This window comes from Pseudochaenichthys georgianus, unplaced genomic scaffold (assembly GCF_902827115.2).
Source record: "Pseudochaenichthys georgianus unplaced genomic scaffold, fPseGeo1.2 scaffold_516_arrow_ctg1, whole genome shotgun sequence".
In the NCBI taxonomy this organism is placed as follows: domain Eukaryota; kingdom Metazoa; phylum Chordata; class Actinopteri; order Perciformes; family Channichthyidae; genus Pseudochaenichthys; species Pseudochaenichthys georgianus.
The window spans coordinates 1-72,089 of record NW_027263077.1 but is presented as its reverse complement, the minus strand read 5'-3'; the positions used below and the strand labels follow the sequence as shown (position 1 = coordinate 72,089).

The 72,089-nt window shown below is 42.3% G+C and overlaps 2 protein-coding genes and 2 long non-coding RNA genes across 6 annotated transcripts; all 4 read left to right on the top strand.

The window, feature by feature from the left end:
- Positions 1–35,387: 35,387 nt before the first annotated feature.
- LOC139433496 (piggyBac transposable element-derived protein 4-like) lies at positions 35,388–36,608 on the top strand. Its single transcript, XM_071202526.1, has one exon. It carries the CDS (start codon positions 35,388–35,390, stop codon positions 36,606–36,608), a length of 1,221 nt encoding a protein of 406 aa, XP_071058627.1.
- Positions 36,609–40,443: 3,835 nt separating this feature from the next.
- On the top strand, positions 40,444–45,738 carry LOC139433499 (uncharacterized). Of its 2 annotated transcripts, none has more exons than XR_011642952.1 (3): positions 40,444–40,610; positions 45,326–45,402; positions 45,550–45,738. It is a non-coding gene; the product is annotated as an uncharacterized lncRNA (long non-coding RNA). The 2 variants fall into 2 exon arrangements; XR_011642951.1 differs by having other exon boundaries at positions 45,323–45,402.
- A 1,799-nt stretch (positions 45,739–47,537) lies between these two features.
- LOC139433497 (uncharacterized) lies at positions 47,538–62,460 on the top strand. The gene is given in 9 exon segments (XM_071202527.1): positions 47,538–48,701; positions 50,737–50,889; positions 50,997–52,280; positions 52,282–52,653; positions 54,248–54,268; positions 59,718–59,870; positions 60,484–60,576; positions 60,915–61,073; positions 62,449–62,460. Coding segments are annotated over 9 exon segments (3,411 nt in total).
- A 1,287-nt stretch (positions 62,461–63,747) lies between these two features.
- On the top strand, positions 63,748–65,000 carry LOC139433498 (uncharacterized). Of its 2 annotated transcripts, none has more exons than XR_011642950.1 (3): positions 63,748–63,894; positions 64,594–64,670; positions 64,818–65,000. It is a non-coding gene; the product is annotated as an uncharacterized lncRNA (long non-coding RNA). The 2 variants fall into 2 exon arrangements; XR_011642949.1 differs by having other exon boundaries at positions 64,591–64,670.
- Positions 65,001–72,089: the final 7,089 nt, after the last annotated feature.

The following is a 72,089-nucleotide window of genomic DNA, read 5'->3' as shown; positions in this document are numbered from 1 at the left end:
TGCAATGGATCATGGATCCACCAGGGGGAGCCATGAAAAGCTGCCACACTGGAACTCATGTGAAATAAACAGCTGATCTACAGGTATCTGATATAGCGGATATTTGTTAAGATCCATATGTCACGGATAGGATCATATTCTATGCTAAATAAGAGACATGTAATCATTTACTAAACATCACCATGTTTTTATTTAACAAAATAATGTTTAATTCACATTGGTGTAAGTACAAAACCATCGCTATGTTTTTAGATTAGGAAATGCATCCAGACTCAAACAAATGATTTTCAATCATCATCCTCACAATCATTTAATGTATCATATGGTGACCCCGACGTGATGACGTCATGAGTGGGTTTTTTAGAGCGGACGGAGGGAGATGTCTGGAATAATCTCTGACAACTATGGATCCAACTGAAAGGTAAAACGGACGCCTGTTTCTATCGAAGGTCTGTAATTGGCTCAAGCTACATTTTAGAGTTGTCAAAGATATTTCCAGGTGTCATTTACGGTAAAGAATGCAATGCATATTTTAGCATAGGTAGGTAACAAACTAACTAATAAGATTAATAAAGCAACGGTTAGAAACCTCGTGGATTTTTCAGAATCCTACGACTGACTCGTTAGCTACACGTGAAGCGATGAGGAGTGTAAGACGAAGTTGAAAGGCCCCGCGGGTTTTTTAAGAAATCAATACGGCTAGCCCATCGGGGAAGTTCAGTGGTTTCCTAAAAGATTCCATCCAGAACAAAACAGAATAATGCTTTCCAGTCTCATAGGAAGCTGCAGTTGCATTATAAGTACAAATCCAAGGGGAGATACGCAAATTTCAAAAAGCCATTTTGAAACGAATGGAATCTCGTTCTCTTGTTCTGTGGGGTTAATCTAGAAGGCTAAACGTGACGATAAAGGATTCTGTAGACCTGGGTTTCGGCTCCATGAGAATGCCACATCGCTGAAAAGCCGTGTCGAAGCGCATTCTAAGGTCGCATTATCTGTTGAAATAAACATCGCACCATAAAAGCTAGATAGACTGTACGGGGAATAATTTTCTGTGAATAATTACTAATAGATAAGGGAGAAAAGTCAGATAAAGAAATGCGAAGTCATACTGGAAGGAAACCATGGGTTCGAGAAAGCCCCCCTTTTTCTTCACAGCTTTCCTCTAATTGCTGTGCAGCAGCCCGGAGTGTGCTTGCGCTTCTTCTCAAAATGCCTAAAAAATGGCTGCTGAGCGTTGAATTTAAAAAAAAGGAGTGAATAACATTGAAAATTAATAGATCAATGTGTCGTAGATATTTAAATAAATAAGAAACATTGCATTGTGAATTTTGTGGTATTCGTCATTTACTGAGGAATTAATTGCATACAGTAACGTTGAGGGAAAGTAAGAATAGGTTTTGCTGAGTATATGAAGTACATGCAGGTTAAAGTTTGTTTAAAATTGAACATACAGATGTAGCGCTTCGTTTCAGACGCCCACCCGTGCGGGTCCGTGATCAGCACGGGGTGGGCCCCTGCTGAAAAGGAAAACCCCCCGCAGGACTTGAAACGCCCCCTTGATAAATACATTTAATTATAATGAAACCAGCTGCAATGGATCATGGATCCACCAGGGGGAGCCATGAAAAGCTGCCACACTGGAACTTATGTGAAATAAACAGCTGATCTACAGGTATCTGATATAGCGGATATTTGTTAAGATCCATATGTCACGGATAGGATCATATTCTATGCTAAATAAGAGACATGTAATCATTTACTAAACATCACCATGTTTTTATTTAACAAAATAATGTTTAATTCACATTGGTGTAAGTACAAAACCATCGCTATGTTTTTAGATTAGGAAATGCATCCAGACTCAAACAAACGATTTTCAATCATCATCCTCACAATCATTTAATGTATCATATGTTCGCGAGTTGAAATGAATGCACTAAATGTAATCCATGTGAGTTTACAACAACAAAAATATTTGCTTTGTTTTTATATCACATCCGACCGGAGGAAAATGCAGCGGCTCTCATGACAGATCATCCTAATCCCACGGGCAAACAATAATATGTACAGTGTTAATAGTTTACTGTATTATTAGTGTCTAATATTACTGGGGATTTCTGAATGGTACTGGATTTTGATTTATTGTATCGGCTTCATATCGCAATATATTCCCGGAGTCTGAAATGCAAAAATTTCCCACATTAGGGCAATTCACCCTACATTTAATCATTCAAACAAAATCATATTTCGTTTCTTTTTAACGAAATAAATGTGGTTTAATCCACATAATTTACTGTGTTAATTGTTTACTGTAGTATTGTGCACATTACTTTTCGCTGCTTGTTGCACCCCTGGTTAGAAGCTAAACTGCATTTCGTTGTCTCAGTACCTGCAATATGTGCAATAACAATAAAGTTGAATCTAATCTTGAGCAGGAACAAATGTATTTAGGCTACTTAGTACATATCTGACATAAACGATTAAACACATTTGTGCATTCTTTAAACCGAGTTAAACCGTGTCCGGAGGTGGCGGCACATTAAAGTGTGCACCTGATTGTTTAACTTGAAGGTGCCTGATGACATTTAATCATTCAAACAAAATCATATTTCGTTTATTTTTAACGAAATAAATGTGGTTTAATCCACATAATTTAGGCCTACTGTGTTAATTGTTTACTGTAGTATTGTTTAACTTGAAGGTGCCTGATGCAGAGTCCTGCACGGGTCTGATTTTCAAGACCCGCTCCCGCCCAGCGACATGCAATACCGAATCCGCCCCGCTACCCGCTACCTGATGTGAACATTTCCAGAAGAACTCTAGCTTGAATGGCCTTTGTATGTATACAGTAGGCCTACAGTACAGCCCAACCATGTACACCAGGGGTGCCCAACCTTTTTTGAACCGAGAGCTACTTTTAAAGTTGCCAGTCTGCTGAGATCTACCAGTCCAAATAGAGAGGCCATTACTGACAGCCTACTGCCAGGTAAATACACACTTCTACTTGTATAAAACTGACCTTTGTACGATTAATACTTCATAAAATACTGCAGATCCTTTATCTTTCCTCTTTCTAATCTACACACATACAAGTATTTAACTGAAGTTACACAACAGTGTTGTTGATACAGAGTTGGAGTTTATTCACACGTCACATACTACAGTGGGTAATGTTTTCAAGAAACATTGAACAGTGCTGCCACATATGACACAGGAAAAAAGAAAATACTCGGAACCCTTTCTTTGCCATTATATACAAATAGTGTTGCTACAAAAGTATAAATTAGGCTTACTAATAAGACAACTCAGATCTGAAGCTACACAGGAATCTGCTGCCAAAGTGCAATAAAAGAGACAAAATTAATAGAATCAAACCCTTTTTTGTAGCATTTTAGTTGATTATAAAAAGAAATGCCTTTAAAATAGGATGCAAGCAACACTAGTTTCTTAACCTGAATTGATAATAGACTATAATCAATTTAAGTTTGCATTCTTATACCATTTTGTACAATAATTATAATGAATAAGTTCAAACAAACTAAAACGTACAGTTGATTAATAACGGTATCTAACTTGAGTTTTTATTATATCAAAAACCTGTTGAAATGCTACTGTTATTTTTACTGTCCCCCAAAACCACGTCGGCAGCCTCCAATGCTTCTTTCACAACTTTGCCGTCTTTGAAAGTCTTCATATGTTTCGCAAGAACGTGACTGACACGATAAGATGCTATGGTAGCAGCCTTGCTCTTGTTGTTGGGCCTGGTGAAAATGGACTGCTGTGCATTTAGCTGTCCTTTCAGGCACCTCCCCTTTTGGAGCGTAGGGCAGAATTTTACGAGGGAATTCCGTCTCGTAGTGTTTGTGCACTGTTTTGAAATGCCGCTCCTAAATTACCCTTCTTCGATAAAGCCACGCTCGCATTGCAGATGAGACAGATGGACTTTGAATTGGAATAGATACAAAAATAATCATCCTCCCACTCGGAGTGAAATTATATATTTTGGGCTTTTTTGCTTCTGTCATAATTGCGGTGTTGTGTGTGTGCGGACTGTCACTCCTGTTGACGGTTGACACGGTTGACACGGACAACCTCAGCGAAATAGTGCCCACTGCCCACCAGCCACGCCCCGACACATGGGGTCACGCCGGCCAATCACAAAGCTTTGATGCGTTGAAGTGCATTATTCTAGCACAGGAAGATTATGTTATAGGACATTAATGATAAAACAGAATATTGTTGTTCTATTTTTAGACACATCTCGCGATCGACTGGGAATCTCGCGATCGACTGGGAATCTCCCCGCGATCGACCGGTCGATCGCGATCGACTGGTTGGGCACCCCTGATGTACACCTTCCTTTTTTCCCGTCCAAAGTTTGAATTGGATAAAGGTAATGGTTATCGATGGTGCTTTTATAGCCTATTGTATAATAACTGTGTGATTTATATTGCTTTTCAAATGCATATATGGCCACCAATTTACACGGCTCTTCCCGTCAAGAATATGAATAGAACTTAGTTAGATCACTTTACATTTCTGCAAATAAATTTGTAATCACACACGTCTCCCCGTCCCGAAAATGATAAAGAAAATAAAAAGAGGAAACAATTTTCAAATTCAGTTTTCAACGTTTTACTTAAAATAACTGACATAACAGACACCATACTGTAGGCCTATCTGCTGCGGAAACCAGGACGCTATTTCGGGATCTGTTTTTCGGGATCTGTTTTCTGGGCTCCTCAGTCTCTCATTTACCCGGCTGCTGATGTTATGCCACTGTGTGTAAGAGTGAAAATATGCTGCATTTTGAATGTCCGATAGTCCACCATTTTCACCGGAAATATCAAACATTTAATAAAAGTGAAAAACAATGGATGTAGGATTTTTTTACTTTGTTTAGAGCAGTGATCTTCTACTATATGAACATTTTGGACCCAAAATCACAAAAAAAACGTAAAAACAGATTTTGAAAATGATATTATTTTTCATATAGGTAACACAAACATACACAACGAAACCATTTAAAAGCTGGAAATATACATTATGTACAAAAATCAGTTTTTTCTGTCTTTATCTGTGCCACGCTTCAAAGCGGTTTCTGTCAACTACGACACAGAGGGCAACATCACAGATTCCTTCTCCTCCATGTCAAAAAACAAGCTTAAAGCTTGACTCACGTTCAGAGTTCTCTTCATCATAGTTGAATCTTCAAAACTCTAAATCTATCTAACTATATCTAAATTCTCAATGTTTGTCTGTCACTTTACTTCAATCGCAGTCTCCCGCCGCCTGTCTTCGTATATCTTCGTCTCTCTCCATTTCCCGCCGTCTCCCTTCGGTTCCCGCCGTCCCTCTTCGTCTCTTTTCGTCTCGTTTCGTATCACTCCGTTTACCTGATTACCTCACCCCCTCCCTGGTAAATACATCCTGTTGAGCAGGATCTACAGTTTCCAGTATTTTCCGTTTCGTAAAATGATCAAATACGGCGAAGATATTAAAATATGTGCTTCCATTATTCATACTTCTGAAATATATCTGTATTAACTTTATATCATCGTATGTCCGTGTTTATTGGGTAGTTTTGCATGAAACAAAGACTGGCATATAGTTTCAAGCCAGTACTTTCGACAGAAATACACGGCAATGTTGTCCGGACTGTTGTTGTTATGCGGCACCGGCTTGAACAGGCCATGTGATCTGATCACGCCGGCATGACGGTCGACTCCAAAGGGTTAATATTAAATACATTTTTACAACTTGTATTTAGAAATACTCTGTTGTAATTATTGATGCATACATGTGTTCATCCATTCAATGTGGCATCTGCTATAATGGGGTTAATGTATGATATTACTTAATAATACAATACATTATAATATATGATATGATAATTACATTTTAGTTGTATTCATTTCTTATTTCATAGTTTCTCATTATTATTATTTTTATCGCTCATCTTATTTTTGATTTTATTAATCTGTGTGAATCTGTGCTGTCCTGTTTTTCACTCTCACCCTGTTGCTGTTTGAACTACTGAATTTCCCCACGGGATTAATAAAGGTCCATCTTATCTTATCTTAATGTATAAGTTGATTTACTTCAATCTACTGTACTGTGTAAAAACACCCCAACAATATTACAAGAAATATACTGCATAAAGCAAACTATATACTTTATTTGATCTAAAATATTGATGTTTCTACAACACCCAGTTGTCTTTGTGTATTTTGTGAATGAAGCGCCATCTCATGGTTAAATCCTGTAATTGAACAAATGGGGAAATTGGGCAACGCCCTCTAGCAATTTGGCAACACCCCCAGCCACTGGCATCCGCTGGGCTTTTGACTGGGACACACCCATGTGAGTCCTATCTGGGGTGCTACATCTGTAATAGTGGATTATTCCACCTAGATTGGACATGGAGAGATGAGAATGTGTTGGGCATTGGATGGCGAGCTCACTGTGAGAAATATATGTTGTAATGTTATTTAGGAGTTGTGTTGATCATGCAACAGTGAGGTTCAACTCTAGGTGTTGTGAACTGGCCTTGGCTGGTTACATTTTTTATTGAAGCCAGACTACAAGTTGTATGGTTTAATTTTTATTGAACTCAGTCTCCAAGCAGTGTGGTTTATATCTGCACATGTGTTGAGTGTTCCCCTCCCCTTCCCCCAGTCACATGGGGCCAGTGCTATACTGTTAAGCTAGTTGGCCAGCAAGTTGGCATACTGATGGGGGAATAGTGGGAGTAAAGATGTACACGAACAATGAGAGTAGATTAAGTTGTTTTGTCTTTCATGCTTTTCACCAAGGCTCATTTGAGTGGTTATTGTCTTAATGTAGTGTTGTTTTGTGTTATATTGTGTAAAATATAATGTACCCACACGCATGTGGTTTATTTGTCACAGTTCATTTTAAAGTCAGCCACCTCATGGCTAGATCTCATCTCGGAGAGTCCATTGGGTTAATGAGTAAGAGGTCCTTGTGTTCTTCAGGCCACATGTTCAAGTTATTTGACCCCATGAGGTCAAGAGTCATTCTGTTAGACCACTATCTTGTGTAAGACAAATCATTGTTCTTTTGTCACATTTTGAATTACATAACATTTCATTTTGCTAAATCAATTTATCTATAAATATTGTAGTTGGAGTTTGGTGTTTGCTAACATTTTTAGGAACGACATGGTCCTACACTTGGGTCAAATTACATTACTGTGATCTGATTAGTGTGCTCTGCAGGTTTACTATTGTTCTGACCAAGCAGTGGGATTTTTAAGTACAGGGAGGTTCTTTCATAGTGTGTGAAATATGCGATGCTGGAAACATGTAGGTGTTGAAAAACTTAGTTTGGGTAAATATGTCACAATGGATGAAACGATTATTAGAGGGAGTTTTTGTAATATCATTAGTAGACATTAATTGTGTTTTTAAGTTTATGAAGAAAGAGTAGAAAGTAAACAGGAGGTTTTTATAAGTTTGTCAGTCAGAAGGAATCTGTTAAATGGTTAAGCATGACAGAGGTGCTGCACAAACGAGGTTTGCTCCAACCATCTCACACTGTTGGAACACACAGAGAGGTGATTGATGAGAGAAGCTTGTGCAGGAGCAGGCAGCTGCAGGGCACAGTGAGGAAAGAGAGAGAGAGAGAGAGAGAGAGAGAGAGAGAGACAAGAGAAGTAGATGTTTTGAAGATTTCAGAGAGAGTAAAACTTGTATAAAGTTAACTGCTATTCTGAATAATGTCATATTGTTTTGTGAGTAAACATGAAATACAAATATATTTACTAGATATACTGTAAGAACAACATGCTTATCTAGGTTGACAGAAAACTGCTATTAACCAGTTTCAGCACCTACTGTCTTATCTTTGTTCTAAAGAGAACATATGTTGCATTTACAATTCATATTAAGAAAGTTCACAATTGATACCATTAAAGACCGTTTTGGATTAATAGGGCGTGTCTGTCAAACACTTGTGCTCAGATGGAATAAAGTGTTGAGATGTTCTCAAGAGTGGGAGTTTTCAAAACGCTTTTTAGTTTGTATTGAAACAATTAAGTGATAAGGACAGAAAAACTGTTCCATGATGATTTCTTTAGGTTTTGGCTTTAGTAATGGAGATTACATTTTGTGAGGAAACTTTTCCACCAATAATAAGTGTTCACAAATATATATTCATTAACTGTAATCAGATTACTTGTTTTTCAAATATAGTGCTAAATACAGTTCGTTTTGTATTTTGTTACAAATCTAACCTGCTTGTAACACAACTTAGATAAACAGTTTGAAAAATAATAGAATAAGCAAGTGGTTAAGGAGGGTTTCCCTGTTTGGCTCATTTGATTTAGAACTGAAGTAAGGAAGAATAGTATTATGAGAACTGTCATTCCTCATGGTTTTTAAAGATAAATCATCAGTTTGTATGGACTTTGATGTAGAAATAGGATCATGGTGGAGAAGGAAGACCTTTTTTGGTTTCAAATTAAAGAACATTTTAAAGATAAAGTTTATTTTATTTTATTTTTTCTGACTAGAATTTTAGACTTCAACTAGACAAAAGAGATTTTACAATGTGGTTTTACTACTTTTAATGAAGTAAAGAATCTGGGTAGACTACTGCCATTGGTTTGTTTTAACATTCACATGTTTCAGCATTCCTGACCATATAGACACTCAGCCGTTTTATTTTGTAACCCTTTGGGGGAGAGATTTAAATTGAGTTTTTCTCCAGTTGCTGATTTGCTGTGATTATAGCGGCACTGGATAGTTGTGTGCCACCTTTGGGTTGTACTCTGAATCAGTGTGTTGGTGAAGAGTTGCTCACTACAGAAACAGAAGAACTGTGCAAAGAACGCATCTCTGAGGAGGGTTTGACATTTAGCTTGTACCTCGTTGCCAAGGCAACAGTGGTGTGAAGAGGAACTGCAGTTTTTGGGGATTCCTGCTGTGCAGAGGACAACGTGTGTCTGCTGATTGTACCACATTGATCCAGAGGTCCCTTCCCCCTCAGGACATCCCAGTGCAAAACAAGAGTTTCATTGATCCAATTGACTACAGCTGCAGAAGACAACACATCACTGACTGTTCACATTATGACAAGATCTTGAGACAGGCTGGTCTCAGATTGTTCAGACTCTGAAGAAATTATGCGATGATTTAACAGCATAACTGGGCAAGAGTTTTCCAGAGGGTGGTGTACAACAATAGGACGAGGACAGTGTGTCGGCATTGTTCGACAGCGGTGCGGTATGCTAGTGGTAACACGTCAAACATGCTCAATCACATCTGAGTCAGTCTCAGTCCCCAGCGAGAGGGTTTTCTCGACGGCAGGTGACATAGTTACCGCCACCAGATCTGCCCTCACTACTGACAACGTAGACAAACTCATCTTTTTGAAGAAAAACTTGAAAATAGAGTAAAGCTTGAGTACCTTTATTTAGGCATAATGGCCTCACCCACTCACAAGTTAATTACACATGTTAGACATTGCTCCTAAAGGTACATATTTTATTTTGTTTTATATTTATCATTGTATTTATTTTATATTTTGACATCAGGAGATGTTATACAGTTCTGTATTGCCTTTTGTTGATTGTGATTTAAACACTTTCTTATTATTTATTTTAATATTTTCAAGACATTCTTTTTAGTTGTACAGCTTATTACCTTTTAGTTTGACATCAGCCAATATAAATAATATGGCCATCTGAGTGTGTGTGTTACTGTTTGTGGTTTGTTTTTAACTGTGTAATACAGTTAATGATTCCAAATGTTAGAGTTCCTTATTTTCATACCAAAACTTGCACTACTGTTAAAAAAAAATGCATTTGGGACTTTTTTTTGCTTTTCCTTGTTGTACCGAACCCGTACCGAACCGTGACCCCCAAACCGAGGTATGAACCGAACCGTGACTTCTGTGAACCGTTACACCCCTAGTGTGTAGGGAGAAGCCTGGACCCCGTTACGGGCCCCCTGCTTCGTGCTGTTGTTCCTCCCGTGTTGCTGGACAGGAATTGGCTTATAGCACGGTCGAAACATATGCTGCTGCCATTTCATCTTGCCACGTAGATTGGTGTCAGCACGGTGTTTAGTCACCCTCTGACAAAACGTTTTCTACGGGGAGCACAGAGACTAGGGTTGCCAACCGTCCTGTATTAGCCGGGACGCCCCGTATTTGAGCCAAAAGGGGCGTATCCCGTACGGGACTTTGTTTGTCCCGGACTCTGGTGTAAAGGGAAAAATAAAAAATATGTTTCTGTTTGCGCGCAATGCAGTGTGTCTGGCTGCGTGCCTGTGTGTTTGTGTGCTGTATGCAAAGGGCGCTAGGACCACTCAGTTGACAGGGCAGGCACAATGCTCGCACGTGTGTGTGTGAGATTTTCTCCGGTGGGCCGCGGGCGCGGCATCATTGTTTGTGTGGTGTGTGTGTGTGTGTGTGTGTGTGTGTGTGTGTGTGTGTGTGTGTGTGTGTGTGTGTGTGTGAGAGAGAGTCAGTCAGCTGATTGCTGGGAAAATGGTTGGTTGAAGGATAACATTAAGTCTAATAATGATGTACCGTGCATGTTCACATCATGTATAGGCCTACTTTGCATTACTTAATACCATTTTTCAAATATTTTATTTTTTAACATTTTGGACAAAATAGCCAATTGTACATCGAGGTGCCCAGATGTCTCTAGTGCCCACCTATCCGATTTGAACATGCTGATGTACAATGTGATGTAGTAGCCTAATGCAGGTGTAAGACTATTGTGTTTGTATTGTGTTATAGGTATGCATAGTTTTCTATGCATTTTGAGGGTTTTGGGGGGTTTGGCGCCTCAATGGGTTTTGGCTTTAGTGTTACGCGCACTGAGTAAAGCTCCATTTGAACCTTTCGATCAGGTTCCCCTGAAGTTTTTGTCAGCCAAAGTAGCTCTGCTCTTGGCTCTGACATCAGCTAAAAGGGTGAGTGATTGGTCTGCTCTCTAGGTGGCTCCGTCATGTCTCCGGATCCAAGGAGATGGCAGCTCAGCTGTTTTGCGCCCTAACCCGGTTTTTATGCCAAAGGTCATCACAAGCTCTTTTAGATCGAGAGTGATAACTTTGGATGGCTTCTTTCCTCCTCCTCACCTCCTTTACGGCGTTGCCCGGAGGAATGACAGTGAAAAACATTTGTACTGCTGCATCTTGGTCTTCCCCCTGTTCTTTTATTTGTTTGTATTTGAGGGATGTTTCCCATTCCTCTCTGACACACTCAGTACTGAGTGTCCTGTCAGAGTGAGTAATGTCAGGGACTCAACTGCGTGCCCTCTCTCCTGCCTGTCGGCACTTAGAGAGCTGCCCTTTTTCCCCCTCTGTTGATCGTTTTTAAACAAGTGAGACTCGATATCTACGTTTTATAAACGACAGGTAGCCTAAGTAAGCCACCTTCGTTCCCTGATGGAGAATATTCATTTTTTATTGCCATATTTCCCTGGTAATGTGATGCTCCATTTACGCATGGCGAAATGGACATGGGTTATTAACTGAGTAGGTGTGTTTTGTGCTTCTGGTAACGGACGGAACCAGTGGGGCGTAGACTACATCCTGCTTCACCCTTAACCCAATAGCGATAGCCTTAGAGGGCGAAGCCTTATACGATTCAGAACTGGGGTTACGTACTGTAACCCAGTTTCTATGAGTATAGGCGCAGCCCTCTAAGGTTCGGGCCCCACTGGCTCCGCGAATAGCTGGAGAAAAGCTGTTGGAGTGGATTGTAGGGCCTACTTCCTATTTATACGGAAGTGAGCCCGGAGGTGGGGCCCACGTCATAGGTGGGCGTGGAATAAGTCTGTCAGTGCTGCACACGTGCAGTGGGGATTACCCCAATAGCGATAGCCTTAGAGTGCTGCGCCTATACCTATAGAAACTGGGTTACAGTACGTAATCCCAGTTTTCCTGGTGCTATTAATTATGTTGTGCGTGTGTGTGTGTATGCAAATGAGCTGTAAGATTTCCTCGACGTCCTGCCCTCGCAACATCCAAGAGATTGGATTGACATCATCCAATCCCCGCCGCTTCCAGCACATCTTCCGGGGGAGGAGTACAAAGGCCGGGGACGAAGATCAGTCTGGAGGCTCTGTGTTGTGAGACAGACGCCTCTAGTCTCTTGTTGTACTTACTCATTGTGCTCGTTAACACTGTGAATCACTTGCGTTTAGTATACTGCTTAGCAGTGTGTACTTAGTGTTGTGTGATTAGTATACTGCTTAGCAGTGTGTGTTTAGTATTGTGTGTTTAGTGAAGTATGTTAGCTTAGACTCAGGTTAGCGTAGTGCCTGTTGACCCCGCAGCAGCTGTGTTTTTGTGCAGCCTTTTCATTTACATGTACCACGTTAACGTGAGGTTTTTGTTTTCCCTTTTATTTTAATATTACTCTGTATGATCTGCCAAACTCCCTTTTAGAGTCCTCCTTTGTTTGGTCCATAGTTAAGTCGGCGCCGTTGGCCCTTTTGTTTGTTTCAGGCTGTTTGTCTGACATTTGTCTTACACTGGGTTATAATAAAGCCACTTATAATTATTACCAGATTCCATTCTGATCTGTGTTGCTTCCCTTTGGTTTCCCTAGCCCATTAGGGAACAAAACAGAAAGCATCTGCTAGTCTCCACAGGCTGAAGGAGAAGGAAATGTCAAGTATGGTTATTACAGAGCAGGCAGCAGCTGAAGGAATTTTCACCTGAATGGAAGAAAAAGGCTTGGACAATGCAAGCGCACAAGCTATGCTCTATACATCTTTTCACATTCACACCCTTTCTCCAATAACATATTTCTTCATCGACGTCATTAAAAATAATTTTACAAAACTCGGTTAAGGTGAAACTTCCCTCTCCTGAATGGCAGGGATAATCACATGCGTGTGAAGTGTTCATACATCTACAGAAAGTGCTGGAGTGAGCATTTCTTCATAGGATCACTTGAGTGTGTTTGCTAATTTGTACACCCGAGGATGCTAATCAAAGCTACTGCCAGACAGGCCCGGTTCCAGAACAAAATTACTAAGGGGGAGTGGACATAACACCCTCTAGGGGGGGTCCTCACCTCCTCTAGGGGGGTCCAGGGGCATGCTCCCCGGGGAAGTTTTTTTTTTTTTTAAATATTGAAGTTAAAAGCATCAATCTGGTGCACTTTGAGAGCAAAATGAAGAGATCTATGGATACATCTCAACACCCATATGAAACAGAACTGTAAGCAGGTTTACTATTTCTTTATGGATATTTTACAAATCACTCCCCTTTCAAGACCGAAATGTCTACAGGCATTATGATGCACAGATGGCATCTTTTTTAGAGGAATATTCCAGCCAATCTCTGTTGTGGAACCATTAGCTGCAAAATGTGCGCCTTACCCCACTGTACAGGCTCTGTTTTCCCGAGGTCCTCTGGCACTTGCGGGCCGCCGAGGGGTGGCGGTGTTTTGGGGCAACGAAGAGAGCTACCGCGGGTAACGTAATATCCCCATGATCTGAACTGTTATTACCTGCAGTAGATGCAGTGTTACTGCTGGCGATAAGGGCTGGTTGTTTTAACCATTTTCTGATGTCCATTACTGACTGCGCAGCGGCACAGGTCACGCGCACCTGATATAATAACGTTACTTACCGTTTAAATTGACCAAATAAATGCAGCAGACAATGTTATTTAACCACAATTACAATTTATTGTATTTCAACTATATTCTTATTATTATTATTACTACTATTATTATTATTGTTATTATATATGTAATATTTTTCACTTTTAATTAAAAAAAAGAAAGAATGCACTTTTATTTATTTATTATTCACTTTTAATTTTTCAAATGAGGGTGCATAACAACTCAACTGAGGGTGCAATGCACCCTTATGCACCCCCGTAGAACCGGGCCTGCTACCAGACTAATGAAGCTCTTAAGCCCAGAGGCCTGAGACGCATACATGTCCCCGTGACTCAAAGCTAATGTCTACGAGAGGCTGTGTGTGTGCGTGCGTGCGTGTTGAAATGAATGCATATAGCTGTATACAGTCCGGCATGGAAGTGTATGGGCATACGAGGATGGTATATAACTGATGAGCAAAGCCCAAATCTCACAGGGGAATCCGGCATCAAACAGACCCTGCTGCCTGAGGCCAGGCCTTCCTTCTCTGTCGGCGTGGAAACTCCTGTCGCTGCACTTAGGCTCAGTGTGGAGATACATAGCAGGAGGAGTGGCAGCAGAAATGACAGCCTTCGAGAGAGACGGAGAGATGAGGCAGTTTGAAAGAATGTGATCATTTTATCACCAGAGACTAAATTGGCCCAGATAATCATCAACAACAGGAGCTTGTTTCTATCTCTGTGTGAGTGTGGAGAGCTGGAAAATGGTATCTGGATATGTGGCTGCTTACAGATCTGCTTTCACACAATGGTGAGTATAATTTTAAAAACACACATTATCCCCTCTCATCACTCCTACCTAAAGTCTCCACCTTCCCTCTGAGTACATGCTTAATGGCTACCATAGTAACACATGCAAACAGAGATGTGGCTCTTTCTGCAGAGGCCCACAGTGTGACCAGTCGCAAATGTTAGCCTAAAGCAGAAACCAAACAGACAGCCTTCTGAAAAGATAAACAAATAATGGAATAATACTAAATTGTGACAAGATGGAAGCAGGGGGAAATGTTGCTATAGCATTTCTAACACTTTTTACCAAAGGTATTACCACAGAGACCAATCTCAAGCACCGCCCTGTGTAGAGGGCATATATATAAAGGGGAGATATAACTAATTTCCCTCCCGTAACAACAGAAGTTCATATAATCATCTCCCAAAGCACTTCTCTCCCTGACAGCTCGACGATATGGCTTCCAGTGTTGGTAAATGTGGGAGGACCAGGAATGTGTGTGGCTGGGCGATAAGGCTACTGTAAAATGTAATTAGCACAAAGCCATGGTGAGAATGACTTAATTTCTCACTGCATTATTAACTAATACTATAGAACCTGGTCTCACTCAATGTTCATAACCGGTTCATGAGAGAAAAGGGTTGGGCAAAGGGAGAGACAAAGAAAGACAAAGTCGAGACAAAGAAAACATGACGGATTAGTTGTATACAAACGTTGATATATCTAATCTAAATCCCTTATAAACCTTCCAACTATTTACCCATAGGCTTCCTGCCTCTGTTCCCTACACATAAGGTGTGTATCGAGTCAGACAGCATACGAGACAGTATCATGTGGAAAGAAAAGACGATGAGGATCACAAGAGCCGTCTGAATAGCAATACTACATTAGTAGCATAACCTACTGTTTGGGGCCTGAGCTGGTGTGAATGGGCTGATTAGGGTCCTTGGCTCGACATGCTGAACACCAGTTTCCATTTCACGATCCACAGCCTTTATTACAGCCCAGCTTTCTCATAATCCAGCAAAAGTGGATTTCTGAGGAGCCTGATCGGCTTAGGACTTGGCTAAAAACGTGGGATGTACTGCAGACTGCAGAGACTTTGAGGATAGTGCAGAGGTGTTCGTTATCATCTGTTTTCTATTAGGACTGAGTGGGCACTGTTGAGCTTGGTGTGTGTTTGTGCGTGCATGTGTGTCCACTCTCATCCATCACACTGACCTCTCCAACCAGTCAAGTGAATACACGGTAAACACACAATTTCACTTTCTCATCGTCCTACATTTTGGACTGAGCATGGATTACAGAGATTACAGCTTTAAGAATAAGGCTATATTTGCTAGAGGTGCGTTAAGCTTGGCCTCGTAGCAAAGGCTAATACAGTCATTATTAATTTTAACACGTGTGTGCAGTGCATCACAACTTAATGCATTTCATTGAAAAAGGTATTTGACTCAGGAAGCAGCACTTCTATAACAGCACAAGTGGGAGCCATTAAAATAAAATGTTAATTTTCTGTGTCCGTGCCTCCAAGGCAAACAGGATACCAATCACATTGAGTGACTTGCTACATGGAAAACCATAATCTACAGCCAAACATGTTCAGAGAGAAATATGTTTTATGCTAATGTTGGTCTCTTGTAGAAGCTGGGCACTATTATTTCATATCTAATAAATGCTGTGTTGTGCTGATTGCAGGCTAAAGGTTAGAGGTGGGCTTGGATGTCACTGGTTTAATCACCAAGAGAAGATAAGAAACAAATTAGGACATTTAATTACTAACTACTTGAGGAAAGTTGCTAAGTGTCCAACAGGTCAGACTGTATTGTACAGGGCAGCTCCTGTGTGGACTGTGTAGAACGGGGTAAGAGTGCAGCAGGGAATTTCTGTAAAAGAGAACATTGTTCTCAGCAAAACATGAATAAAAGGTAGTTTAACATATGTTGTCCTTAATTGCTCTCTACATCTCTCTATTACCATTCCATAAGTCTCACTGCACATGCTGTACCTAATTACACTAGCCCTCTGTTACGGTGCCCTCTTGCTCCATCTGTTCCAGGCAGTGCAATGTCCGAAACACGCACAGGCACACGCACACGCACACACACACACACCCCCAAGTGCAGCACTTCAGACAGACAGACAAAGGCAGGTCAAGATACACTTTCCCATCTGGATACCCCTTCTTCTAAGCACAGTTAAACATATTAACCACCTATCAAGTGTGGCAGAAAAGAGAGAGACTGTGACTCCGAGTGGCCAGATGATTGTGGACATGAATACAGAGAGCACTACACCTGTCCAAGATGCAGACACAGCTAATGCCCGACCCAGCAGTAGCCTTCAACCTTTTGCCTGCACATGTATGCATGAGGGTTTATGTGGAAGGGGAGAGTGAGCACTCCAGTGTTCAGGAAAAGGAGCTCTTTGGCAATAATCTGTCACTTTAATGAAAAACGAATGGACCGTATGTGTTCCATGGATAATATATTATGACCAAAAGCTGATAAATCAGCCACTGCTAAAGTCACGTTTTTTAAACAACGACGTGTCGCATCAATTCGAATAGATCTTGGGCCCTTCTTTTTGTCTTGGGCTCACAGAGATGATTTAATGACACCTTATTTTTCTGCCTATGTCATATCTGGGGAAAAGCAGCAAGGCAAAGGAGAAGATAAAGTGGAGACAAAACAAAGTCAAAAAGTACAGAGTAGGCTGAGGAACTTTGTAGGACAAAATTGACATTGACATGAGGAGACAGCAATGTGGAAGAGGAATGAAAAAGCACACATGCAATCCACAGGATACAGTAGCCTGCAGTGGAATCCACATATCACAGTCTATAAGAGGCAGTGGTGAGCCGTCATGGCCCTCTAGGCCCTCTGTCAGGGCCTAAGATATTCTAAAAAATAATATTTGAAAACATTAAAAAACAACATTTTTTTTTAAATGTTTTTTTTTTACATGTTTTTGTTGTTACATTTTTCATTAGTTTTACCAAAATAACTTGATTTAATTGTATTTAAAATAATATTTCCAAATAAATAAATCCTTCGAATCTGCCTGTTCAGTTTCTGTTGGAATGTGAAGGGTTAAATGCCATCTCTTACCTCATTCACACCAACGGTGTTTCAGGGCTGGTTCGGAGCTGGAGCTTGAAAAGCACCGGGTTTTCCTCTTCACACCGCAGCGGAGCAGCCTCTTAGCTCCGGAATCGGGTTTGTTTCAAGCACCAAAAAGTTGTCCGGCGAGAGCAAAAGCACCACATACGTCACGCTTAAGTCGAGGCGGGGGCAGGGGCAGAGACAGATCAAGTCCTGAACAACAACAAAAAGCCCGCGTTTTATCCAGTTTGTACACAACGATTGAGAAACTTAACAAGAGTTTCAGTGTTTCTGCCATAGACTGTATATATAAAAGTTTCTGCTCATGGTGAAGCAACGTATCTGCGTGTTAAGGTGGAACCTGAGCATTCACGTTGATCACCTCTCATTATAACTCATTATAAATCTATAAAACTAAAAATATTAAACTTTACTTCACGTGTTCATTTGAGACCAGCTGTTACATACCTGGGTGAAGGTTACAGTTCATTTAAATGAAAGATACAACGTTACTCCACACTCATGGTTCAGTCCACCTTAAGAAATAAGACCGACCTCGGAAGCAGTTGTGTTTTAAAAAAACCTTAATTGACACGGGTATGCAAATTCATGTTTTCAAACTGGCAGTTAAAGGGTTAAAATCCTGAACATAAATTAACATTTGGTATTTTTGATCAAGACTGAAGTTGATTGAAAGATTTTACCCCAAAAAGTTTTAATTTTTTTTAATCTGTTGTCATTTTAGAGCAATTTTTGGAAGTGGACATTTTTGTCCGGAATGACTAATTTGTACATTTTTTGTTCAATCTGATTTTGTGCAAAAACTAATAATGCAAAAAAATCCATTTTGTTGCTAATCTTTGTGTTACGTGCCAGGCAGGCTGTACATGTGTGGTTTTCCTTCCCTCCTGTGTTTCTCTCTTCTCCCTGTCTTCTGCACAGCTAATCAGCAGCTGATCGGTATCTGCCTGTGCACCTGAGTCTGATGGCTGATTGGATCCTCTCACCCTCAGCTGGCCTATCAGCAACCAGGGCCGACCATAAAGGAGGCACCCAGGAAGTCTTCTCTCTCTCACTCTGGGCCTGTTGCTGAGGAAGGAACACGGCTGTGTTTAGCAACTAAAGCTCTTTGAATACTCCGAACTTTGTTAATGTGTGTGTGTTGAGAGGTGGAGGAGTTAGGTAAGTCTGGGGTACCCTGTACATTTCTCACCACCGAGCTAACTATTGTTTAGACACACTAGGTAAGCGGATTGTTGCCACCCCTGTATATTGTTTTGTCAAATTCTTTGTAGTTAGTTAGTGAGGGTTTTTGTTTGAGTTTGGTTTCAAAGGATAGTTGTAGAGATAGGCCTGGTTTTGTTATGCTTGTTTCTTTTGTTTGGCACAATCCTTTGACTCCTCCTCCTCCTCCTCCTCCTCCTCCTCCTCCTCCTCCTCCTCCTCACAAACAGAGTGTTTCTGTTTAATTGTATTATGATAGGTTACAAGGAATAAACCTTTTGTTAACCTTTACTCTGACTCTCTCATAATTATTGGTTGTACATTATTGTCTCCAGATCCCCTAGACCTTAGTGGGGACGTAACACTTTGACATATCCAAGACTGTGATAAAAAAAAAGAGCCAGTCCCCAGATATGTATTTTTTGGAAAATAACTAATTTTCTCTGTTTTCATCATGAAAAAAAACAGCGGTTTCATGTATTCAAAATGGCATTTAAAGGGTTAAAATCCTGAAAAGTATTACATTTGATATTTTCTATTAGGGCTTTAAAGATTGAACCCAAAAAAGTTGTGAAAAAAACCTTTTAATATAATATTTTTATCAAAGTCTTTTGCAGTGGACATTTTTGTCTCGAATGACTAATTTGCGTAGTCCAATCGAATGATACCGGAGGGTTAAGACTGTTTGGAAAGTGACCAGAAGTGTTGATGAAATGGGTGAGAAACGTTTCAGGAGCGATAGTCTGAAGGAGGTTTGAGGGGATAGGGTCCAGAGTACAGGTGGTAGGGCTGGCAGAGGTAATGAGGGTAAGAACCTCACTTGGAGAGAGAGTGGAAAAGGAGGTCAGTGTGTGGGTGGGTCTGGTGACCCAGCGGTGAGTAAAGGTGAGTCAGAAAAAGAAGAGCGAATATTATCAACCTTTTTTTTCAAAGTGGTTAACAAAGTTGCTTGACAAAAGGGAGGAGGGGTAAGGGGCTTTGGGAGGGTCCAAGAGGGTGGAGAAGATGGAAAATAGTTTTTTGGGATTGGAATAGGAAGATTGGATCTTATCTTGAAAGAAAGTGCTTTTTGCCTGAGAGATCGAAGCAGAGAAAGAGGAGAGGAGAGCCTGATAGGTTAGGAGGTCGTCATGGTGTTTGGATTTCCACCGTTTCCTCTCTGCTGCTCGAAGGGTGGTTCTATTAGCACGCAGTGCGTTATTTAGCCAGGGAGCAGGAGGGGACTGACGAGCCTGCCGAGATGTGAGAGGACAGAGAGAGTCCAGAGAGGATGAGAGAGGAGAGTTTCTGCAGCAGAGTTTGGAGGTAGGAGTTGGAACAAGTCAGAGGAAGGGAGGGCTGAGAGCACCGATGAGGCAAAGGTAGAGGGGGAACGAAGGTTACGGCCGACAGGTGCAGAAATAGAAGAGATTAGTTTGTTATGTTTGGAAAGGGGTAGAGAGAATTAAATGAAAAAGTGATCCGAGGTGTGGAGCGGGTTTACAGAGAGGTTAGAAGTAGAGCAGTTCCTTGAGAATATGAGATCAAGGACATTGCCAGCTTTATGAGTTGGTGGGGACGGAGACAGTGAGAAAGCGAGAAAGCAAAGGCGGTTAAAAGAGATGTTAGTTCAGATATCGTCCCTGTCTGGAGGTTGAAGTCTCCGAGAAGTACAGCGGGAGGGCCAGTTTCAGGGATGTGTGAGAGGAGATTATCTAATTCCTCCAAGAAGTTCCCCAAGGCGCCTGGTGGACGGTAGAGAACAACCATGGTTAAGGCGAGACACCCCAGGTGAATAGGGTAATTTTTTTAACTTAAAAGTATCAGCTAGAAATGTCTCCAGTTAATTACTTACAATAAGGCAATTGTTTTTTGTATTACAAGTTTTCTGAAATAGCATGTTTAAATATGCAAATTATCCATTATCTCATGAAATATGCACATATTTTAACACATTTCAGGAATCGAAATCTGAACTTTGGATAAAGCCAGGCTAAAAATTCTTGTTTCATTTTGTAGTCATATTAGTATCTAAGGCTTTTACAGAAGGGATATTGGATATCTCTTTTTATCACTCCATACATCAGAAAATACTGTCAACAGCCCTAAAATATAAATTTTCACCATGTTTATAGGTATACAATGTTGTATAATTCAGGCTATGCATGATATATGAACAAACCCTTCTGTAAACGCTTTTATAATATTGATAGGAATATAACTGGAAGGTTTGGTGTATCTATGTGCTACTGAAGTTGACATTTCGAACTCAGAGTAGGAGAAAAAACTCATTTTGAGAAAACGACCTTTAAAGATTGCAGTGAGGCGCTAGCTGAACCCTACTGTTCTTTGGATGACAGTGTGCGCCTCAACGTACTCCATGAAGGTATTTCATGTTCGGGGTCATTTGTTTTTTGTATAACCTTGCTTTGTGCAAGTGACAATTGTTGTCATGTTCTCTGTGAACGTTTTTTTCACCGTTCTTTTGCCATTTTGAGATTTCAATTTCTAGCGGAAAGCTAACCAGGAAGTGTTTTAGCACACCACGTGACGCATCTGAACGAATCACGTTGTCAGAAATTGACACCAGCCAATGAGATTTCGTTTATTGGTTTAAGACCCCTTTGTGCTTTCACGATTGGTTACTGATACAAAGGAAATGACATTTTTGGATCCGATGAGATTGTGCAGGAGAGACGGAGCTTTCCAGCGATATCTCTGTTGACATGGTGCACACAGCGTTCGCGATACTTTATGTTACGTTAGAATGCTAACTTTTGGTGAATTTAGGAGAAATCTACAGACGCAAATAGACAAACTATAGTAAAATAAACACTTGTGTATTTTGTACGTTTTCCTTCCAAAAGCCTGAAAGAAAACATGTTATGGAATCAAAATGGCACAAAATCTCAAAATTGGCCAGTACTTGAAAAACGATGTTTTTGTCTGCCGTGTCTCGCCTTAATTGTATAGGATGGGTTACTGTGATGGAATGGAATTCAAAGGAGTGAAGTTAGGTAGCTTGAAGAGGGTAAAGCTCCATTTGGGAGAGAGCAGGAGACCATTGCCACCTCCTCTGCCAGTGGGTCTGGGTGTATGGGAGAAGGAATATGCTGTGGAGAGAGCTGCTGGGGTGGATGTGTTGGATGGAGTAATCCAGGGCTGCTTCTCAGGTCGATTAAATGAAATCCTTGCTTCCCTCACTTGCGTCGTTTCCCTGCGTTTAGTCCCTCCCACCAGGGAAGCATGGAGCGACGCAAGGAAACCACGAGAAGCAGGGAAATGAGTTTTAAGAGCAATGGGACGTCCTTTCCTCCGGAGTGTCACGTGAAGCGACGTCCGTTTGTGATGACGCTGCACAGCTGTTCGTCTGGCAGCAGCCAGCTCTGTACCCGTTATTTCCACAAACACCCCCGCCTCTGTTCGTGCACATTTACTGACAGAAACATTAGTATCATCTGTTGTAGATCCAAATACATGAAATAAAATAAGAAGTCATTCTCAAAAAAGATAAACGTCATTCTTAAAATGTATTTAAACGAACAATAGTTTGATTAATATTGATTAGAGTGCACAATAGGAATAAAATTCCCGTCCCGTGAGGTTCATGTATTTTCTTCACTCCGCTGGGGTATTGCTCTCATGTCAAGAAGCATCAGATCAGTGTATGCACTGCCTCGTCCAATCAGTGAGCGATACACAGTAAGGGGGCGGGGTGAGTATCTGAGGATTTCATCGGAGGATGGTCTGGTGGTTCCTCGCTCCTCGGGCAGAAATAAGAGCCATGGGACGGTACTCAAGACGGCGCAGGCAAATCAACTTCCGGTGAGACCGAGGAGCGAGGAAATGAAAATAGTCGACCTGAGAAGCAGTCCCAGGTCTCAGTGAGAGCAAGGAAATCCAGAGACTGCAGGGAGGCATAGCCAGAGATGAAGTCAGCCTTAGGAACAGCTGACTGGCAGTTCCACAGGCTCCCTGAAACTAGATGTTGGATCTCGGTGGAGCATGTGGGATAGACAAGAGCAGGCCGGTTATATCGATTAGGAGATACATGGGGCCAGTGATAATTGCGAGAAGACACATAAACAGGAATGGAGAAAATACATGATTATAGCATGAGGGGCTAGAAAGCTAAATCAAAAATAAAACACCAGTGATACTTAGCTCAATCAAAGTAGGATTTGCCTCCTCTTTGCCTCCCTTGTGACTCCTGCAGGACTCTAATGTCTTCATCTGACGCTGACGCTCAAAGAAAGAGCTACCTAAAATGGACACCTGATTGCTGAGTTCTCACAGCTGTGGGGCCACGCCCCTTTAATTAGTTAACTCTCTGCAGCTGGTGGCCATCAAAAGGAAATCTAGACTGGCTCCCTCCTGAGTTGTTATTGTCTTTTCAGTGGCACAATGGTTTTACAATTACATTAAACCCTAAGTTATAAAGTTATGAGTTTAACCCAGACAAGCTGCAGCAGATAAAGCACTGGGGGAGATGCAACAGGCTGGACTCATCGAACCCTCCAACAGCCTGGGCCGCTCCAGTAGTCATGGTTCCCATGAAAAAGAAGGAGGACTTTCGGTTCTGCGTAGATTTCAGACCGCTCAATAAAGTGACTAAGAAGGACCTGTACCCTAGTGATGGCAAAATGAAGCTTTGAATGAAGCATCGAACCACTTGGACAATTGTGTCGGACATAGGTTCATTTCTCGAAGCTTCAGTTACAGCGACCTCTCCTGGCGAAGTGCAAGGCTGCAGTGGGTTTAACGTATCTTTGCCTTGAAAAATATTCGATGCACACACACACTAAGACTGAATATCATGTTCTATTTGCAATTAAAGATTGATAATTGTGTGTATTTGGTTATTGAGAAGAGACTAGAGAGTGCTGGAAATTTTTTTGGGAGGAGAGGGCCTTTTATCAGTTATTAAAGTTGAAAAACACACACACACACACACACACACACACACACACACACACACACACACACACACACACACACACACACACACACACACACACACACACACACACACACACACACACACACACACACACACACACACACACACACACAGAGAGAGAGAGAGAAGGCCCAGACAGGTACACAGGACCCGAACATCCTGTATGTAATGTGTAGGGGGGGGGTGTACAGTGGGTGGTCATTGAAAATGTGTTCTGACATATGATCTTCACAGAAAATGAGCCAAGCCAATTGAGTGTGAGTTTGAAAAAAATACTTTATCATATCATTGTTCTTTAACTAAAATATATTATGTCAAATAATTTCACATAACTGTATTAGGTTGAAAGCAATAGTTGAACCTAATGTTTTTATTTCTATTTAATATTATTTCTTTCAACTAACTTTATAAATGTGACATTTGTTGAGATAATACATTAAATCAAGTCATCATTTCAGTTTGTTCAGTGTATGTGTAATAAGTAAACTGCTGATTGTTGTGTTTCAGTCTTGTTTGTCCCCTGTGAAAACTTTAATTATCCCCTGACTTTTTAGTGTTTCAGTGCCACCATGAGGTTGACACTTGCTATTCAATTTGGTACATATAGAGATGTATGCAAATCCATGGTTCCCAGAGAATAAGTTCTCTTGAAATCTGTGATCCTTGACTTTTAGTGTCCCCATGACAATGACAATATTGGATTTGAGTGAAGTGTCTACACAACTATTGGATGACATTTGCTATCATTAAGTCTACTTTAATTTGTTGCAATACAACTTCCTTGTTTATACCAGTTTAACTGTTAACAATTATATTTATCCTAAGCTGTACTTGGTATAATGCTGATTATCAATTGTTAGCATCTTACATTTTAACATTAATAATAAATAATTGTATTTATATAGCGCTTTTCTCTGATTCAAAGTTGTTTTACAATATAAGGGAGGTTTGGGGTGGGGGGAGTACAAACAAACAAGGACGATCAATGGGCATGGATTGATGGGGGGGCTATGGGTGGACAGAGGAGAAGAGATGAGTTTTGAGGCGGGACAGGAAGAGTGTGAGGGACTTGAAGTCAGAGATCTTGGGGTGTTATTAATAATCTTTTTGTCCACTCTTGTGATTTATTTTATCCTATTTTGTTCTGATTTCCAATCACCATCACTCAATTTGTTTTCAGTGGAATGCGTTTCGTCAAATGTTTTCTGTCAATTAGAATCTAGAAAAACATAAAACTCTTGCACAACCATACTAATAAATGATGCATATATGAGTAATTCATGTCAAGAGCCCGACTGGCAGTTAACCCTAGGGTGGCCAATCCCACAACTCAGCATGAACCCTACAGCAGCAACCTGTGTCATTCAGAGGACCTCAGATCAGCTTGGACCTGACTTAAACCAATGATGCATTATTCATAGACTGACACCATCTGGCACATCATTGCACCCTGCCATCTTACTATTCACCCTGTCAAAGACATACAAGGAAGAAAAGGGCAGTAAATGAGCAGGAGGTACCTTTCCTTAGTGCCTTTAGTTTGCGGTCCAACTGCAGTGGTATTTTAGGATTAGCGTTTCTTAATATACACATACAAATTACAGAAGATAAAAGGTGCCATTGCTTCTTTCTATACAAAAAAACATCTGATAAATCGTCAATTTGCTTGGGGATTGTTTGCAACATCTCCCCGTCTCAATATATGTACGGTTACAAATAAAGAGACAGGACACCACTCACATAATAAAGAGCAAGATGCTATATGGAGTTTAAATACACATTGCAGTAATGCTTCCCACGTTAAAGAGCAAAGAGTCAGGAATGGAGAAAATAATTAATGCAAAAAGTGCAGTTGTGCCTTGTACCACATGAGGGTGTAAGAGTATTTGATACTCAACTACCTCATACCAGACCTTTCACCAATGCATGTGTTATATGTCTGTACTGTATGTATGTGAATTTACAGTGAAGCAATGAAGGTTTTAATTGTATGGGAAATTCAAAGCTCATCTTCCCCAGTGCCTGAGATTAGAGACTTCACAGTAGGTCCCAGGCTCCACCACCATCACCACTGCAGGAAGGTGAACATTTGAACCCCTGGACTATCAAAAAAGCTAAGATTGTCTGGGGGTGTAAATGTGTATTGTTTATTTCTCAATTGCTGAGCCCTGAAATTCCAGTTATGTATAGTAATCAATTAACTTTTTGACAGTACAGTAAGATTAGAGTATTCCATTTTATTTATTTTTTTAAATATAATTTTAATAAATAAGGACATTTACTTGATTAATATGTTGTATTACTAAACAAAACATATTGATGTATTATTACGATAATGGTAGATATTTACATATTTGAAGAAAATGTGTCTTAGGATGTGCATACCTACCTCTTGGGGGGGCTCAAAGCACACAAAACCTACAAGGATATGAACAACAATCAAAAAGAACATTGGGAGAAATAAAACACACCAGCAAATTATATAAGAACAAACAGCAATATTTTGCAGGGTTATTGTTTTTGCATTTATGATTATTTAGTGGGAATACTGATACAGTATTCCAACTACTTGTTATGCTTCGCACGAAGTTCTTTATTATTCCGCCGGGTTATTTTGCACCTCTTCTTCTCCCACATTCCACATCGCAGAAACTCCGTTCGAACATCAAAACGTTCAGCTCGGTCGGGAATCGATGGCTATTACTTTTCTTATTCATAACTTTCAGAATTCCAGAGACACATCCCATAATTCATACATTTTTTAACATGGAAGTCAATGGAGAAACTCTTCAGACTTGAACAATCTTCATGCAACTTCAACTGCTAACTGCTCCTTCATACTTTCATTCAGAAACCTCATTCCAACTTTACAATGTTACACATCTTTCTGACATTATTCGTGTAACAACATTTTTATTTCTGATTCGTACTTTTAGAGATATTAAACATTGGTCAGACTTTGGTAAAGAGGCCTTCTTCAGATTTTAGAGTGCGTGATGTCACAGCTAGAGTGGAGGACAGACTTAATGTTGCCTTCATATTTTTTTGTTAAACCTGCCATAATTCCCAAATCTTACATTCCTGAGCAGTGTTGGGGAAGTTACTTTTAAAAAGTAGTGTTTGCTCGTTACTCGTTACTTCTTTAAAAAAGTAATCCCTTACTTTACTTAGTTACCCTCCAAGGAAAGTAACTGTTTACGTTACTCGTTACTTTTACGTTACTTTTATGTTGCTCGACTTTGGGCAGAACCCCATCTCTGTTCCTAAATGTGTAGGCTTACATAAAGTTCTACTATGGAGGACATAACAGATATTTATTTTGTGCTCTTTATTATAAAGAAATGCCACAGAGCCCTTAACAAAACATTGGACTATAGGCGTCAACACCACCATTAAACAATAATATCAAACAATATCAATATAAAATCATAATCATTAAGGGTTACAGGCTAGCCCCAAATAGGTGCAAAGCTAGTGCAAATCATATCAATAGGCAACTAAATAGGCTTGGACTCGAAATATCATCATTTCCCCGGGGATCTTGAGCTACTAGCTTCATGCTAGCATGTTTTCCTTTCAAATGCTTGTGAGGTTGGCAGTTGAGTTAACGGCAGTGGACACAAGTTTCTGGCCAGGGCAAAACGTACACCTTATACTCACAAGTTTGAAGTAATGGGAATACCTCCATCCCTCGAATGTTAGCGTTGGCTGCGCCTGCTTCTCGCTTGCCATCACTGCTCTTCAGTCTTCATGCAACCACCAGCGGCCAGCCTCTATCACGTACAGTGTGGAATGAGAGCTCGTGCCTAATGCGTAAGCACACAGCTGAGTAGGCAGTGTCACTGTCACTCGTCCCTGGGAAAAGTATCGTTGCGGCGAATTGAAGAAGAAACTACGTTACCAAATGTTCCGTAGTAGCGCGTTACACTACCCGGCAAAAGTAGTTACGTTACTGTTACGCGTTACACCCAACACTATTCCTGAGACATAATTTTTCATGAGAAACATAGGAAAACATCAAGGACATCTTTCCCCACCACAGCAGCTGCACATCTTTAGTTAATCTGCCAAAAAGGCCACATTATTAACCCGAAAGTACACAAAAAGTACACTTCAGATGCTCACGCTTTGAAATGTCCCCGATATCTGTTACGGTTCTTCAACAAAACGTTCACATGTAAGAGGTTTTTCTCTCATTCAGAACAATGACAATGCTCTCCTCTCACTGATTAGGCTACTGCACATCACCATGGAAACCTATGATCTCTGGACACGTCGTGAGCTCAAATATAAACACCTGTGTCATGGAACACTATGATGTCATAACTCCAACTGACATGCTCAGAGCAGCAGACTTCAGATAATGGTTAATGGTCCTGCCCTCAACAACTCTACGTCAATTATGGGGTGTCATCATATGCCGTTTCCATGGAAACGCATCCCGTAAAACATGATGTCCCTGTAACTCCAATGGACACGGTCCGGTCGCTATAACTCCTATGAACATTTTCAAAAAGTGCTCAAACTTCACATGTGTGCTAACAGTCCAGCCGTGAGGACATCTACGGGACAGTTTTGAGATTTCTTCAAATTACGTTGCCATGGCAACACAATGCTCGCCATGAAACACGGTTTTCTCATAACTTCAGTGAAAATGCTCCAAACGGCCCAAAACTTAACAGGTTTGGTAACGATGCAGCCATCAACGCATTTAAGTGTATTATGGGATATCATCAAATGCTGTTGGCATGGCGACAGATCAATCGCCATCAGATTAGTTCAAACGTTTGCAGTTTGAACTAATTAACTAAAATATTCTGCTGCTTTTCCAAGCCTTTTTACTTTCTTTTCTTCTCTCACCACACACATTCAAGCCCCCAGTGTTCATGTATAATTTCAATCTTAATTCTTCACTTTCTTCTTACACATTACATTTCGGCAGCCCCGGTCTGTATGTAGGTGCTGCCCGCCGCCGTTGATCCGACACCGTCTTCATCCGAGCCGAATTCCTCAGGAAGACCCGACGAGCTGCAGCCCAGATACGGTGGCACTAGGGCAGTTCATGAACTACTCATGAAACTCCTGTGCTGGAATGGTTCATGAACAATTCATGGAATATGGTTTTAGGCAGGTTCATGAACAATTCATGAAATGGAGTTTTCAGTGAGTGTGTAGGGATATTCAGTTTTCAACCAAGAACATTTCAAGAATTGTTCATGAACATATCAAGAACTGTTCATAAAAACTTCATGAACCATTCATGAACAGTTCATACCCAGTCACTGAATATAATTCAATGGCTGGCTATGAACTGTTCATGAACTGTTCATGAACTGTTCATGTACATGAACTGCTCATGAACCATTGACTGTGGGTCAATTGGCAACCATAGAAAACAACAATTATGTCAATCACAATGGAACTTTACTCAAATTAACAAACCAACATACATGTATACAGGTAGAGCACTACAATTAATCCTATCACTATTTGAAGCAGTTATTGACACTCAGCTGCACAAAAAATGTTGTTACGGGTCCCAAAAGCTTGGGTACCACAGCAACAATAAATGATTTCTGTAGAAAACAGAAAAGTGCAGCAGGAATAGTTATACACAGGATCCGGTTGATCGTCTGGAATGCTTCTTATTCAAAATTCAAAGTACACAGTTACATTCAAATAGCTGAACTTTACAAACATCACATTTCTCCATTTAAGTTATCTGTCTGTCACAGTCAATTACTGTATCTCAAGGAGAAATTCAACAGTTTTCAGTCTGCGCCGGAAGGTGTGTAAGCTATCTGCTGTCCTGATGTCAATGGGGAGCTCATTCCACCATTTTGGAGCCAGGATAGCAAACCCACGTGTTTATGCTGATGGGAACTTGGGTCCCCTTCGCAGCGAGGGTGCAGCGAGCCGTTTGGTTGATACAGAGCGGAGTGCACGTGCTGGGGTGTACGGTTTAACCATGTCCTGGATGTAGGAAGGGCCAGATCCATTCGCAGCATGGTACGCAAGTACCATTGTCTTGAAGTGGATTCTAGCAGTTACCGGAAGCCAGTGGAGGGAGCGGAGGAGCGGCGTGGTGTGGGAACATTTAGGAAGGTTGAAGACCAGACGAGCCGCTGCATTCTGGATGAGCTGCAGAGGTCGGATGGCACATGCAGGTAGACCAGCCAGGAGGGAGTTGCAGTAGTCTAGGCGTGAGATGACGAGAGCCTGGACCAGAACCTGCGTTGCTTTCTGGGTCAGCTGGGGACACATCCTCCTGATGTTGTAAAGCGTGTATCTGCAGCAGCGGGTTGTAGCAGCTATGTTTGCAGTGAAGGACAGGTTGTAATCTATAAACACATAACGCTATCAAATAATACTTTCTATCAATATATCTATCTTTACCAAATATAACATATTATGGAGATCACAAAAATACACTGTCAATGTTAATAAACAAAAAACAAGGCAATGTGCCTGCAAGACTGCACTCAGGTAAACAAAACATATTACCCGTGCGCAGCAGCTAACCTGCCTGCGAGCCTTCGCTCAGGTCACATTAACCCAGGCGCGGCTGAAGCCCGTGAAAATGGCATCTATTGTTGCCGACAGTTTAGTATTTTTAAAATACCGTTACTATGTCAAACATGCTCAAAACTTTCTGACACACTCTCCTAAACATCTCCAACATCATATCTAATTCACACAAGTTAACATCGATCATTTTCATTATGTACTGACCTGTAGAAAACAGAAAAGTGGAGCAGCAATAATTATACACAGGATCCGGTTGATCGTCTGGATTGCTTCTGAGGAGGGGGCGGAAGTGTCCTCCCTAAAATAACCCAGATGTCACCGCTCACCTGCCAAAGGTTCCACCTTGGCACTACTTACTCGTACTGCTTCTCAAACAGTACAGATAAACCATAAAATGATATGAATGTCACCAAAATAAATACAGATAATGTTCAGTTTCAAATTCACTATTGTTTTGTTTTAAGATTAAAAGTTTTAAAAAAGAAAGAAATGTTCAAATAGTAGATGAATATTCAAGAGGTCTTTAAAAACATCACACTGATGAAAGTTCATAAAATGCTCATGAATATTCCAAAATATTCTGAACTTGCCACAATTCATGAAATGCTCATAGTCATGAAAAGTTCATGAAATACTCATGCACACTTTTTGAGGTTTTAATTATAATGTTGTGATTGGCTGGATCATGAAAAGTTCATAAATTGCTCATAAAAGTCTGTCATGAGCAAAACAGGAACTTTATATGAATGAACAATGTTCATAAAAATGTCATGAACTGCTCTTTAAAATGGTTCATGAGCATTTTAAGAATGTTGGTTCATGAACATGACAAGTGAACATATAATGAGTTGTTCATGAATGTTTCATGAGTGCTCATGAACAGCTCATAAAGTTATGAACTCCATCTCGCAGGGGATACTACGATGACAGACGCTTGTGTATGTGTGTAGCCTATGCATGTCTGAGTAACAATTATAAAAACAACTCTTAGACCGATCTACTTTCGATTGCGGTTTGTGTTGCTGTGGAGTGTTACGTCTGTGACGACCCCTCCACACCGCGTGGGGTGCCGTCTGGTTGTGTGTGTGTGTTTTGTGTGTGATTGCAGGTTCCAGCTGCAGCTATTTGGTTTGATGAGGTGCACCTGCCGGATGAGCTACACCTGTTGAAACAGGATATAGGAGGAGCCCAGCCTGTTACGTTTCTCTCACTCCTCTGGGCACTCTCTCTCCGCCAGCTTCGGAGACCTGATGCTGGTGTTTTAGTTTGTGGTGTTTAAGGGTGCATTCACACCTAATAGTCCGCTCTCTGGTGCGCACCAGACCACAGTTTGTTATATTGTTTCATTTTTCAGAAGGTTCGGTTTGCGTTCACACGGGCAAAACTCAAACGGACTATAAACTTTAAACACAAGTCATGTGCTCGGAAATGTTGTTCAACCATTGGTCAGACATTAAGGGGGTAAAAACGCAAATCCCGGCAATTTCTAGCGGAGCCTCCGCCATGGAGCATCGGCACTTTCGGCAGGTTATTCTCATGCTGCTTTTAGTCTGGAGATCAACAGACACTAGCGGCCCGCGCATATGATTATATAATCAGACAACGTTCGTTAAAAAACATTATTACATGGCATTGTTGAATACTCGATTCTGATTGGTCAATTCAAAACACGTGACACGTTTTTAATCCAGAACAGACAGACTGCTGTCAAGGATTTATTGACCGTTGTTAAGGACGCTCACATCTGTACAAAGTAGTCCGTTCGATTTAACTGTACACAGTTTGGCTGAAACTGACAAGACAAGAGCGACAAGAGAACAGCGGAGAAGTAACAGGCAGAAAGCCTCCTTTTTACGCAGCGGTCCAGACATAGACATCAGACGGCGACACATATTCAGTTGCCAGTTACTTTGGCATTAGGGCAGGGATATCTAGATACAGTGGCGGCTGGTGGAAAATATTTTTGGTGGGGCTATTGATAGAGTGAGTAAAACAATTTTTTTTGGGAGAAATGACCCCTTAAATTAGGACTTCTGGTGATGTAATGGCGCGTTTCCAGTGCAGCGCGGAGCTCGCTATGCTGCGTTCAGACCGGACGCGATGCGAATATTCGCTTCGCTCTCAACGCTCCTATCGCATCGCTCTAGTCGCTCGAGTTTCACCGCAGCTGCCAGCTGTGTTTACTCGCATCATTCAAACAAGACGCGCTGGCTCGGGAGCTACAACTACAACAACATGAACATATTTTACCGTGATTAAATTGTAATACACGTTTCTAAATGATGCCGACGTAACAACATACTGATACCGGTTAGTAAAAACCATGCAGACAGACGGCAGGCGAAAGACCTTTTAGAATGCTTGTTTCCTGAATGGAGCTTGGCTAAGCTAACGCTATATATGCTCCGACCGTCCACACTCACAACAACGGCCTATACAGACATAAATAAACCAGCGACTGTATTATCCATGACACAGACAGTCTGTGGTTTGTACTTGTTTAACTTTTGTCTAGTTTCTGAACAGATCGTATCTGTCCCCGGCTGTTTGAAGAGCAATCATGTGAAACAAAAGAGAGCATTTACCTGTTTGCATCCAGCTAGCCATGTGAGAAGCCTTGTTGATACGTGTTGTCTTTTTCACGAGCTTGCTGTGATATATACAAATCGGGTTGGTCCGGTCCAAGGTCTTTAAGTATCAATTTATCTCCCAAACTTCTCCTTTCAAAAGGATTGGAGAGTAGCTCTTGGGCGGACCGAGGTTCCGGCGACTCCACCTGCACACCATTCTCATCCAAATACTGCGTCACGTCAACGCACGTAAGCAACATGGGCGCTGATTGGCCGAAATTATGTTTCGGCGGCACAGTTTACTATTGAGACTTTTGCAACATGCTGGTTGCTGCTGTTTGGCTCGGGGGCTCTGCCCGGTAATGATAAACTAATGGCATGGGCAAGGCCAGGCAGGAAACAGGTGACTTATCAGTAACTTTAGACATCGTAACACAATTTTAAACGAGATTGTATTGTAGATTATACATTTTTGTGATACCAATTGTATGATATTTACCTTGTTCATTAAAAATTAAAATATAAAATATATTTTTTTATTTAATATTTTTTTTTATTATTTTTTTTTTATCTGGCAAGAGGTGGGGCGGCGCCCCTAGCGCCCCTATGGGCCGGCCGCCACTGTCTAGATACTTTCCAATGTTTGACATAATGAATTGTGCTACTTTTAAAGCAAGCAACGATGTTTTCAAATCTGTAATCAAAAAGCTCCTCAAAAACGCTATTGAAGCAGTTCCTGCCGTTGCTACTCAAACAGTAACAACGGACTATTTTTCTTAGCGGATGCATGTCAATTTAAATCAATACATAGGCTACAACTATTTTTTAAATCAATAAAATCATTTTCTAAATTCACAAAAGCATTTCAATTAATATAGGGAGTCATGTCGTTACTTTGTTGAGAATGTGGCCATGTAATAAGTGGGATAATATGGGCAGCGACTTGGTCATTATGGGGAATCCGACAGGATCTAGATCCCTCCGCTTCGCGTCGGGCTCCTGATCAGCCTGTCGGTGTTTTTTTCCCCATAATGACCGCGCTGCTGCACATTGTCCATGAGACGTTCTGCAGAGGAGGGGTGTTTCACCGAGGACAGGTGTTCTTACTTTTATGTAGCTGACAGAGAATTTTTACTTTACACGACACTGTTCAACACTTAATTCTGCTTTAATCTTTAACTAAACAACCGCGGATGTCTTGAAAGACTCTTTCACTAAAGATTTTTGAAGATATCCGCGTTCTTGTGACACGTAAATACTGCGCTTCCTATGTTTTGGTGCGGACTGCGTTCACACCAGCAATGAACCGCTCCAGAGTTCGCAAGCAAGCGCTCCGAGACCACCTATTTTAGCGGACCAGAGTCCGGTTGTTTAGTTCACTTAAGAGGTCTCGGACTGCGTTCACACCGACCCAAATGAACCCCACCAAGCGACTAAACGCACCAGGGTTCGATTCAACCGGACTATACAAGGCAGGTGTGAACGCAAAACTAATAATCTATATTATTCTTACCTCTCGCCTCCCTGCTTTATGTTACAGCCCACGAGCCGGGTTGTAACACGTCTATAGTTATATTTGCAACAACAATTTTGTAGAAAATAAGGGTTTATTGCTCCGTGTCTTTATCAACTTTGAGATCCCTTATGATAATGAGATAATTGTTGGTAGATTGTACAATGCTCAATGGACACATAACTTAATTCATTTAGTGGTATAAAAGGATAAGTAAAGATGTGCAAGAGAGTTTAAGTTTAAGAAAATAACATCTGATACACTATTGACTTAACCCTTAAGAGTCCTTTGGGCCATTTTTCAGCCATTCAGGTTTTCATGTTCAAGCCATTTTGGCTGTGTTGAATGAATATTGCTCAAACTTGCCAGAGGATATTCTTTTTTAGTTGTATATTGAATTGTCGTCTCAGTTTTTTTAAATTAGCCTAAAATGGCTAAGCTACACAAAAACCGACGCATTAGTTCCTAGCGGCAAAAAATGCCCCATTGAAAATGCTTTTTTTGACCCCACATTTATCTTTATCTTATGTTAAAATTTCATTTTGAACTTCTAGCTTTCAATTTTAAATGTTTACATTTGTCTACAAGATGGCGATAATTTTAACTCTTTGAAGCCTGCAGCAAAATGTCACACTTTTTACTGTTTTCTGCAAGGGTCACTTGCTACTGAAATGTTATGTGTGTCACTTTTGATGTTGGATAATTGTGTGTGTGTGTGTGTGTGTGTGTGTGTGTGTGTGTGTGTGTGTGTGTGTGTGTGTGTGTGTGTGTGTGTGTGTGTGTGTGTGTGTGTGTGTGTGTGTGTGTGTGTGTGTGTGTGTGTGTGTGTGTGTGTGTGTGTGTGTGTGTGTGTGTGTGTGTGTGTGTGTGTGTGTGTGTGTGTGTGTGTGTGTGTGTGTGTGTGTGTGTGTGTGTGTGTCCAACTTCAAAATACTTTTCTCTTAGAAGGCCACACTGCGTAATAATCTAATTCAATAATAAAAACAATGAGTTACGAGAACCAAACATTTGTTTTGGTTCTCGCAAAACAAAGTTTTGGTTCTCGCTCAGGTTGTTTATGCAGGTGCACTGCAGCCATGGTTATAAGTATTACTATCAGTGCAGGAGTAGTCTTTTTGGAGATGGCAAGGCATTACAGCACACAGGAAGCTCTGGAAATCATGCACTCTGATTGCGAGGATGGCTCCTCATCCTCGTCCGTGGACTCTGAGGCTGACACAGAAGAGGCCTCAGAGTCCACGGAGGACGCCTCAGAGGTGGGAACAGACCAGCTAGAGTCCAACTCGGACTCATCTGAAACTGAGACCGGAGGGGAATTGGAAGAAGCAGCTGCAGGATGGACTTCAAAAAATGGTAAAATGTTTTGGTCTCCCACAAACACTGAGACGCTCCGCTACGTCCCAGCAGCCAGAAGTTTGACCCCGGGACCAACACACTATGCTGTCGCCCGAATCAGTGACCCGGCATCCAGCTTTGCATTGCTGCTGACAGATGACATCCTGCAGCATATTGTGTCCATGACAAACCTGCATGGGAGACGGTCAATTGCAGAGTGGCGAGATATGGACACAGAGGAACTGCAGGCTTACGTGGGGCTGCTCATTTTGGCCGGTGTTTACAGATCAAAAAATGAATCGACCCTCAGCCTCTGGAGTGAGAAATCGGGACGGAGCATTTTCCGAGCCACGATGTCCCACAGGAGGTTTCACCAAATCAGCCGAACACTGCAGTTCGACGACAAGCTATCCCGATTGCGGCGCAGTAATGACAAGCTGGCTGCTTTCCGCAAAGTCTGGGATATGTGGACGCACCGCCTGCCGATGCTGTTCAGCCCATTCAGCGACGTCTGCGTGGATGAACAGCTCGTCCCATTCAGAGGCAGGTGCAGCTTCAAGCAGTATATGCCAAAAAAGCCGGCCAAATACGGTATACATATTTGGGCAAACTGTGATGTAAAATCATCATACGCCTGGAGACTGCAGGTTTATGCAGGCAAAGCAGCTGGCAGTCCTTCTGAAGTCAACCAGGGGATGAGGGTGGTCCTGGAGATGACAGAGGGGCTCCAGGGACACATCATTACCTGTGACAATTTTTGCACGTCCTTCGCACTGGCTGAGGAGCTGCTCAGGAGAAAACTGGCCCTGGTTGGCACAATTCGCCGAAACAAGCCTGAGCTTCCCCCTATTTCGCTCCAGGCAAGAGCGAGAGCGGTCCTCTCCTCCACCTTTGCCTTTACGAAGACCCACACACTGATCTCTTACATCCCTCGACGTGGCAGGAATGTGCTGCTTCTAAGCACGAAACACCGCAGTACTGTTAGCCCGGAGTTCATATCTAATTAAATAATGAATTACAAATTACTGACATTATTTAAGTTTCATTGCATTACTATCAAATGTAAGCTTATTCTACTTGCTGACTACCAAATGTAAGCATATAATACTTACATGTGTTAGTTAAGCAATGTGTCAATAATTTTAAGTTAAGTAACTTCACATTATTAAGTTTTAGTCATGTTCGCAATGCATTATGGGAAAGAGAAGGATCTGGATGTGCCGCAGCCACGTTTCCAGCTCGCAATTTCTCAGTTGGACGCAACCCCACTTTGAACGCCGGACTTGTACCCTTTCACCGCGCTGTCTACGCTTCCAAAGGAAGGACGCTGCACGGCTGCCTTATCTACTGAATCTGGTGAGTGATTTAGCTAACAGGGCTTGGTTCAGCTTTCAGAACAAAGTAACAAAAAACTAAAATGGCATTCATTTGTTTAAATATGTCGTGTAGTAATAGATTTTTCTTATCAAGAGAGTACCAGAATGTGAATTTTATGTTAGTATTTCAAAAAATCTCCTGGGGGAGAATCCCCCCAGACCCCCCTACAGGGGTTGGGCTTTCAGCATGTCAACTCTTTCACCTGTGGGGAAATTGCAGGATTGGCTCCAGGTCGCCCTTTTTATTTACTACAAGACAAATGTGCCTTTTTATTTCATACAGTTCAATTTGGATTGAGACAGGGAAATAATCTAAACCTCACGCGTGGCGTTTCACTGTCAAGGGGGAGCGTGTATGTAATTACATTGCAAATACTGACTTCACCCCACCACTGTATGGGTTAGCCCTACCATAGATTACCCAACAAAAATACTCTCTGGCAACTGCCGACCCATATTGCGCAAGCGCAGATCTAAGATCCAGTAGAAATGATAAAAAAGTAAAAGTCTGCTGCTTATTGTTCTACTAGGCCAACATAGAGTGTGTTAATTAATATGTTTGGCAGTTTGGAGTAAGTCTGTACATTTGTTTGTGTGTGTGTGTTTCATGTATAGGCATCTCACGATAATTAATTTTGTTGGATACATTTTCCAGGAAATTATTGCGATAAACAATAATATTGTCGGCACCGTTGTATGACCATTTTAGACCCCTGACATAATGATAATATATAATAATAATTGAAGTACATCCTTTTGAACTGCTAGTCACATCCTCATGTAAATGTAAATGTATGGAGTTCATTTTTATTTATCGTACGATAAGTCAATTAATTGCTTATCGCGACAGGCACACAATAAAACAGTGGAAACAAACATGTGTTTGACTTTCATTAGTGAATGAAACTTTGTGCCCTTTATAGTCTGTGTCCAATTTAGTGTATTTGTATATATTGTATATATATATATCCTATATGCTAAGGTCCCGCTGCTGACACGATAGCAGTCATTTAGTGCGCATATGTGTAATTAAACCCATGATATCAAAATCTCACTCCAGCCAGGTACCCAAAGTTGGCAACCCTGGTAAAAGTAGAAGTACTCAGGTCTTGTACTTGAGTAAAAGTAGAAGTACCAGAGTGTAGTAATAGGAATACTCTGTTAGTAAAAGTACTGCATTCAAAATGTTCCTCAAGTAAAAGTAGAAAAGTATTCTCATCAAAATATAGTGAAAGTAGCAACTGTAAAAGTAGTCGTTGTGCAGATTGGTCCATTTCAGAATAATATATATGATATGTTATATAATGATTGATCATGAAAGTGTTCTCAATGTTGGTAAAGGTGCAGCTAGTTTGAATGAATTTGTATCTGCAGGGTAGCTGGTAGATTTACTCCAGGTGGAACTAAAGTCTGATTCAACACTTGATTAGATTTCACATCATTCTGCCAGATCTGTGAAGTAACTAAAGGTATTAAATACATGTAGTGGAGTAAAAGTACACCATTTGCCTATGAACTGTAGAGGAGAAGAAGAACAAAGTAGCAAAACATTGAAATACTTAAATAAAGTACAAGTATCTCAAAATTGTACCCAAGTAGGCTATAGTATGAATTTAGTTACTTTACACCAGATGCCATAAAGATAGAAAAACTCAGCCTTGCACAGAGGCATGACAAAAGATTTTCAAAATGCTCAACAGTGCTGCCAATATTATAAACTGACTGCTACACAATTAAAATAAATGCTTTTATATATTTCTATTAGATGTGACTCTTTACCATTTCTGTTATTATTATCACTGCTGCTTTAGTTATTCTGACTGCTAAAATCCTCTGTTATTCCTCATTTTAAAGCCGATATTCCGTGGGGTCGGGGGGCTCGGGTCCTTGTCACATTTTCCATACCTGATGAGTTTGCATCCCTGATAATACTTAGTCAGGAGGCCATAATATTTTTCACTCATGGCTGAAGTTAAGTTTCTCCAGCTCTCCCCAGGTTGGCAAAAAAATGCATCTCAAAATGCATCAGATTGATGCTTTAAAATATGGAATATTCAAAATGTTCTTTCGGGGGAGCATGCCCCCGGACCCCCCTAGAGGGATAATATCCTTCTCACCTTTTTCACCCCTGACCCGTTTTCATGCCTGAACTATATATCTTTATATATAGAAAGATTGCTATTGTTTCATGTGAAAAATGTTCTCGGGAAAATGTAAGGTACAATATTTTTGCCACAGTTTGTATAGGAAGCTCAATTTCATTGTATCCAAATGAAACACTCAAGTTTTAATAAAAGGTACAACTTTATTTTTGTGTCTTTTCTTTTTTGTAGTTGACGGAATAAAAAATATAAATACGAAATGTAACCACTAAAAATTCTAAGTTAAATAATTGCAAAAAAACAATTGATATTACACAATATTTTAAGTAAAATCAACTTCACATGAAGTGCATTGTACTTCAAATAACAATTAAAGTCCTTGATTAATTTAATTTTAATTTACTCAAGTTTTCATAATGCTTTACTTACATTTTTAAAGGCAACCACTTTCCTCTATTTTTTTAAGTAGATTCAACTTATTGGGGCTTACAGCTTTATGTCACCAGTTCACCAGTTCCTTAACAGTGAACTGCCTACCTCAGCAACTGACATAACTCTCACATAGCATATTGTAATGTCCATCAAACAAACTCTTAAAGTGATTATGGCAAAGTCTGTTGCAGGCATATATAAGTATTTGTCATCTCTCGCAAATTATGTTAAGTTTAGTTAAGTGTTTCTGTCACTTTGTCTAGTGATTTTCCCCTTTATTTTGTAATAGTAACCTTATTCCCTCTCGTTTCAGATACTCTGACCTCCCTTCCTTGTGTCCCACTCCTGTGATTGTCGACCCCCCCTGATTGTTTCCACCTGTTCCCCATTACATGGTGTATTTATTGTCTTAGTTTCCCTTTGTCCTGTGCCAGTTTGTTTCGTTCCTTGTGACAATCTACCAGCGTATATCATGCCGGGAATACTCCCAAGCAGAGCTTTGAGCCTCGTCCTGTCTAAGTATCTTGTTATTCATGCGCCTATTGTTTGTCCTCATTAAGAGTGACTTTGTTTTGATACTGTTTTTCCTCGTTAAGAGTGATTTCGTTTTGTATACCATTGCAGTTGAGCTTTGGTTTGAATAAACCTTTTTTTGTTAAAACCTGTGTGAGTCGTGCATTTGAGTTCAAACCCGTTTATTCAGTCGTAACAGTATTGTAACAGTTTAACCGAATGTAATCCAGAATCTTTCCCTTGAATTTCTGCTGGTATAATTTTGTTGTTTGACTTGATTTACCACCTGTAGCAATCATAACAGCATGATCAATGTGTTTGTTTTAGAACTGAAAAAGGTGCTGTGACTCTGTGTTTTGTTTTGTTTTAAAATTCAATTTAAAAGGAGCAATAATAGTTACCTTTTAGGTAACTATTATTTTTTGAAAACTAACAAATATGAATTCTAGGATCTGGAGTTGTTGATGCAGTTTGACCAAGAAATTGTGTTAACAATGGCGTCAGACAGGATCAGTAAACACATTATTGCTCTCCTTATGATCTGTTTTGTGTTTGGTCAAGGCCTTTCTGCACCTTTGCTAAGCAGGTACGTGCTTCTCTTTGTTTATAGCCACAAAAGACTGTTAGGCCATTCTCCAGGAAGACACTGAATGTGTGTTCTGCTTAGACATGATGGGGAGTTTATTTGTTTTAATAAGAAGATCCTCATGGCAGTATTTTAAGTCAATAGTTGAATTCTCTGTTTGCTTTGCTATTGTGATCTACCTACTTTTTGTGGTTGTATTTAATTCGGCAAATATCTCTCTCATAAAAGACTAACAGTGTAGTTAGTAGGAGGGTGTTTTGTGTAGTGTGTGACACAGGGGGTTATTGGACATGGGGAAAACTGACAGAACACACGGAAGCAGCATCAGCTTATAAATGGTGAAGGGGGCAACCCTTCTGGTTTAATCAGTAAACACTTTCCTTACCAGTTTATGGTCATAATCACTTGTTCAAAGTCTTCTACTATAAACTTTAGAGTAAAACATACAAAAGCAACGTATACCTGAGGGCAGGGTAGCATTGTCTTTAAAAGGTTGCTTACTGTACATTGCGTTGTGCAGTGTGGAAAAAACTACATTTCACATTGCAATTATAGTCTTTCTCAGAATATTGTCCATACAGGCAGGGCCGAATTAGTACCTGCAGGGGCCCCTGGGCACTGAGCGCTCATGGCCTCCCCCCCCCCCCCATCCCAACAAGTAACACCACGCCTACCCAATCCTACCAACATGACCAATATTTAGAATTTGCAGTCAATCTGGCATGTCAAATCGCACACCTATTTGTCAAAAGCAGGGACGCAGCCACATAGTTCAACCAAAGTAGGTCTAGCCTTTTGCCCTTTTAGTCAAACATCACTAGACAAAATACAATGGATAAGATTCCAAGACAGTGTATGGCTCAGGAATACCTAGGTAATATCACTCAAAACCTCAGAGTAGCACCCGACTTAATGCCAAAATATGACTGGCTGGCTGTACACGTACACGAGGAGTTTTATTAGTTACAAACATTGAGAATTACAAAAGTATAATATGTAGTGAAATGGTGTGGTTGCTCAACTAAGTGATCAGTATATGTGATGGAAGATAGTGTGTGTGATGTGTGTGTGTGTGTGTGTGTGTGTGTGTGTGTGTGTGTGTGTGTGTGTGTGTGTGTGTGTGTGTGTGTGTGTGTGTGTGTGTGTGTGTGTGTGTGTGTGTGTGTGTGTGTGTGTGTGTGTGTGTGTGTGTGTGTGTGTGTGTGTGTGTGTGTGTGTGTGTGTGTGAGAGAGGGAGAGAGAGTGAGCGTGTGTGAGAGAGAGAGTGAATGAATGAGTGTATGAGAGACAGTGGATCTTACCTTTTAGAAGTGTTTCTTCCTTGCTTTTCTCTTTGAAAAGTCTGTGATTAGGTCATCAAAATCCTGTCTAAACATCAGTCAGCACCATCACTGCCACAATGAAAGTGGTGAATGACATTACTAGTATTTTAGATAATAAGCAGAGTTGTGCAGCTCTGTTTGTTGACCTGTCCAAAGCGTTTGACACCGTTGATCATCGCATCTTAAAGCAGAGGCTACTCAGTATTGGCATATCCAGCCTTGCAGTGGGTGGTTTGTGAACTACCTCTCTGAAAGGTCCCAATGTGTTCATTTTTGATGGGCTGTCTTCTGAGTGGTTAAACATTTCTAATGGTGTACCACAAGGTTCTGTTTTAGGACCACTTTTATTCTCCATATATATTAACAGCGTAGGTGATAATGTGGATGAAGCTACTTTACATTTTTATGCTGATGATACTGTGATGTATTGTGCAGGTCCCACCATTAAGGAGGCTGAGATTTGTGACAAACTGTAAAGCATTAACCCATCACTGTACCCTGTATGCAAGGGCTGGTTCGCTTTCACTAACTGTACGGAGGCTCAGTCACTGGTACATTTTTATATACAAAGCCATGTTAGGGAAACTTCCATCTTATATCTGCTCCCTAATCTCACGGAGAATTGTAAGTGGCTACTGCCTGAGATCGAATGCTTTTATTAAATGTGCCAACTGCTAGGACTGTCTTAGGGAAGACAGCTTTTAGATGCGCAGCTCCTCTGTCTTGGAATAGTCTGCAATTAAATGGAAACTGAACAATCTGGTGCCACTAAATGTTTTTAAAGCTCGGTTGGATGCTACTCAATCGGAAGCTATTGGTACCTGTTTATGTGGATAATTTTGTAAATGGTGCTGTATGATGTCCTTTTGTTGTTCTATTTATGTTTTTATGTTTCATGTGGAACTACTTGAGCAGGTCTCCCTTGGAAAAGAGATCAATGATCTCAATGGGATTTTATCTGTATAAATAAAGGTTTGAAATGAAATGAAATGAGATCCCTCACAAGATCAGACTCGATGGCCATCAAAGAAAGGGCTGAAAGTCTCTTCTGAGCCATGGTTGTCCTAAGTTCACTTTTGATCCGTTTAAGCTGTGAAAATGACCTCTCACCCTCGCAGTTGGTTACAGGTAGTGTGAGAAAAATCCTGAGCGCAACAAAAACATTGGGGAATGTTGTCTGTAGTCCATGTTTTAGCACCACCTGCAGTCTGTTTGCAGGAGTTTTATCTGGCTCTGTGCTGACAAAAGCCCTAAACTGGATCAGCTCATCTCCTAATGACTTATCCAAGTCAGTAGGATATGATGAGGAGAGAATATTGGCCCGTCTGCGGAGATCAGTGTCATCACAGCACATGTCAAATAGGACTCCAAAGTGATCATTTATTACTTTGTATGCATCCAGGCGTTTGCTAAGTCCTGAGAGCAACCTGTCAATAATGACATTGAATGTCTCAACCTGGAATTTTGTACTGGCAGTCAGTACCACCTCGTGCTCCACTGTCTCGTCATCAAATACTCGTCTTTTACCAACACGGTGAGTCTCGTGCTGGTATGTCTGTGTCACGCCGGTGACGGCCCGGGCAGATGTCTCAAAGTCCGAAAATGTCCCTCGTAGTGATGCAACATAAGTGCGCAGCGATTCCAAAAGTCGCACAGCTGTCATTTGGTCAATGTCTTTCTTTTGCAAGCTAGTGCTCGTAAGCTTGAATTGGTGCAGTACAGTGTCCCAAAATATTGTCAGCAGAGCAGTCTCTAGTTTCCCAAGTTTGTCACACAGCGCAGAGGCCTCTCGTCGTGTGTCCTGGCGCTCTTCGTCATCAGCCGCCAACATTTGTAAAGCCCCTCTTATTGCAGTGTAATTCTCACAAAGAGCTCTTGTGGAGTCTCCTCTGCAGCTTCATCTTGTACAGGAGAGAGATTTTAGCTTCAGTGTGATGTTTTCAGTGAACACTTTATTCCATCGGTGGGTATAAGCAGAGCAAAAAGCATAAAGTGCTTGAAGTATATCAAAAAACTGTCTTGCTTCACGACAACTACTTTCAACACAGTTGACACCAACCAAATTCAAGGAGTGTGCTGCGCACGGAATGTAATGTATGAGTGGGTTGCTTTTCTTGAGATGAGCTTGCAGCCCATTATATTTTCCTGACATGTTGGATGCGTTGTCATAAGCCTGGCCACGGCAGTTTGAGAGATCCAGCCTCATATCAATGACCATCTTCATCACGCAGTCAGCCAGACTTGACCCAGTGTGACTGTGAATGGGTTCAAATCCAATAAATGACTTTTCCTTTCTCACTCACAAATCAGAAAACGAAAGTTAATTGGTCGACGTGAGACATGTCAGGTGTAGAATCTACGATGACAGAGAAATACCTTGCTCGCTGTAGTTCTGTTGCTATTGCTTCCTTTGTCACCCATCAAACCAATACACTCCTCACAGATAGTTGATGACAAGTATGAAGTCCTGCCGCGTCCCTTCTGGCCAAACTTCTGCAAATGATCCTTTAAAAATTGATCAAACTGCGCGAGCAGCTCCAGGATTCCCAGGTAGTTCCCGTTATGTGCGGATCCTAAAAGTTTGTCATTTCCGCGGAAAGGAAGCCCCCTCTCACTCAAGAATTTAATCACCGCAACTACACGTCTCAATACATCCTTCCAGTACTGACTTTCTGTGTTGACCTGCATCCCTAGAGAAGCATCCACAGTGCCCATGAGTTTAGTGCGATGCATAAGTGAAAGTATGCATTTTCTGTGCTCACCACTCGTCTCATGTTCCGTTATCCTCTCGGGATGCTTCCCATCACTAAAGCCGAGAACAAATGCATTACTGTGGCTGTGAGTGGATACAAGTTTGCAAGCAAAACAATAAATTGCTCCGGTAGATGGAGAATAAATAATCCAATCGCGTTGAACGATTTCTCCATTGTGAAGCTGTCTGGTCAGCATATCATTGGTCAGTGAGCGTATCCGGCCGCTAGTATCGGTCTCCCTCCGAGATGCTGGATACTTCGTTGCCCGATTATGAAAGTATGAAACCTCTTTCATCAAAGTCTCCTCCCGGACATTTCCAGCAATTAATCCCCATTGTGCAGGGTCCTGAGAGACATAGGGAACTTCCGATGAACTCCAACCTTCACCCTGCTCTGTGATAATAAATAATAATAAAAAAAAATTACATTTTTTTTTTTTTTAATCTTGTCACTGAGGGCCCTCTTTGCTCAAGGGCCCCTGGGCACTTGCCCAGGTTGCCCATATGGTTAATCCGGCCCTGCATACAGGTTGTTATGCATGTACACAAAGACAGTTTAATGGTTTCTGATACCAGCGACCCCTGCAGTGTGATGATGTTACCTTCACTGTTTTTATCTGATGTTGTTTGTCTTCCAGCAGAGCTGATGAAGGTACAGCAGAGTTAAAGTTGCTCTTTGACCCCGGCCTTCACAAACAGCACATTAGCCTTAAAGATGGTAAGATAGCCACATTTGAATAACCAAATGATCAAGCTACCAAGGCAGACACTGAACAGAGGAACATTGATAAAACAGAGAGAACACTATCAAACTTTATTTGAGTAGATTATACATTAATCTGTTTGTGTTAATATGTTGCTGCAGATTACGGTGAGAGGCCCCTCCCTCTTCCCCTGCCACCAGACTCTGAATATCCTTATCGACCTAACCTGGAAGATGAATACTACTGACAGAAGCACAGCAGATCCTGATATGGATAAATGAAGCTCACCTGTCCTGCAGGGAGGATTAACTCCAATAAAAAAACAACCTCAGGGTGAAATAAGTACAGAATTGTGTTGTGTTTTTGCACGTTTACTTATATGTTGATCCTTTTAGGGACAACATAATGAAAGTACATTGTGACGAAGACGTCGTATATGCATAAGACACATGGTAAAAGGCACACTCAGGACAACGCATTCATTGTTGAGGTATACTAAAATAGATTTATATTGTGCAATTTTCCAAACTCACATTTCTCATACAGCATCTCTGTATAGTATGTGTATTCACTCTCTGTCCTAAACGGCTTGTTGGAGCTCCTGCACCCCCCATGAGCCCACTGTGCTCTGATTGGTCAGCTCGCCCACTCTGTTCTGATGAGATCACCACCGTGACAGCCGAACATCAGTGATTATGTGTTACGATGGCGTTAGCAACAAGATAATATCCATCCAATTTGCATTCGACTAACAGATGAGCAATGTTAAGAGCAACACTACAGAACACTCTGAAATAACGTTGGGAAACCAGCCTCTCTTCACAACTGTGATGTTTGAAAGCAATAACACAACCACCAAAGATAATTATTAATAAAAGTGTAGTCAGGGATGTTTGCTAATCAACACTGTTCACACCGACCCAAATGAACCGCACCAAGCGGCTAAACGCACCAGGGTTCGATTCAACCGGACTATACAAGGCAGGTGTGAACGCAAAACTAATAATCTATATTATTCTTACCTCTCGCCTCCCTGCTTTATGTTACAGCCCACGAGCCGGGTTGTAACACGTCTATAGTTATATTTGCAACAACAATTTTGTAGAAAATAAGGGTTTATTGCTCCGTGTCTTTATCAACTTTGAGATCCCTTATGATAATGAGATAATTGTTGGTAGATTGTACAATGCTCAATGGACACATAACTTAATTCATTTAGTGGTATAAAAGGATAAGTAAAGATGTGCAAGAGAGTTTAAGTTTAAGAAAATAACATCTGATACACTATTGACTTAACCCTTAAGAGTCCTTTGGGCCATTTTTCAGCCATTCAGGTTTTCATGTTCAAGCCATTTTGGCTGTGTTGAATGAATATTGCTCAAAATTGCCAGAGGATATTCTTTTTTAGTTGTATATTGAATTGTCGTCTCAGTTTTTTAAATTAGCCTAAAATGGCTAAGCTACACAAAAACCGACACATTAGTTCCTAGCGGCAAAAAATGCGCCATTGAAAATGCTTTTTTTGACCCCACATTTATCTTATCATAAACTCTTGATTTCCTTTATGTTAAGATTTCATTTTGAACTTCTAGCTTTCAATTTTCAATTTTTACATTTGTCTACAAGATGGCGATAATTTTAACCCTTTGAAGCCTGCAGGAAAATGTCACACTTTTTACTGTTTTCTGCAAGGGTCACTTGCTACTGAAATAATATGTGTGTCACTTTTGATGTTGGATAATGGTGTGTGTGTGTGTGTGTGTGTGTGTGTGTGTGTGTGTGTGTGTGTGTGTGTGTGTGTGTGTGTGTGTGTGTGTGTGTGTGTGTGTGTGTGTCCGTGTGTGTGTGTGTGTGTGTGTGTGTGTGTGTGTGTGTGTGTGTGTGTGTGTGTGTGTGTGTGTGTGTGTGTGTGTGTGTGTGTGTGTCCAACTTCAAAATACTTTTCTCTTAGAAGGCCACACTGCTTAATAATGTAATTCAATAATAAAAACAATGAGTTGCGAGAACCAAACATTTGTTTTGGTTCTCGCAAAACAAAGTTTTGGTTCTCGCAAAACAAAGTTTTGGTTCTCACTCAGGTTGTTTATGCAGGTGCACTGCAGCCATGGTTATAAGTATTACTATCAGTGCAGGAGTAGTCTTTCTGGAGATGGCAAGGCATTACAGCACACAGGAAGCTCTGGAAATCATCATGCACTCTGATTGCGAGGATGGCTCCTCATCCTCGTCCGTGGACTCTGAGGCTGACACAGAAGAGGCCTCAGAGTCCACGGAGGACGCCTCAGAGGTGGGAACAGACCAGCTAGAGTCCAACTCAGACTCATCTGAAACTGAGACCGGAGGGGAATTGGAAGAAGCAGCTGCAGGATGGACTTCAAAAAATGGTAAAATGTTTTGGTCTCCCACAAACACTGAGACGCTCCGCTACGTCCCAGCAGCCAGAAGTTTGACCCCGGGACCAACACACTATGCTGTCGCCCGAATCAGTGACCCGGCATCCAGCTTTGCATTGCTGCTGACAGATGACATCCTGCAGCATATTGTGTCCATGACAAACCTTCATGGGAGACGGTCAATTGCAGAGTGGCGAGATATGGACACAGAGGAACTGCAGGCTTACGTGGGGCTGCTCATTTTGGCCGGTGTTTACAGATCAAAAAACGAATCGACTCTCAGCCTCTGGAGTGAGAAATCGGGACGGAGCATTTTCCGAGCCACGATGTCCCACAGGAGGTTTCACCAAATCAGCCGAACACTGCGGTTCGATGAGAAGCTATCCCGATTGCGGCGCAGTGATGACAAGCTGGCTGCTTTCCGCAAAGTCTGGGATATGTGGACGCACCGCCTGCCGATGCTGTTCAGCCCATTCAGCGACGTGTGCGTGGATGAACAGCTCGTCCCATTCAGAGGCAGGTGCAGCTTCAAGCAGTATATGCCAAAAAAGCCGGCCAAATACGGTATAAAGATTTGGGCAAACTGTGATGTAAAATCATCATACGCCTGGAGACTGCAGGTGTATGCAGGCAAAGCAGCTGGCAGTCCTTCTGAAGTCAACCAGGGGATGAGGGTGGTCCTGGAGATGACAGAGGGGCTCCAGGGACACATCATTACCTGTGACAATTTGTTCACGTCCTTCGCACTGGCTGAGGAGCTGCTCAGGAGAAAACTGGCCCTGGTTGGCACAATTCGCCGAAACAAGCCTGAGCTTCCCCCTATTTCGCTCCAGGCAAGAGCGAGAGCGGTCCTCTCCTCCACCTTTGCCTTTACGAAGACCCACACACTGGTCTCTTACATCCCTCGACGTGGCAGGAATGTGCTGCCACGTCGAGGGATGTATCAGTGTGATCATGGAGCCCGCGGAGGGATCTAGATCTTAATAGCGATCGCATTAAGTTTTCATTTGATTTACATCACTTAACTGCAGCACTTCTACGCTACTGCAGTCAGGCAATGTGTGTTTCCCTCGCTTTTGTTAACTTTTACTGAGCGATAGTAGGCTACGAGGTGCAGATCGTTTTAAACAGATATAGGCCATAAGGTGAACCCTGTTATCGTTTCAACCCGCTCCACAGAAGTGGAACTACACAATCTTTAGTTCATAAAAAAGAACGAGTCATGCTTATCCACCAAAAAAAAGTTTGTCGCTAAAATTCCTGCCAATTCTTATAGGCACGTAATTATTGGCTGAACTAGTCCCTTCAAAGCGTAATAATATCTTGGTCCAAAGTAGTGCCACGGTTCGTCACGTGATCGTGCTACACCAATTGGGTAGCTGCATATTGTCAACAGAAGTGAAAGATGGCCACCTACATGGTTGCGCTAAACCAGACCAAATGGATTCTAAACAGTGCTGTATGCTTGTTTTATGTCATGTTTTGTCATATGTCTTAATACATCACTAAGTCCGAGGTATGTGCGTTATATACGCGGTATTTGTGAGAGGTTTTACTATCTGGGAACAGAGTTGACCATCGAATCAACATTGACTAGCAGCGTTTATCAGCCAACTCCAGCTACAAACAATTTCCCCACGGGGATTAATAAAGTATATCAAACTCAAATTTATCAAACTATCATTCCTGGACTAATGTAGCTCAGTGTAAGTTCAATCAGGAAGACAACAGCATCGGGTGTCACACGTTATTTCAATAAGTGATCAGGGGCATTACGCCCCGGCTAGCCAATCATCGCACCTGCTAACCTCTTTAAATCTGCTCTCCCCTTCCTGTCAGTTGTCATTTCAGGTGTCAACGCAAAAGGTAGTAAACGAATACTCCTCCGCAAACACTCAGAAAAGAAAGAAAAACAAACCACAATGTCTAACACAGACTCTTCCGAGAACGAACCGTTTTCGAAGGATCTCGATCCTGGCTCCGATGTACCTCCGGATGCAGCTTCGAACTCCTCAAGCCTCCGGCGCATGAGCGCCCGCCTGGCTTCCCGTGACAGCTCACAATCAGCAGAAGCAAACTTCATAATCACCCATTTACGGCAGCAGGGTATCTCTGCAGCCTCAGATCTCCCTCTCTCCCAGCTCAGGGAGCTCTCGGACCAAGTCTCCGGCGCGGTCCATCAGCCCAGGGCAGCAGCCCCAGCAGCTCCAGCCAACTCTCCAGCTATCACCCCCGAGAGGCCGGAGCGAGGACGCGGGCGGAGCCGCGGGGGGAAAAGGAAAAAAAAGTCAAGTCCCTCTAGAGCCGGTCCATCTAAAAGGTCCACCTTTCCACAGGCTCACCCGAGCGTCGCCCAGCCCGGGAGCCCCGGTAATCAGCCACTAACGGATAGCATAGCAAACTCCCTGCAATCTTTGGCTAGCTCTATGCTGCTAATTGACGCTCGCCTGCAGGCCATGGATAAAGGCCCCATCGGAGCTTCAACCTCTTCTGCGAACTGGGCCTCGGTCCCCGCTTTGCTGCCAACAGGATTTATGCCAGGTCTCGGGGGTTTTCCTCCACAAATCATTCATATTCCCCAGAGCGCTCACATTTCCTCTCGGCTGAGAGCGAAAATCCTCGAAGGGAAAGACATAAATGTAGTCACCCTCATCTTGCCTTCCCCGGAGTGCGACAAGTCAATCGCCCGTTTTTAAATCCGCAGATCCTCGGCTCCTCAGAGACCTCAACATAGGACAATTTCTGGTTGCTTTCGGCATCTTCCGCGATGTCCTGTGTTCCGTTTACCCGGAAAGAAGAGTTGAGTTAGACGCTTATCTGGGCCTCATCGGCGATTTTTATCTCAAATTCGGGAAATCCACGTTCTACTCCTATCACAAGAGCTTTTCTAGCAAAGCAGCGCTTCACTTAGCCCACTGCAACGTTCGCCTGGACTGGTCCGTGCTGGACACCGAGCTGCTCGTGATGGCGACTGGCGGGCAACAAGTTGTTTCATGCATCAGCTGCGGGACGCAGGGCCACACCTCCCCCTTCTGCCCATCAGTGCCTTTCTCCGGGTTCAGAGCTTTTCCTGCGTCACAGTCGGGGAATAATAAACAAAAAAACCAGGTGCAGAATAGGCAAGAGGCGCAGATTAGGGCAGTCGACAGGATCTGTTATAAGTTCAACGAAAATATCTGCACCTTTGCTTATTGTTCTTATCTCCATATCTGCAGTACCTGCAGGGAGGCTCACCCGAAGTCAGTTTGCCCCAGGTGCGGGCACGTGAAGTTCCCGCAGCAGAAACCACGTGGGGGAAAAAACTCCTGAAACATCACCTTTCCACCCCCATCAACATCCCACATTTAGCAGCAGCGCTTTCTACTCACCCAGATCCCGTGTTCGTAGAATATCTTCTGTCAGGGCTCTCTCAAGGGTTCAGGGTCGGGGTTATTTCTCCTCCCTCCGTGTCCCTTGTTTCAAAAAATTTGCAATCAGCATTTAAAGAACCCACCATAGTCTCCCAGCTTATCGAGAAAGAACTCAACAAAGGATACCTTATCGGTCCGTTTCACTCACCCCCGTTCTCAGTGTTCCGGACAAGCCCAATAGGAGTAGCCACGAGTAAATACTCTGAGAAAAAAAGGCTGATTTTCGATCTGTCCGCACCCCGCTCCGGCCCGTTTTGCAGTATTAACAGCCTTATTCCTCCAGAGCCATTCTCCCTTCATTATGCCTCAGTCGATAACGCAATCAAACTAATCAAGTTTGCGGGGCAAGGAGCCTGGCTCTCCAAGGCAGATATTACTGACGCATTCAAGATCATTCCCATCCATCCATCCCAGTGGAACATGTTCGGTATTAAGTGGGAAGCTAAATTCTACTTTGCGGTTCGCTTGACTTTCGGGTGCAGAAGTAGCCCCTGTATTTTTAATTCCTTTTCCGAAGCTCTCTGCTGGATTCTGCTGAATAATGTCAGGATTCCCTCCGTTCTCCACTTGCTGGACGATTTTCTCCTCATAGATCCCTCTCGGGATAACTCAGGCGCTTCCCTGGCGAAACTCAAATGCTGCTTTCAGGAGCTAGGCGTCCCCCTGTCCGGAGAGAAAACCATAGGACCCGACACTAGCTTGGAGTTTTTAGGCATCACACTCGACACTATAGACATGAAAGCATCTCTCCCCATCGCCAAACTGCAGCGCATACGCGACATCACTAAATCCTATTGCGAGCAACAAGTCATCACCAAACAGCAGCTGCTCTCCCTCCTCGGGCACCTCAACTTTGCCATGCGCGTCATCCCCCAGGGGCGCTCATTCATCTCCCGCCTCCTGGACGCAGCGTCGGCTGTAACAAACCTCCACGACCGCGTGTTTCTAGACGAAGGCTGCCGCTCAGACCTATGCTTCTGGTCTCTCCTGCTCGCCCACTGGAATGGCATCACCTTCTTTTATGACGACCTCGTGTACTCCTCTGATTCCATGAGGTTTTTCACGGACGCTGCCCCATCCGTGGGTTTTGGGGGGTTTCTTTCAGGGAGAGTGGTTCGCGGGCCCGTGGCCTCACTCATTTCCCAATCATGCCTCATCCTCCGCCCTGCACGAGATCTATCCGATTGCTGTTGCCTGCCACGTGTGGGGCCACCTCTGGCTACGGAAACGCATCTCGGTGCTCTGCGACAACCAGTCAGTGGTCTGGATCATCAATAAAGGTCGCTCCTCTTGCAGTGACATCATGCCGTTCATGAGAAGCATCACGTGGTCCTCCCTCACCCACAACTTCCTCATCTCAGCTCGTCACGTCCCCGGCCACCTCAATATAGTGGCTGATTCCCTCTCTCGCTTTCAATTTCAGACCTTCCGGAACCTCTGCCCGGAAGCCAGCCCGCAACCCGTTGGGATTCCTCCTCTGCATCTCCTCTCTCTACATTAAACAAGAGCCCCTTAGCTAGGCACCTAGAGTCCGCCAGATATTTTATGAGGAAAGGCTTAGCCACTTCCACCCTCAGAATGTACGACTTTGCATGGAGAACGTTCGCGTTCTTTTGTGTTTCCGTAGGCATCTCACTTAGACCCGTTCTCATCCCCACCGTGTGCGCCTTCATGTGCTACTGCGCCACTGATCGCCACCTAAAACCCCAATACATCCGGGGCCTCTTAGCAGGAGTACAATTTAACGTTCGCTGCTTCGATCCCAGCTTCCCCAGCTTGCTTGCTAACCTATCCGTTAAACTCATACTTAGAGGTCTTCTAAAAACGTTTCCCCCAGCGTTAGACCATAGACGACCCATTACACTCTCCACTCTGCGCCTTATGCTCTCCAAACTTAGAGAAGGATTATTTTCTCCCTACATCGACGCCCTACTCGACGCCGTATTTCTGCTGGCATTTTATGCTTTTCTTAGACCAGGCGAATTTACCACAGCTTCACGATCATTCAATCCCAATCAAGACGTCTGCCTTAACGACCTATCCTTCCACGCTAGCCATTTTAGTTTAAACATTAAACACTCCAAATGCGGAGGCGCTTGCTCCGTCATCGCAGCTCGCAACGATTCCCCGTTCTGCCCTTATGAATCCATGATCAAATTCCTGCGTCTTAGACCTTCCATTAATCCTCTCTCACCACTATTTCTTATTTCAGGGGATTTTCCCTTAACTCAACACCAGTTCAATCATTACCTTAAGCAAGTTCTCATTAGATCCGGCTTATCGCCCCAATTATTCTCGGGGCATTCGTTCAGGATAGGCGCAGCTACCTCCGCTGCTAATCAAGGCGTCTCATCCTCATCCCTGCAACAACTCGGACGATGGTCCTCCTCTGCCTTCACATCCTACATCCGCCCGGACATCAGTGCCGTGCTGGCTATCCAAAGGTCCCTCAAACACTAAAAGATGGTAAATATACCTATAACTGGTGGTGGTAACATGTCAGCATGTATACGTGTCTACGGTTCCGGATCTGTCAGGCTATGACTCCGGATCTGCGTATGCTAATCCCGCAAGTGCAGGTCGCGAACGTGGGTCCGAGTCAAGTTGCCGACTCAGGTCCGCGGTTAGGTTTAACCCTGCGGGCGCAGGTTGCGGACACAGGTCCGCGCTTAGGTTTAACCCTGCGGGCGCAGGTTGCGGACACAGGTCCGCGCTTAGGTTTAACCCTGCGGGCGCAGGTTGCGGACACAGGTCCGCGCTTAGGTTTAACCCTGCGGGCGCAGGTTGCGGACTCAGGTCCGCGCTTAGGTTTAACCCTGCGGGCGCAGGTTGCGGACACAGGTCCGCGTTTAGGTTTAACCCTGCGGGCGCAGGTTGCGGACACAGGTCCGCGCTTAGGTTTAACCCTGCGGGCGCAGGTTGCGGCCAGTGGGTGTGCGTCATGGTAAACCTGCGTGCAGGTTTTGGGCAGTGGTCCCGCACATGACTAACCCCGCAGCCCGGAAGCGATTCCGGCGCTCATCATGTCCCCATGTTAATCTCCTTTTCATCCATAGATCTCCGCAGCCAGCCGCAAGGTAAGGATTGCTCACAGCTCCGTACTTCATACTTCACTTCTTTTGGGGGTTCATCAGAGCGATTCTTTCCCTCCTGAATGATCATCCTGCAAACCCGGGGCCTAGTCGCCAAAACATCATTACAGTTACTTGTTGTAATACGTCAATCACTATTCCCGCATATCATGTGTCCCGATAAATAAACATGTACTCATACATCACGTCTCTCCTGATTGAAATGTAGCTCAGTGTAAGTTCAATCAGGAAGACAACAGCATCGGGTGTCACACGTTATTTCAATAAGTGATCAGGGGCATTACGCCCCAGCTAGCCAATCATCGCACCTGCTAACCTCTTTAAATCTGCTCTCCCCTTCCTGTCAGTTGTCATTCCAGGTGTCAACGCAAACCCTCCTCCACCCCTTCGCCTCCTGTCTCCTAAATACAGGGCCAAGCTAAACCTTCTCCCTTCAGATCGGACTGAACTACTATCACCACCACCAGTGTCTAGACCCCGGGGGGTTCATCAGAGCGATTCTTTCCCTCCTGAATGATCATCCTGCAAACCCGGGGCCTAGTCGCCAAAACATCATTACAGTTACTTGTTGTAATACGTCAATCACTATTCCGGCATATCATGTGTCCCGATAAATAATGTACTCATACATCACGTCTCTCCTGATTGAACCATGTTCGCATCGCTAGGTTCATTGGCTGAGCTCGTGGATTATTCCATTAGACTGAGGACTTTTTGTCTGTCTGTTGTTACCCTGTACACGTTAAATGCACTCTTAAAATGACTTGATTTCATACATAGCTGCGTCCAAGAAGAAGTTTAACTTGTTACGTTAAGTAATTTAGATCAATAAAAAGCAGTACTTCCAGGCTGAAGACTTTTCTTTTTGTCGCTGCTTTTAATTGAACTATTCATATCTTAGACTGCACTGTAACTTTGATCCATGTACTTTTTTCTTTTAATGTTTAATTGACTGCACTGTAACTTTTATCCATGTATTTTTTCTTTTAATGTTTATTTTATTAGCTTTTCTTTTTAATGACTGATTTTAAATGCCATTTTCTTAATGTCTTTAATTTTTTGTAAAGCACTTTGAATTGCCTTGTGTTGAAAAGTGCTATATAAATAAACTTGCCTTGCCTTACTTATACCAATGTCCATTGATTCATTTATTTACTCATTCATCCCTCCACAAATGAAAACAACACTGATGAACCATAAAAACGAGATTTATTACAAATATAAAAAGGTATGACATAGAACACAGTACAAAACAGAATAAGGACATGTAATGGAGTGTAATTGATTGGTGTCAGGTGATCGTGATCCGCAGCCACGGCTGGGCGGAGCGGCTGATTGGTGCTGTGATTGCCTCAGCTGGTTAAAAGAGTCCTGCTGATTATACTCTGTGTTCTAGTTTGGTTGTGAAGCCACACGGTTTTTTGACCGCTGCATTGCACTGCCGAGAAGAGACTATTTGTTTATTTAAAGGACGAACACTGTTTCAACCTCGTCTGGTAAGATACGATAACTTGGAAATAAATGTACCAAAAACAAACGTATCTCTGAGTGATGTGTGAGCGCGTCAGCCAGGCGCTAAAACCAAAAGAACAGAAAAGAGCTTAAGAAAGGTGGAAAGAAGGCTCTTTTATTCCTATTCCTCACTGTCAGTGTCAGGGCAGTCATCGTTCTCTTCCTCTGTTTCTTTTTTATTTGCACAATTTGAGCAACGACATAAGTCTGTGCAACAGAGTCCTGAAGAGAAGCATGAACATCTGCCTTTCTCACAGGCAGACTCTTTGCAGCTGCAGTGTATCACATGCAACACACTGTCAGGGGCAGGATTTCTTGTCATCCTGGTGACGTGTAAGTTCCCATCCTCTATTTCCCAACCATATCCAGCAGGTGATGGAGCATTAATTTCTCTTTTGAGACAGGACCTCATTATTGCTGCCTGGTAAGTTGCCCTTTTGCAGTGCTGATGGAGGGCATCAGGAGTAGGGGGAATGCTTAATTATGGCAAGGCCAATGATGCCATACAGAAAGCCTTGTACCTAGCATCATTTACATCTTCGGCTGCTGGCTGATTATATAGGTGACATACATACCGGCAAAGAAGTGCAAATGTTGATTGCTCCAAGTCAAAGTTAGTACCTAAACTTCTAAAAGCCTTAAGGTAGTCATCTTTCTCACATGCAACAGCAAATGACTTTCTTTTTCCTTTGCCATAGAAAACGCTTGTGGAGTCACACCCAGAGAACGTGTGAATTCGAATCAAGGCTGAACACACACTGCTTCCGAGAGCTGATGACACCATGGCAATGTCAATGATCCGTGTCCTGTTGCCAGTCCCTGTGAACACATATAAGCTGCATGGCAAATCTGCCTGCAGACTTACAGCAATGACGGCCACATCAGTGTCAGAGCTCTTGATGATGACAGCTTTGTGCTCCTGTGCAGCATGTTGGGCATGTAAAACACCCGTGTGTCACATTCCTCATGATCACACTGCAGGTCTTCAACAACATCAAGAGTGGTTGTTAAACTTGTGGTTGGTTTTCAGCCACCACGTTCCGAGAGTCTCCCTTCAAGCCGAGCCACCGTTGTAAGCTTGTCCTGTACGTATTCCATCTTGTATTGGTAAAATAATAAACCTTTTCGTGCTTCACAGACGTAATATGCATGTAACAATGTTTGTGTGTTGATAATTTTGACTTTTTGAGACTTTCTGGTGCGTTTTCCTCGTCCCCGCTACTCGATGAAACCATGGCGGTCGCCATCTTTCACTTCTGTTGACAACATGCAGCTACCCAATTGGTTTAGCACGATCACGTGACGAACCGTGGCACTACTTTGGACCAAGATATTATTACTAGGGCTGTCAAACGATTACAATTTTTAATCAGATTAATCACAGCTTAAAAATGTATTAATCATGATTAATCACCATTCGAACTATGTCTAAAATATGCCATTTATTTATGTATATTGTTGTGGGAATGGAAAGATAAATGAAAGAAGGCGGATATATCCATTTAACATACAGTATCTATGTTTATTATAACATTTTTCTGCATGTCAAAATGAAAGACAACCCACACACCTATCAATCATCAAACCGTGGGGTCTTAATTCATTACGTGTTGATATCTATCAACGGGGGAGTACTTCAGGAAAGTCGACAGAGGGGGGCTAGTGGAGTACTTCGTGACCACAGAGTGTGAACGTTGTGATCAGCTGTTTTAGCGCAGTTCTCCAGTGAAGGGGGGAGTCACAGTTCCGTTGTTAACGGCAGACCGACGTTAACAGCAGCCCTGTTTGTGCACACTGAGACCGACTCTGTCGTCCGGTGATCTAACCGCCTTATGGAAAAGCTTCACAAGTACGTCGGTACGCAAATGCGCTTTGTGACACAAGTGACGGTACGCATTTCAGATTACGCACATAACCTGCGTACCAGTTATGTGCACCCCTGTACCAGAGCCATATTATTACTATTATATGGCTCTGCCCTGTACTACAGCAAGAGTATTCTGCGTCGGGACTTCCTGCAACAACACCACGCCGTTATCAAAGATGTTCTATTGAGAAGACGATCACTACGTGACAAAAGTTTTCAAAACCGTGGCTACTAAAATCAATCTTACTAACTGCTGTCTGTGCAATTTACTCCGCGAGTTGGCAGACTTTATTTTGCTTACTTTAACATCATTTTTCATGGTGGGGCTAAGCCATTTCTTGGTATGGGTGTAGCCTACCCCAGCCATACCCTGGCGCTGCCACTGGTGGCACGTAGGCCTATGGGGCGGGCCATTCTGCACATGCGTTAAATGCGTTAAATATTTTAACGCAATTAATTCAAAAAATGAATTACCGCCGTTAACGCGATAATTTTGACAGCACTAATTATTACGCGTTGAAGGGACTACTTCAGCCAATAATTACGTGCCTAGAAGGATTGGCAGGAATTTTAGCGACAAAGATAAGCATGACTCGTTTTTATGAACTAAAGATTGTGTAGTTCCACTTCTGTGGAGCGGGATTTCTTTTCTAAAGGACTTTTCGAGGTTCACCTTGTGGCCTAATAGTGCTGTACTTTTTTCACTTGTTCGTGTTCACTGAAAGACGTAGATTTATAATTTTGTTCACCCAGTTGCTGTTTTAGTCACCCCACATTGAACGCCGGACGCTAGAACCCTGCCACCACAGGCTGTCTCAGGCTTCCATCATAGGGAGAGGAGGGTGGCACTTGGACGGCTGCTTTGTGCTACTACATCAGGTGAGACGCCATTTAGCTAACATTAGCGACCACATTACGTTATCAGATGTTGTTGATTAACGTCCCTTAAAGGTGGGGTATGTCATTTATTTCAGAAACAGTTATTGTTATATTCCATGGAATGCTCTTAACATCCCGATAGCAATGCATATATGAAATGCGTTGACAATAAATACATACAAAATGTTCATCTGTGGAAGCCGTAGCGCTGTAAAAAGCACGACCAATCATTTTAGCCGGCCGGCTAAAATAGCTGGATGGCCTACCTGCCTGTCAGCCTGAGAGGGGTCTGCCTGCAGGCTCCACTCTCAGGACACCTCCACTCTCACGGAGGTGATGAGTCCGCTCACCATGCACTTTGGGTCGGCCTTGGGCAGGCCTTTTGAACCCCCCCATCCTGGTTCTCGTAATAGTTGACGTAGCCATTTTTTCGCTCAAACCATGGAGGAATGTAACGGGAGTTAACAGGGGACTCTGCCCGCCTCACGAGTGCCTATTTTCGGACACTTGTTGTCACTTTTCCGCCTATTTTCCCCGGTTTTATTCATTTTTCTTTTTTTGGCTATTTCACCCGGTTCCTTCTAACGGGGACATAGCCCGGTCTCGGGTGTCCCCCCACGGCCTGTGTCCAGCCGCCCCCACCCCACTCATCCATATATTAACCCATTTTGACAATTCTTGTTGCATTTTTGTCCTCTCTTCTCACTGATCGAATGGCAAACGCGACCCACCATCGGAGGGCCTCCACCGGCCTAGTGCCGGTGTCCTGGTGGTCGGTTCCTCCGAACTGCGGGTTCGACTCTGATGGCCGGGAGGGTGTGCTGCGTGTCTCTTCCCGGGCCGGCCGATATGAAGCGTGACCAAGACACATCGTCTAACTCGGGGGTCCCACCACGGGTCCCGCAGCGGGGTGGAGGTTCCAGGCTGAAACCTCCCCAGGTTTGTTTGTCCTTTTGTGTTCTAAATGTAATGTTCATAAAATGTAGTTATATCCTCATACCTACTTAAATATCTGATTTTATTAAGATATTACTGTGAGAAGTGCACAGAGGCATCTTGAAAAATCAGATGGTGAAGCAAGCAAAAGCTGTGTAAATAAAAAAATGCACTTATTTGTTTCACCAAGGATGATTTTATTTGACAGTTTTACATGGTTTGTTCTCTTTTGTGTTTCAGGTTTATTGCGAGTTCAACAGAGTGGTGGGGAAAAATCTCAAGGACAACTTCTTCGATGCACTTGACCGTTTCTCTCCGAGCCTGATGGACCTCTTTAGGAAGAAGAAGGGTGTCACTGGCCAATTTCTGTCTGAGCTTTTAAGCCAGACAAAGGTGGGTTTACTTAACATCTGTCTACCCAATCTCTTTCCTCTCTCCTTGTTCCTCTTCTGTCCCTTTGACTTCCTTCTCATCTCTTCTTTTCTCTCATTTGCTGCTCTTGTCCTGTCAATTTAATTGCATCTCTTCATGTGTCATTGTTTCCTCTTTTCCCTTGTTCATTTTGCTTTGCTCTCTTGTTTTGTTTCCTATTGGGGGGCGGTGGTGGCGAAGTCGATAGGGACTTGGCTTGGCAACTGGAAGGTCACCAGTTCAAGTCCCGGCAAGACCAAGTGCTACCGAGCAAGGCACCGTTCCCCACACTGCTCCCCGGGCGCTGTTCAAAATGGCAGCAGTGGGCTGCCATTTGACCCACTAGGATGGGTCAAATGCAGAGAAACAATTTCCCCACGGGGATTAATAAAGTATATCAAATCAAATCAAATATTCTATTCTTTGGTCAAGAAGAAGTTATGTTCTCTCCCTTTTCTATTCTCTCCCATCATGTCATCTCCTTTTGTCCTCTCCTTTACTTTCAACTATATTTGCAATAAAGTAATTGTGTAGAGTTTGTAGAATGTATTTGATGAATATATGACCATTCTTTGCTATCTCCACTATATTCCAGACCACTGAGCCAACAGACATCAGATGCCTTTGTGTTCGGGGAATGCCAATCATCTTGGGGGATGAGCCTTCTGCCTTCTTCAAGACCTGCACCGTAAGTTACTTTAACCCTTGTGTTATGTTCACATTTTGCACCCTTTGGTAATTTTTGGGTGAAATTGACCCGGGACATTATTCAGAGTTTAAAAAAATACGGAACTAAATTTAACTTACACTATTCCTTATATATATTGTCTTTAACTAATTCACCAACAATATAAATGAAATATGATAAGTTTTTTAAATATGTATGATGCTTTTCATTACAAACAGTGGAAGCTACTTTTTGGTGGACGATGTAGAATTATATGTCAATCTCTTTATTTCTCTGTTAGGATGCGGCTGATAAGGAGGTGTACGGTCAAACTCCACTGGGAATCCTCTGTGTCTTAGCTCAACCCATCTAGTGTGGCAATCGTCTTGGAGGGGAATGTGGTGATGGATGGACCGGCTAACCTGCCTCAGGCCTTCTGTGTCCTGTTCAGACTCATTTATGCCCTGCAACTGGAGTACCCAAAGTGCATGAAAAACACTTTCCACTTTGTTCAGCAGGTGATATTAAAACTTGGTAAAGTTGAACTGGCACCCAAAATTCAGACTTTGAAAAATCAGCTTACATTGTAAAACGGGGTTCTGAAAAGTTGGCTACTGTTACATATGGCAAGTATTTAGGCTTCCATATTGCATTTTGTTGTTGTTACATGTTTGCACTGTTTGATCTATTAAGCTTGTTGGCATTTCCATTTGTGTTTTATTCTATAAACTACTGACAACATCTCTCCCAAAAGTCATTTAAAGCATTTATTTGCAGAAAATTACAACTGGTCAGAATAACAGAGAAAATGCTGTGTTTTCAAACCTCAAATAATGCAAAGAAAACAAGTTCTTCATTATTAAACAACACAATACTAATGTTTGAATTTAGGAAGAGTTCAGAAATCAATATTTGGTGGAATAACCCAGATGTTTCAATAACAGCTTTCGATGCGTCTTGGTTGCTCGCCACCAGTCTGTCACATTGTTGCTGGGTGACTTTATGTCTCTCCTGGCACACAAACTCAAGCAGCTCGGCTTTGTTTGATGGCTTGTGACCATCCATCTTCCTCTGGATCACATCCAGAGGTTTTCAGTGGGGTTCCAACTGTTCCATGACAGGGTCTTGATCTGGTCTTCCTCCATTCACACCTGAATTGAGCTGAGGGTGGGTTTGTCCAGCAGGACAATGCTCCATGCCCCACCGCCAGGTCAATCCAGATGTGATCCAGAAAAATATGAATGGTCACAAGCCATCACTCAAAGCCAAGCTGCTTGATTTGTTTGTGCCAGGAGTGGCTCAATAAGTCACCCAACAGCAATGTGAAAGGTGTTGCCGAGCAGCCAAGACGCATGAAAGCTGTGATTGAAAATCTGGGTTATTCCACCAATTATTGATTCCTGAGCCCTTCCTATGTTAAAACATTAGTATTGTGTTGTTGAAAAATGAATTTTAAATTGTTTTCTTTGCACTCTTCGAGGTCTGAAAACACTCCATCTTTTTTGGTTACTTTGAACATTTGGTATTTTTTGTAAATAAACGCTCTAAATGAGAATATTTGGAGTTTGGGATAAATGTTGTTAGTCATTAATTTATAGAATAAAACATAAATGTTAATCCAGTTTTTACCAATAGTAAAACAAGAGAAACTGATAATTTTACAGAGGTCTCTTAATTTTTTCAGAGCTCTACATAAATATATAGATATAACTATATATCTTTATATATAGAAAGATTGCTATTGTTTCATGTGAAAAATGTTCTCGGGAAAATGTAAGGTACAATATTTTTGCCACAGTTTGTATAGGAAGCTCAATTTCATTGTATCCAAATGAAACACTCAAGTTTTAATAAAAGGTAAAACTTTATTTTTGTGTCTTTTCTTTTTTGTAGTTGACGGAATAAAAAATATAAATACGAAATGTAACCACTTTCAACTAAAAATTCTAAATTAAATAATTGCAAAAAAACAATTGATATTACACAACATTTTAAGTAAAATCAACTTCACATGAAGTGCATTGTACTTCAAATAAGAATTCCAGTCCTTGAATAATTTAAGTTAAATTCACTCAAGTTTTCCTAATGCGTTACTAAAAAAATAGAAAGTGGTTGACTTAAAAATGTAAGTAAAATCAACTTGACATGAAGTGGATTGTACTTCAAATAACAATTAAAGTCCGTGATTAATTTAAGTTTAATTTACTCAAGTTTTAATAATGCTTTACTTACATTTTTAAAGGCCACCACTTTCCTCTATTTTTTTAAGTAGATTCAACTTATCGGGGCTTACAGCTTTATGTCACCAGTTCACCAGTTCCTTAACAGTGAACTGCCTACCTCAGCAACTGACATAACTCTCACATAGCATATTGTAATGTCCATCAAACAAACTCTTAAAGTGATTATGGCAAAGTCTGTTGCAGGCATATATAAGTATTTGTCATCTCTCGCAAATTATGTTAAGTTTAGTTAAGTGTTTCTGTCACTTTGTCTAGTGATTTTCCCCTTTATTTTGTAATAGTAACCTTATTCCCTCTCGTTTCAGATACTCTGACCTCCCTTCCTTGTGTGTCTCCCACTCCTGTGATTGTCGACCCCCCCTGATTGTTTCCACCTGTTCCCCATTACATGGTGTATTTATTGTCTTAGTTTCCCTTTGTCCTGGGCCAGTTTGTTTCGTTCCTTGTGACAATCTACCAGTGTATCATGCCGGGAATACTCCCAAGCAGAGCTTTGAGCCTCGTCCTGTCTAAGTATCTTGTTATTCATGCGCCTAGTGTTTGTCCTCATTAAGAGTGACTTTGTTTTGATACTGTTTTTTCTCGTTAAGAGTGATTTAGTTTTGTATACCATTGTAGTTGAGCTTTGGTTTGAATAAACCTTTTTTTGTTAAAACCTGTGTGAGTCGTGCATTTGAGTTCAAACCCGTTTATTCAGTCGTAACAGTATTGTCTTAACAGTTTAACCGAATGTAATCCAGAATTTTTCCCTTGAATTTCTGCTGGTATAATTTTGTTGTTTGACTTGATTTACCACCTGTAGCAATCATAACAGCATGATCAATGTGTTTGTTTTAGAACTGAAAAAGGTGCTGTGACTCTGTGTTTTGTTTTGTTTTAAAATTCAATTTAAAAGGAGCAATAATAGTTACCTTTTAGGTAACTATTATTTTTTGAAAACTAACAAATATGAATTCTAGAATCTGGAGTTGTTGATGCAGTTTGACCAAGAAATTGTGTTAACAATTGCGTCAGACAGGATCAGTAAACACATTATTGCTCTCCTTATGATCTGTTTTGTGTTTGGTCAAGGCCTTTCTGCACCTTTGCTAAGCAGGTACGTGCTTCTCTTTGTTTATAGCCACAAAAGACTGTTAGGCCATTCTCCAGGAAGACACTGAATGTGTGTTCTGCTTAAACATGATGGGGAGTTTATTTGTTTTAATAAGAAGATCCTCATGGCAGTATTTTAAGTCAATAGTTGAATTCTCTGTTTGCTTTGCTATTGTGATCTACCTACTTGTTGTGGATGTATTTAATTCGGCTAGATAGCTCTCTCATAAAAGACTAACAGTGTAGTTAGTAGGAGGGTGTTTTGTGTAGTGTGTGACACAGGGGGTTATTGGACATGGGGAAAACTGACAGAACACACGGAAGCAGCATCAGGTTATAAATGGTGAAGGGGGCAACCCTTCTGGTTTAATCAGTAAACACTTTCCTTACCAGTTTATGGTCATAATCACTTGTTCAAAGTCTTCTACTATAAACTTTAGAGTAAAACATACAAAAGCAACGTATACCTGAGGGCAGGGTAGCATTGTCTTTAAAAGGTTGCTTACTGTACATTGCGTTGTGCGGTGTGGAAAAAACTACATTTCACATTGCAATTATAGTAGTTTCTTTCTCAGAATATTGTCCATACAGGTTGTTATGCATGTACACAAAGACAGTTTAATGGTTTCTGATACCAGCGACCCCCGCAGTGTGATGATGTTACCTTCACTGTTTTTATCTGATGTTGTTTGTCTTCCAGCAGAGCTGATGAAGGTACAGCAGAGTTAAAGTTGCTCTTTGACCCCGGCCTTCACAAACAGCACATTAGCCTTAAAGATGGTAAGATAGCCACATTTGAATAACCAAATGATCAAGCTACCAAGGCAAACACTGAACAGAGGAACATTGATAAAACAGAGGGAACACTATCAAACTTTATTTGAGTAGATTATACATTAATCCGTTTGTGTTAATATGTTGCTGCAGATTACGGTGAGAGGCCTCTTCCTCTGCCACCAGACTCTGAAGATCCTTATCGACCTAACCTGGAAGATGAATACTACTGACAGAAGCACAGCAGATCCTGATATGGATAAATGAAGCTCACCTGTCCTGCAGGGAGGATTAACTCCAATAAAAAAACAACCTCAGGGTGAAATAAGTACAGAATTGTGTTGTGTTTTTGCACGTTTACTTATATGTTGATCCTTTTAGGGACAACATAATGAAAGTACATTGTGACGAAGACGTCGTATATGCATAAGACACATGGTAAAAGGCACACTCAGGACAACGCATTCATTTTTGAGGTATACTAAAATAGATTTATACTGTGCAATTTTCCAAACTCACATTGGTTTCTCATACAGCATCTCTGTATAGTATGTGTATTCACTCTGTCCTAAACGGCTTGTTGGAGCTCCTGCACCCCCATGAACCCACTGTTCTCTGATTGGTCAGCTCGCCCACTCTGTTCTGATGAGATCACCACAGTTACAGCAGAACATCAGTGATTATGTGTTACAATGGCGTTAGCAACCAGAAAATGACACCAGTAAGGACAAACAGATGAGAATGCTGCGTGGGGTCTGGGTGCCGTGTTGGCGGGACGTTGCGCGGCTCGCTGCTGTGAGGAGTGGACAGTGTGAGCTGGGTTCATTTCCCGCTTGCTGCATGGGGTCTGCGAGACAGCGAGACATTGCGAATGGACGCGGGGCGCATCTGCGAGGCTCCACTAGCACCCGCACCCCCAAACTATGTTTCACAATTAAAGCCCTGATTATGTTCTCGGAGTCCAAAAGACTCCCAGACAATGGATTTCGCTCTTGATGAAGAGTTTTCGGCAATACTGTATTCCCCGCTAGAGAGCTTCGCCTTCACCGGCTCATTCATTTTGAATGTGGCGCGCTCAGCAGCAGATTGGCCAACACACTCTCACTCCCTAAGCGTCCAGGAGCGACGTTTGGTCAGTGTCCGTGGCGTCCAGTTGTGACGCTCCTTCAGCGTCATAAAGGGACGCAAATAGCTTTCAACTGATTGCAATGTATTCCCATCTGCGGCGGGATTTGACGCTCATGGAAGCACGGCATTCGTTTGTGTCGGCTGCCCTTAAAGGCAATGTGAGCGTCCATTTCCATTGGATAACGGAGAATTGTACACCCGGAAGTAAGTATTCCCCTTACTGTCGATTGATTTTACAGTGATATCTGCACTACTCATCGACTAAAAAACACCAGATTATCCTGTTAATTACACAACATTGATTGGTTTAAATTGTGTGCAATGCTTTTGTATTTTTCCCCTTCGATTCGGAGAAACAAATATTTTTTCGGAGTAAAGGATGGCAGAAGACACTACACTACCCAGAATCCCCAGCTATCGTTTGGACTACACCATGTGCTCTGTTTGACAAACCCCGTTTTTTTTCACCATTCATTCCAATGGCTGGTGTCTATGTCACGTGATCTTCACATTTCTCCCTGCAGGAAAAGAAAACATGGCCGAACTTCGTTTTATTCTCGGTGGAAAATGCCTATTTTAAAGTTTGTTTGGCCATTAAAATGCGTTTTGATGTCATTTGATGCGAGAAATATGAGTTGTTATTTCAGATTGTGTGCAGTGGATGTACATGATCTTTAGTTTGCTAGTTATTACGAAGATTACTTCAGGAAATCGCGACGTTTTCATTGTTACCAAGGTGGTTGCTTACGCTGCTATCGATATTATTTCTGTTATGTTGTGTAACTGTTTAATGGTGTTATCTTTATTGCTACCCCCCTTCCCCGTCAATGTATAGTGTTGGTCCACAGCCTAAACATATTAATTTAACAAAATCCGCATCTAAAGATAGCCTACGTTATTTTCCCCTGTGCAATTCCAGTCTCACATCTCACAGCACATCGTCATTAACAAATACCGGAAACAGACCGAAAACATTTAAAAAAAAAAATAATAATACTTTATTCCGAGTGTGCTTGCTTTTCTCTTTGAAAGTCATCACATAACGGCATTGTAATACACGGTTCGGCTGCATTACATATTACATATCTGCCGTAGTTATGTATTTATAGAGCCCTGATGAGAAGACAAACATGAGGAACTGAAAACGTGACGTGGATCATAAATATATCAGCCATTAAACAACATCTTACATTTCTTTTCACACAATACGTCTCCTTGCAGTATCAACACTAATTCGGCTCACTTTCATATTTGATCCAATTGGTAGATAGGCTGTATTTACACCATAAAGGTGCACAGCTGATATAAAGGGACACCTGGTGGTTAAAGCATGTTATTGAATTTAATTATTTTTATTATTAGATATTAATACGATCCCTATAAAGTATAGTCATTACTCGTTATTCTCTACTAATAGTTAATTAAAGACTGTATATAATGACTATTTTGCACATCCCTTTCAAGATTTCAAAATGTTTCTAAGGTTTATTGACATATCATATCGGCCTACACAACTATGGTGTAGTTCTGCACTGAATGAAAACCTTGGGTCGCAGGTTCCTCAATAGTGCATTACAAGACATCTATCAATATTTGTGCATACCTCCAGCAATGTTAACTATGTTGAAGCACTTATTAGGGTCTGAGACCTAGGTCGGCGAAGACCCTATTGAAATTGGAAAAAAATCGGTCGCGCAGCGACCCATAAACCTGCCAAAAACAGGGAAAACGACCGACAAAAGCACCGAAAATGTTCGTAAATAATGTCGGCTGATAGACCGCGTGAGCCCAGTCACGTGGGCGAAGCCCACGTGACTGTTTCTGTAACGCGAAGCCCACGTGACTGCAAATCGCATAATTGATATCGTAACTATCATCATAGTCGCTCGCGAAGCGAGCGATAACCATGCAAAACCCCCTAAAAACAGGGTCAAAAAGGGCCAAAAGTCCTTCCATGTTATAGACAGACGGCCTAGGTACAGTGAGGGGGTCCCATCCGCGTCAATGTTAAATCGAACATGATTGAAACTGGACGGATTATTCATTATTATTAGGGTCTGAGACCTAGGTCGGCGAAGACCCTATTGAAATTGGAAAAAATCGGTTGCGCAGCGACCGATAAACCTGCCAAAAACACCCAAAAACATGGAAAACGACCGACAAAAGCACCGAAAATGTTCGTAAATAATGTCGGCTGATAGACCGCGTGAGCCCAGTCACGTGGGCGAAGCCCACGTGACTGCAAATCGCATAATTGATATCGTAACAATCGTCGTAGTCGCTCGCGAAGCGAGCGATAACCATGCAAAACCCCCTCAAAACAGGGTAAAAAAGGGGCAAAAGCCCATTAGACATGTCCCAGTAGGTAGGCCGGACGGCCTACAGTGAGGTGGTCCCATCCACCTCAATGTTAAATCGAACATGATTGAAACTGGTCCGATTATTCATTAGGGTCTGAGACCTAGGTCGGCGAAGACCCTATTGAAATTGGAAAAAATCGGTCGCGCAGCGACCGATAAACCTGCCAAAAACATGGAAAACGACCGACTAAAGCACCGAAAATGTTCGTAAATAATGTCGGCTGATAGACCGCGTGAGCCTGCAAATCGCATAATTGATATCGTAACAATCATCGTAGTCGCTCGCGAAGCGAGCGATAACCATGCAAAACCCCCTCAAAACAGGGTAAAAAAGGGCCAAAAGCCCATTAGAGGTGGCGCAGTGGGTAGGCCGGACGGCCTACAGTGAGGTGCTCCCATCCACCTCAATGTTAAATCGAACAAGATTGAAATTGGACCGATTATTTTTATTATTATTATTTGCCATCTAGAAACGCTCTTTTGAGCCCCTTAACATATGTGAAAACTCACCAAATTGTGCACACGCGTCAATCCGTGACAAAATTGCAATGTGTTATTGGTCCCGGAACTTTGCGTCAAAAATTGCGTAGGCCACGCCCACTTCCGTTTTTGACGTTAACTCCCCCTATTTTAACTTTCACGTAAACGAACGAAACTCGCCACGCATATCTAGGGTGCGGAGACGAACCAAAAAGCCTCTTGGAGGGGTAAAAAATAACGTACAGGAAGTCGGCCATTTTGAATTTCGTGTCGAAAAAACGCGATTTTATCGCGTTTTTTGCCCTATTTCGCGTACCTACGAAATCTATCTCCTCCTAGGGACTTTTATCGTACGACTCGAAAATTCGTCGGGTAGCTTCGCGACACATGGGAGAGCTTAAGTTATCACGAGAAAATCTTTGATCCGTACGGCGTAGCCGTTATCTTCCGCCAAAGTTCGCGTTCGTACGATTTTTGGCGGTCCCTCGCCATGGAACCCGATGATGTCATAACTCAAACTGACATTCTCAGAACGCCACCAAACTTCACATGACGTTTAGCACCACAGCCCTGAACAGCTCTAGGTCAAATCTGATGTTACTTAATTTGGCATTACCATGGCAACGGATCCTTCGCCATAAACAACGGTGTCACTGTAAATGCAATGGACACGGTCCCATCGTCCCCCAATCTTCACTTTTATATCACTGGTCCATGCCTCAACAGCTCCAAGTGAAATCTGAAATCTCAACGTATGCCGTTTCCATGGAAACGGCATCCCTCGCCAAAACATCCGATGTTGTTGTAAGTCAATGGAAAATCGTCCAAACAGCACCAGACTTCAGACTATCATCAATGGTCCGGCCCTCAACAGCTCCAAGTGAAATCTGAAATCTCAACGGATGCCGTTTCCATGGAAACGCATCCCTCGCCGTCAAACATCATGTCGTCGTCATTCAATGGAAAATCATCCAAACACCACCAGACTTCAGACTATCATCAATGGTCCGGCCCTCAACAGCCCTACGTGAAATTTGAAATCTCAACATATGCCGTTTCCATGGCAACGCATCCCTCGCCAAAAAATCCCATGTTGTTGTAAGTCAATGGAAAATCGTCCAAACAGCCCCAGACTTCATATGATGGCTAATGCTCCGGCCCTCAACAGTTCTATGTCAATTATGGGATGTCATCATTTCGCGTTGCCATGGTAACGCATCTCTCGCCATCAAACATCATGTTGTCGTAATTCAATGGAAAATCATCTAAACACCACCAGACTTCAGACTATCATCAATGGTCCGGCCCTCAACAGCTCTACGTGAGATCGGACATCTCAATGTATGCCGTTGCCATGGCAACGCGTCCCTCGCCAAAAAATCCCATGTTGTTGTAAGTCAATGGAAAATCATCCAAACAGCACCACACTTCAGACTATCATTAATGGTACGGCCCTCAACAGCTCTACATGAAATCGGAAATCTCAATGTATGCCGTTTCCATGCCAACGCTTCCCTCGCCATAAACGACGGTGTCGCTGTAAATCCAATGGACACTGTCCCATCGTCCCCCAATCTTCACTTTTATATCACCGGTCCATGCCTCAACAGCTCCAAGTTCAATCTGAAATCTCACTGTATGCCGTTTCCATGGCAACGCCTCCCTCGCCGTGAAACACGGTGTTGCCCTAATTCAATGGAAAAGGTTCCAAACGGCACCAGACTTCAGATGTTGACTAATGGTCTGGCCCTCAGCAGCTCTATGTCAATTAGGGGATGTCATCATATGCCGTTTCCATGGCAACACGTCCCTCGCCATGAAACACGGTGTTGTCCTAATTCAATGGAAAATCGTCCAAACAGCCCCAGACTTCATATGATGGCTAATGGTCCGGCCCTCAACAGCTCTATGTCAATTATGGGATGTCATCATTTGGCGTTGCCATGGTAACGCATCCCTCGCCATCAAACATCATGTTGTCGTAATTCAATGGAAAATCATCTAAACACCACCAGACTTCAGACTATCATCAATGGTCCGGCCCTCAACAGCTCTACGTGACATCGGAAATCTCAATGTATGCCGTTGCCATGGAAACGCATCCCTCGCCAAAAAATCCCATGTTGTTGTAAGTCAATGGAAAATCATCCAAACACCACCAGACTTCAGACTATCATCAATGGTCCGGCCCTCAACAGCTCTACGTGAGATCGGAAATCTCTATGTATGCCGTTGCCATGGCAACGCGTCCCTCGCCAAAAAATCCCATGTTGTTGTAAGTCAATGGAAAATCATCCAAACAGCACCAGACTTCAGACTATCATTAATGGTACGGCCCTCAACAGCTCTACATGAAATCGGAAATCTCAATGTATGCCGTTTCCATGGCAACGCTTCCCTCGCCATAAACGACGGTGTCGCTGTAAATCCAATGGACACTGTCCCATCGTCCCCCAATCTTCACTTTTATATCACCGGTCCATGCCTCAACAGCTCCAAGTTCAATCTGAAATCTCACTGTATGCCGTTTCCATGGCAACGCCTCCCTCGCCGTGAAACACGGTGTTGCCCTAATTCAATGGAAAAGGTTCCAAACGGCACCAGACTTCAGATGTTGACTAATGGTCTGGCCCTCAGCAGCTCTATGTCAATTAGGGGATGTCATCATATGCCGTTTCCATGGCAACATGTCCCTCGCCATGAAACACGGTGTTGTCCTAATTCAATGGAAAATGGTCCAAACAGCACCAGACTTTATATGATGGCTGATGGTCCATGCCTCAACAGCTCTACGTGAAATCTGAAATCTCAACGAATGCCGTTTCCATGGAAACGCATCCCTCGCCAAAAAATCCAATGTTGTCCTAATTCAATGGAAAATCATACAAATAGCACCAGACTTCAGATGATGGCTAATGGTCCGGCCCTCAACAGCTCTATGTGAAATCTGAAATCTCACCATTTGTCCGTACGTTGACACGTCGACGTGCGGACAACAGCCTGCGGAACGTCGAAGACCCGCTCAACGCTGCTTGCAGCTTTAATTATTATTATTATTTGCCATCTAGACACGCTCTTTTGAGCCCCTTAACATATGTGAATACTCACCAAATTTTGCACACGCGTCAATCCGTGACAAAATTGCAATGTGTTATTGGTCCCGGAACTTTGCGTCAAAAATTGCGTAGGCCACGCCCACTTCCGTTTTTGACGTTAACTCCCCCTATTTTAACTTTCACGTAAACGAACGAAACTCGCCACGCATATCTAGGGTGCGGAGACGAACCAAAAAGCCTCTTGGAGGGGTAAAAAATAACGTACAGGAAGTCGGCCATTTTGAATTTGGTGTCGAAAAAACGCGCTTTTATCGCGTTTTTTGCCCTATTTCGCGTACCTACGAAATCTATCTCCTCCTAGGGACTTTTATCGTACGACTCGAAAATTCGTCGGGTAGCTT

Bases quoted from the DNA above. Each gene is read 5' to 3' on its own strand.
- LOC139433496 (XM_071202526.1), top strand. From the start codon at position 35,388: ATGGCAAGGCATTACAGCACACAGGAAGCTCTGGAAATCATGCACTCT.